This window comes from Leiobunum rupestre, chromosome 4, assembly GCF_980474605.1.
Source record: "Leiobunum rupestre chromosome 4, qqLeiRupe1.1.hap1, whole genome shotgun sequence".
Classification (NCBI taxonomy): Eukaryota; Metazoa; Arthropoda; class Arachnida; order Opiliones; family Sclerosomatidae; genus Leiobunum; species Leiobunum rupestre.
Genome location: NC_143387.1, coordinates 40224366 through 40296454, shown reverse-complemented (window position 1 = coordinate 40296454; position 72089 = coordinate 40224366). Strand labels below are relative to the sequence as shown.

The following is a 72089-nucleotide window of genomic DNA, read 5'->3' as shown; positions in this document are numbered from 1 at the left end:
AAGACTAAGAACCCCGCTGTACGCCGCCTAAACGAGTCCACCTTACAGGCCTGCAAAATAAACTATTTTTGTCTTACGGAGCCGTAGACTTATATAAGAAGAAGATGAAGAACCGTTGGGTTGCGGGGGGGGGCTTGTAAGCGCCCGAAACCAGGGTCTCCAGAGGGGGGGGGATAGGTGAAGGCAAAGATGAGTTTGAGGAGAAGGCGTAGCTTCGCAGCTGCTTCAGAGTCTGAGTTCCAGGTTCGGTTCGATGATGTAGAAGACAATAGCCCCGCGTGGGCGGAGGGGGGGGGGGTTGGGGAGATGGAGACGTCCTGGATGGGGAGCTTTCCCGCCCCACCCCGTCTCTACACACTCTTCCAGCATCCTCGGCGCCTGCGCACTGGTCGCATACCGCAAAGGAATTCCGCAGTATTGATTCTCTTTATGCTCGGAAGAGGGGTTGCCTGGCAACCGTGACGTTGGGGGACGCGAGAGGGGAGATCCCGATAAGGCCCCATCTCCTCTCTCCGCAGCCACCGTTGGGTTTTCGACGTTCTTTCATCCAAGCCGCGTTGCTAGGCGACGGGAAGAGACAGAAGCCGTCGTATTTTTTCTTCTCAGCTTCTCTTCTGGCTGTGGCCCTTTCCGCAAAACGGGGCCCTGCAAATACCGGAGGAATTAGAAAACAGAGCTGGATCGATGCCGAGAGAGAAGCCAGCGCGTTATTTACGGATACTCCCTTGTAGACGAAGGCCCAGCCACCAGTTCATATTCTCATTATTCCCATTACTATTATTATTATTATTATTATTTCTATATAAGTAAGATTTATGAAATAAGGTGTCTTATTGGTAGGCCAAATTACGTCGAGAACCGGTGGTAAAAGGATGGGATTTTTTGTTGAGTATTTCTTTGGTAAAATATCGTATAACAAAGTGCAACGAGAAGATGGTGTTTATAAATTATATATTCTGGTAGCGTAAAGCTAATGTTTCATTCCGTTGAGTCAGAAGTCAGTGTTGGGTATTTTGCTTTTATCCAAGAGTGGCGTTGTTATTTATTATATCCTAGAATATTTATTTTAAAGGAAGGTGGTTTGTAACAGCGTATCCTCCAGAGTCTTAGAAATAATTAGATTATACGTAATCAGGGGCATTTTTTATATATCCGTCTTCTGGAGCGTAAGTGTTCCAAAAAGTTAATTAATAAATTAACGCGAAGTTAATGGATGAAAAATAACACTTGTCCACGATAGCTACCGTAGAAGATATTTTCCCATAGCTGGTTTATCGGTAGTAAAATATGCTCCTAATATCTCTTACATGACAAAAATTCAACGCAGACTTTGATAGCATATAGAATAAGAAATTTGCGAATTTAAAAATATTTTGCACGAAAATTCTGCATGGGAAATTATTTTATCGCTTGTCTTAATTGTTGATAATTGTTTCTGTCGGAATGTTTGGTTACCATAGAACCACTTAGCGACCAGAATTTTGCTCTAACGAGGATATTTTTAAAACACTAGCCTCTGTTACGCTATATAAACAAATTATTTTACTAGTGTTGTAAGTCGGAAAGGTTTCCGGAAAATGACCGAGGCCTTTTTTCCGGAATATTTTTCGTATTTTTCCGAAAAAATAAAAAAGTTTTCATTCCATGATTAGTCTAATATATTGTTTGCAAATTTAAAAAGCGGAATTTTCGCCTCATTTTTTCGAATCTAAAAGTAAAGACTAGTTTAAACTAATTAACAATGTAACAGTATTATAGTTTTAATGTTTTGTAGTATGTTTATAGTAATGTTATTAGACATTTTATATCGATAAAAAGATAGAAACATTAAAAACCCTTAAAAAGTAATTTATGTTTCAAATTTTTATTTTTTCGATTTGCGGAAAATTTTCCGGTAAATTTTCTGGAACTTTTTCCGCATTTTATTTTATTATATTATATTATATTATATTATTATTATTATTATATTTATTTATTATATTATACTGGATGGAAAATCAGAGGCTAAGCGAACATTTCGCGTTAGGTGACTAACTCTATGCTAATTTTTTATATTCAGTAGACATAATATTAACCTAAATACCAACGAAAATCCGTAATATTTAATAAAATATTTTCGTTAAAAAATCAGAAATAATTCTTTAAATTCCATTTTTTTTATTAGTAAACGAACACTTCTTAGCAATAGAATGAAAAATTTAGTGTTGTTAATTTTCCGGAAAAATAAAATGCGGAAAATTTTCCAGCAAATCGGAAACATAAATTACTTTTTAAGGGTTTTTAATGTTTTTAACTTTTTATCGATATAAAATGTCTAATAACAGTAAACATACTACAAAACATTAATAGTGTTACATTGTTAATCAGTTTAAACTTGTCTAGAGGTTTAGTTTTACTTTGAAATTCGAAACAATGAGGCGAAAATTCCGCTTAATTTAAATTTGCAAACAATATATTAGACTAATCATGGAATGAAACCTTTTTTTATTTTTTCGGAAAAATACGGAAAATTTTCCGGAAAAAAGGCCTCGGTCATTTACGGAAAATTTTCCGACTTACAACACTAGAAAAATTTAAACTTCTATAGTGAATTTGGGCAAATGACTGGGCTCACGCGCCCTCGTTATAAAAACCCTATTTTTGTGGTTATTGTTATCGGGCCCGAGAACCTTAGTGGGGTCCCTTTGGTTTTAAAAGGGCCCCCTTTTCCAAAAAAAGAAAGAACGCAATTTTATCCCAGCTCCATTCGCTATCTGCGCATCTCCGCGAAATGGAGGTTCTGCTTTTGCATTTCGGCCCATCCGCTCTCCTCCGGGAATTTCAAAGTAGCGTCGTCACTGGAGAATGCTCCCACGTTAGGTTGACATTTCGCGGGGCTGATTTACGCTCCTAGTCAATTCAAGTCGGCAGCCTAGTCGAAAGGGGGGCTATAGTTCCATCCCCTCTTTTCCAATATTGGCCTCCCCCCGCATTTGGATCGACTGATCGTTTGGTTTCGCTAGTTGACATCGAATCCGCCAGGGGTCCTAATCTAAAGACTCGTTTATAGATAGTTTTTTCGTCCCGTCTATCACCCCCCCCCCCCCTGCCCTAGCCCAACCCTGGCCCAATCTTGGCCCCACCCTGGATAAGGCTACTTTTCTAGGGATCTTATTTAGAGTGTATACGCGGAAATGTTCTCTAAAAAAAGTATTTTTTCTTTAGAATTTCCAAATAGTTTTCCTTCTGGAAATTTTAACTTTAACTTTCTAAGGGAAATGTTTGCGAATTTGATTGTTGTTTGGTTACGGTATTTACACTTCTTGTCTAGAAAACTTCGTAATACTCTGGAAACAAATTAGATATGCGAACTAATTTGCTTTGAAGAAAAATATATTTTTTTCAATCTTAAGATGGAACGGTTAGCCGATTGTACTTTCAACAACCAACTGATATTCAGTTAGTTAGATTAGGATAATCTTTGATATTCCCGCAGAAAATTGTATCTGATTCATTCTACCAAATAATAGATTTAAACTTATCTCCTAAAATTAATCTGACCAGATTCAGTTAGTTGAACAAATAAAATCTTGTAAAAAGCAAAACAGTAGTTTTTATGTTCGATCTAATTAACTCTTGATTATAAATTACAGCAACCACTTTAAGCTAATGTACAATATATACTTGAAAATAGGTTACCCAAATTCAAGAAAACATAAAAGTCCTTATTGAAAAGTGATATGAAATGATATTTATAATATTCCCGGAATTTAAGGCAATTTGACGTTACAATTTTGACGTTTATTCGAATTAATATTTTTGCAATATTAATAACAATAAATATAACAATAGAAAAGAAAAGAAATTTATATTTTAACGGCCATCTGATAAGGTTATTCTAACAATAATTTTCAGATACTTTAAGGTAATTAGTCAGTCAGATTAAGTTAGTATTTTATATTACCTTAACCCAGCAATTTGATTTCAAATTGTATTTGATTCATTGCCTATATAAAGTAACCGAATATCATTCGCGGCTATAAATTGATTTAATATGCAAAAAATACGTTTTTATTCGGATAATTTTCGGTTATGGATATAAAACAAATGGAAAATAAATTTTAATCCAAACCTCGAAGTCAAATAACAAGGGGTTCAAATCCCGTACACTCTAGAGAAAAAGGATGTTAGAAATCTTTAAATCCCGAAATCTGGGTGAAAATCCGTTCAAAAATATCGAAATCAGTCTAAAACAAATCAACCCGGAAATGGTGGTCTGAAAACTCAAAATCAGTTTGTGAATTCCGAAATTCAAAATCCCGTACGACACATGTGCAAATGTCGAACCCGTCGCAAAATAAACTGAAATTAAAGTTTCGAAAGGAAGTTAATCGGATGATATGCGAGCGGTGATATGTAAAATCGATTATTGCAAGGCATTTGAAATCTGATCACCTTATCGGCTTAGGACAAATTAGGATTAGTTTCGGATTTAAACATACTGGTTTGCGTTTGGACGCGTATCAACAAATCTGATTAAATCTGAGCGTGAAATTCGGATAACCTGATGTCTGATCTGTGGTAATTATTAACACGGTTATGAACTTCGAATATTGACACGCGTTGTTATTAAATTTTTAAATTTAATGAAACCAAGAGTTGAACTGGGATGCAGCGATACAATCGGGCAGGCGAATAGGATTCTCCGTAAATCCTCAATTTGAGTATTAATTTTGTATAATATAGGTGATTTAGGGCGCGTACTTAAACAAGTGCAAAAACCCCAAAGGCAGAACAGAGAATTGGCCTAATTTTCGCTCAGCTCTGAAATGATAATTTGCCCTTTAAATCCGTAATAATGGCCAGGCCTCGGCTTTGAATAAATTATGTCGAAAAGCCCTGGTTCGATAATGCTGCCGCTACGGAGCGACTCAACTTGTTAATTAGGGTTTTAGGTACAGTAGGTTTCCATGCAAATTGCGGCTCTCTCTTTCTCTGGGGGAATTGCAGCCCTGCTACGCAATTAGATCTCTCTCCCTCTGCTAATATAATAAGAGTTCAGTAATGCGAAGAGGCGAGTAGCCCCAGCTGCGTACTTCAAATTTCAAATTAATAAAAGTCGCAATAGCGCCATATTTGAAGGTTTTTCTTCAAGGGAAAAATACACTAATTACGTGTACTCTACAAAAACTTATGACGTTTATTTTTTAGCGGTTGCTTCGAAACTGCTCTCAACTCTCACGAGTAACGTCACGATCATAATCATTATAATCAGATATGCTAATACCCAAGACCACTAGTGACTTGTAAAGCCAATTACCAGTGGCCGGTTTGGAACGCGTAGTACTATTATAGTGTAATATAATGAAATACAATGTAATGTAATGCAATGTAATGAAATTTAATATAATGTAATGTAATGTAATACAATGTAATGTAATGCAATGTAATGAAATTTAATATAATGTAATGTAATGTAATACAATGTAATGTAATGCAATGTAATGAAATTTAATATAATGTAATGTAATGTAATATAATGTAATATAATGTAATATAATGTAATATAATTTAATTTGATGTTATTTAATATAATGTAATATAATGTAACCTTATGTAATATAATGTAATTTAACATAATGTAATATAATGTAATTTAATATAATGTTATATAATTTATTTAATATAATGTAATATAATGTAATTTAATATAATGTAATATAATTTATTTAATATAATGTAATATAATGTAATTTAATATAATGTAATATATAATGTAACATTATGTAATATGTAATTTAATATAATGTAATATGTAATGTAATATAATGTAATATAATGTAATATAATGTAATGTAATGTGACGTTATGAAATGTAATGTGACGTTATGAAATGTAATGTGACGTTATGTAATGTAATGTGACGTAATAATGTAACGTAATGTAACGTAATGTCATGTCATGTAACGTAATGTAACGTAATGTAATGTCATGTCATGTAAAGTAATGTAACGTAATGTCATGTCATGTAACGTAATAATGTAACGTAATGTAACGTAAAGTAATATAATGTAATGTAGAGTAATGTCAATATCATGTAACGTAATGTAACGTAATGTCAATATCATGTAACGTAATGTAACGTAATGTCAATATCATGTAACGTAATGTAACGTAATTCCATGTCATGTAACGTAATGTAACGTAATTTCATGTCATGTAAAATAATGTAACGTAAAGTCATGGAATGTAACGTCATGTAAAATAATCTAACGTAAAGTCATGGAATGTAACGTTTATGTAACGTTACAAAACTTAATAATGTAACGTTTATGTAACGTTATGTAACTTTTATGTAACGTTTATGTAACTTTTATGTAACGTTTATGTAATGTAATATAACTATTATGTCACGTTTATGTAACGAAATTTAATGTAATATAATTAATTTCCAAAATGTTTATTTCGTAAAATGCCCGAGGGATTAAAGTTATTTTTACGACTCCGGAAATTTGGATTTTTAGAAAATTCGCAAGATGTCTCTGACTTCAGTTTCTAATAAAACTAATCAGGATAAACCTCTATACTTGGAATCATTTTAACGATATTTAAAATCTTTAATACCCTCCGCAGACGATCCGGATTAAACTGAGTTCGTTTCTGAGAACCGCTCTCGTAACTATAAATGTATATATTCTTGGCTTAAATATTAAATCGGGCTATTTTACGATCGTCTGAGGGAAAAAAAGGGTATTAGGTAATATATGTAAATTCTTCTGAAAAATTAAATAAAATTCTGATGCTAGAAAGAAAAAAGAATAATTCTGGCGCTTTTAGCGTAGGCTGCTTCTCCGAAGATGATGAAATTCGTATGAGAAAGAGACTTTGGTGGGCGCTAGAGACAATATACGCCATCTAGCAGGGCGTCGGATAATTAGTTTCCAGGGAATTAAAAGTTTGGGGCAACAGCGTCGGCCATTTAACATTCAAGCTCGGAGCGTCATCAATCACTTTCGAGGCTGCGAAGCGTGCCCGATAAAAATAGTTGCGCCGAGGAATTTTAAAAGGGAAATCTACTCGTTGGTGGCGCCCTCGCGAAAACGGGAGGCCTATTCCAAAACTCGCTCGTCATCTCAGTCAATCTCAATCACAGCCCACTCTTTGTTTGCAGATTTTCGCGCGGATTTTGATGGTTTTATTCCGTATAGGCTCATCTATTGGAGATACGCGCGGTTTTATTCACTCGTTTTTTGACATTTCCCCGTATTGTTCCGATGGTAAATTGTTCGTCGAGGCTACGCGTTAGCCATCCAACCGGAAAATGATTCGCCCGTCGCTTCCCGGATCAAATTGTTTCCCCAACTTGGCTTTTTTTAATTTCCTTTTTTACCGGAATCAAAGTTGTACTAGTATATTTATCGAGATTTTTAAAATCGATTATTTGATAACCTTTTCTTTAAAGCAATCGCGAAAAAGATTGCAACATTCTGCCTTAAGATCAACCGTCAAAAAGATTTCAAAGTTCTCTCTTACGATCAACTGCCAAAGATAATTCCGGAGCTTTTCTAAAGACCAACTGTCAAAACGATTTCAAAAGCTTTTCTAAAGACCAACTGTCAAACGATTTCAAACGCTTTACTAAAGACCAACTGTTAAAATTATTTCAAAAGCTATTCTTCAGAGCAACTGTCAAAACCATTGAAATGTTTTCTCTTCAGACCAACTGTCAAAACCATTGAAATGTTTTCTCTTCAGACCAACTGTCAAAACCATTGAAATGTTTTCTCTTCAGACCAACTGTCAAAATTATTTCCAAATTATATCTTAAGACCAATAATGAAGATGATATAAAATTTTATTATAAGACCAATTATCAAGATGATATGAAATTGTATTTTAAGACCCAACTGGTAGAAAAATATAAATCTTTTATTAAGGCGAACTGTCAATACGATTTGATTTTTTTTAAGAACAATCGACAAAAATTGACAACTTTTCTGGTGATCAACTATCAAAAATACTCTAATATACTATCACTAGACCAACTACCAATAAGAATTTAAGTTATTTAATAATAATAATAATAATAATAATCAGCTAGGCTAATACCCATCATGCGACTTTTGAAGCCCTTAAAAAGAATTTCGTATATAACATCGAGACCAACTACTAAAAATAATTTAATATATTACATCGAGACCAACTACTAAAAAGAATTCAATATATTACCTCAGGACCAACTACCAAAACTAATTTAATATATTACCTCAAGATCCACTACCAAAACTAATTTAATATATTACCTCAAGATCCACTACCAAAACTAATTTAATATATTACCTCAAGATCCACTACCAAAATGAATTAAATATATTAATTCCAGACCAGCTACCAATACAAAATTAATATATTACCTCAAGACCAATTACCAAAACGAAATTAATATATTACCTCAAGACCGATTACCAAACGAAATTAATATATAACCTCAAGAACAACTACCAAAACGAATTTGATATATTACCTCAAGATCCACTACCAAAACGAAATTAATTTATTACCTCAAGGCCAACTACCAAAAATAATTGAATATATTACCTCGAGACCAGCTACCAAAACGAAATTATTATATAACCTCCAGACCTGCTACCACTAGAATTTAATATATTACCTCAAGGCCAACTACCAAAAAGAATTTAATATATTACCTCAAGACCATTAACTACCAAAACGAAATTAATATATAACCTCAAGATCCACTAACAAAAAGAATTTAATATATTACCTCAAGATCCACTAACAAAAAGAATTTAATATATTACCTCAAGATTCACTACCAAAAAGAATTTAATATATTACCTCAAGATCCACTACCAAAACGAAATTAATATGTTACCTCAAGATCCACTACCAAAAAGAATTTAATATATTACCTCAAGACCAACTACCAAAAAGAATTTAATATATTACCTCAAGACCAACTACTAAAAAGAATTTAATATTTTACATCGAGACCAACTACCAAAACGAAATTAATATATAACCTCAAGATCCACTACCAAACCGAAATTAATTTATTACCTCGAGACAAACTACCAAAAAGAATTTAATATATTACCTCAAGGCCAACTGCCAAAACGAACTTAATATATTACCTCGAGACCACCTACCAAAACGAAATTATTATATAACCTCCAGACCTGCTACCACTATAATTTAATATATTACCTCAAGGCCAACTACCAAAAAGAATTTAATATATTACCTCAAGACCATTAACTACCAAAACGAAATTAATATATAACCTCAAGATCCACTAACAAAAAGAATTTAATATATTACCTCAAGATCCACTAACAAAAAGAATTTAATATATTACCTCAAGATTCACTACCAAAAAGAATTTAATATATTACCTCAAGATCCACTACCAAAACGAAATTAATATGTTACCTCAAGATCCACTACCAAGAAGAATTTAATATATTACCTCAAGACCAACTACCAAAACGAATTTAATATATTACCTCAAGATCCACTACCAAAACGAAATTAATATGTTACCTCAAGATCCACTACCAAAAAGAATTTAATATATTACCTCAAGACCAACTACCAAAACGAATTTAATATATTACCTCGAGACCAACTAATAAAAAGAATGTAATATATTACATCGAAATCAAATAATAAAAAGAATGTAATATCCAAAAAAGAATTTAAAATATTATCTCGAGACCAAAAAGGTTTAAAAATGTTTTCTTAATATTAACTGCCAAAAGTATTTGAATTTTTTTTGGATATCAAAGGCATCCACTTATGTCACCTCGATCTAGTCCGATGTGCCGTTTAGGCGAAGGAAATTGTTGGACTGTCAAAAATTCAAATTACATTTTCGACGAAAAATAAAGGAACTTGAATCGAGAAAACAAACCGTCGTTAGAAAGGAAAGTAGCGGGTTCAGTTCCCGGCTGAATGTACGTAGGTCCAATATTAGGCACCTTCTAGTTTCTTCGTGGCATGGCGCGGAGTTGGCCGCAACTTTTAAAAAGGTCTACCCTCGTAGCAAAATAGCGTAGCCATTGTTATATCCGTCCAAACTGTTGAAGAGAAAAGTAATAGGTCTTAGGCCCAGGTGCGGGTAACGACCTGACCGAGCCTTCTAGCTAACGGACGGACGGACGGGGAAGGGGGCTAAAAAAAGGAGAGAGTGAGAGGGTCTCTCCCTGGGGGAAAATGTTTTTGAAAGGGCCCGGGGCTTAGGGCGCTCTTATTAGGAGCAACTGTCCGACCTACGTTTGGAAAAGGCCGAATGGCCTTCGTCTATTTTTCTCAATAGATGAGCGCCCGGTGATAACTCTTTTAACGAGCGATATAATGCTTGCCCCCGCAGCTAGGCTTCTCCTTCGACTCGCTAAGGAGGGAGGAGGGGCGGCAATCCGGTGAGAAAACGACCCTTCGCCGTTTTTGCCTCGTTAAGCCTATTTCCTTCGTTTCTTTTATGAAAGGAGCCAAGTTCCCTCGCTTCCTTCTCTGCCCAACCTGACAGTTTCTTTTACTTTGTTTGGTCCGCTAATTTTCGCCCTGGAAGTTTCAGGCTTCGCTAAGTTTTGCTCAACTCTTTCTTTATATTATTACATTGTTTATTTCCCGGAGCCATCTTTATGATTGCTCGAGAGAGTTTTCCCGACGGGTTCCGAGTCGTCAGACGTGAGCCAAGCGTTATTTTCATTAACAATGTACCGTCTTCGGTGGACGGTGGTATACTTGGCCTGGTGCAATCCAGGGCGTAGATCTGACGGATGAGGAGGCGGGACCGACTATTTAGGAGCACGACTCTAATCTCTAATTTCCGTCTAGTACAACGGCTATTCAACCCTCCTTATGTCTTAATTATATATTAACATTTTCTCAGTTTCTGAATCTTAATCGATCCTTATAGATCGCTCTATTGATTCCTATTTAGCATTGGAATATGAAACAGATCTGGCGTATAGTTTCTAAAAGAAACATTTAAAAACATTTCTGGGTTATTGTTTTCTCCGTTTATCCAAAATTGTGGTATCTATCTTGAACAGATGACGGTTGGGCCATAGATCATTTCAATACTATCGAAACCACGTCTTCTCAACAAAACCCCTAAACTACAGTCTCCGCCCTTAGCAAAACGCGTCTTCTCTACTTAAAAAGTTAAAAGTCGACAACCTGCTCCCCACTCTGCAAGGCGCGTCTTCTCAACGTAACCCCCGACTACTAGCTCCACCCTCAGCAAAATGCGTCTTCTCAAAATAGCCCCCGACTCTGCAAAACGCATCTTCTCAACGTAACCCCCGACTACTAGCTCCACCCTCAGCAAAATGCGTCTTCTCAAAATAGCCCCCGACTCTGCAAGGCGCGTCTTCTCAACGTAACCCCCGACTACTAGCTCCACCCTCGGCAAAATGCGTCTTCTCAAAATAGCCCCCGACTCTGCAAAACGCGTCTTCTCAACGTAACCCCCAACTAATAGCTCCACCCTCTCCAAAACGCGTCTTCTCAAAGTAGTCCCCAACTACTAGCTCCACCCTCAACAAAACGCATCTTCTCAACGTAATCGCCAACTACTAGCTCCACCCTCAGCAAAATGCGTCTTATCAAAGTAGTCCCCAACTGCTAGCTCCCCGACTCTGTAAAACGCGTCTTCACAACGAAACCGCTGACTGCTAGCTCCACCTTCAGCAAAACGCGGCTTCTCAACGTAACCCCCGACTACTAGCTTCACCCTCAGCGAAACGCGTCTTCTCAACGTAACCCCCTGACTACTAGCTCCACCCTCTCCAAAACGCGTCTTCTCAAAGTAGTCCCCAACTACTAGCTCCACCCTCCGCAAAATGCGTAAGCTCAACGTGACCCCCGACTACTAGCTCCAACCTCTCCAAAACGCATCTTCTCAAAGTAGTCCCCAACTAGTAGCTCCAGACTCTGTAAAACGCGTCTTCTCAACGTAACCGCTGACTGCTAGCTCCACCTTCAGCAAAACGCGTCTTCTCAACGTAACCCCCGACTACTAGCTTCACCCTCAGCAAAACGCGTCTTCTCAACGTAACCCCCGACTACTAGCTCGACCCTCAGCAAAATGCGTCTTCTCAACGTAACCCCCGACTACTAGCTTCACCCTCAGCAAAACGCGTCTTCTCAACGTAACCCCCGACTACTACACTCTTAAAAACGTTGGGTTAAATGATTTTGGTTATTTCATTTTTAACTACTTTTTGAGTCAAAAATTACCAAATGAAGTTGAAAATCTTGAAACGCAAAATTTGGGTTAAACAAATTTAGGTTGTTTTTAAGATAATAAAATAGCAACCCAAAATTGGGTCATACTATCAAAATTAAAGTTCCCACGTGCCAAAGAGCATCGAAAATGTGACCATCGAACTTGTATAGTCTTTGGAAGACTGTAAATTAACAATTTTGCGCCATTCTTGCATCGTTTCCATGAGTGCTTGAAAGGATTCTTAATCTTTGATTCTAAAGGTATAGAATATTTTTAATTTTATTTACTATTTATTATGTTGTGTTGATATTTCAGCGGAAGAACGTAATGAGCTCCCTTGTTTAAATTTATTGCAAATTGCCAAGGCCCTACGATATTCTTTCCAGTGTGATCACATTTATAAACCAAATTAATTGTTAATTTATAACCCAAAATTTAGTCATATATTAACCATATTTTGGGCTAATGTTCAACCCATATTTGGGTTTCTTATAAATTTAACCCAAAATAGCTTTATGAAAATAACCCGTCTCGGGTGAATACTAAAACAACAGAATATTTTGTTTGGTTAAATACTGACCCAACAATGGGTAAAAAAACAACCCAATTTGGGTCAAAAACAACCCAATATTTTTAAGAGTATAGCTTCACCCTCAGCAAAACGCGTCTTCTCAACGTAACCCCCGACTACTAGCTCGACCCTCAGCAAAATGCGTCTTCTCAACGTAACCCCCGACTACTAGCTCGACCCTCTCCAAAACGCGTCTTCTCAAAGTAGTCCCCAACTACTAGCTCCAGACTCTGTAAAACGAGTCTTCACAACGTAACCTCTGACTGCTAGCTCCACCTCTGCAAATCGCGTGTTCTCAACGTAACCCCCGACTACTAGCTCCACCCTCAGCAAAACGCGTCTTCTCAACGTAACCCCCGACTACTAGCTCCACCCTCAGCAAAACGCGTCTTCTCAGCGTAACCCCCGACTACTAGCTCCACCCTCAGCAAAACGCGTCTTCTCAGCGTAACCCCCGACTACTAGCTCCACCCTCAGCAAAACGCGTCTTCTCAACGTTACCCCCGACTACTAGCTCCACCTTCAGCAAAACGCGTCTTCTCAACGCAACCCTCCACTACTAGCTGCACCACTGAAAAACGTGTTTTTTCAAAGTAACGCCACCTCCAGAAAAAAATATCGCACACGCATGATTATGTCACTTTAGGTACAACTAAATGACTTTTTAAGGATATTTCTAGACCAAAAAACACCACGGATATGGTACCCAATTCCGGTGCATCCCCTTCGCTAACCCCCAGTTAAGAGTTACGTCGAGGATAATATTATGTGTCTATGGTTGAACTAACTACCGAAAAGAGAATGTTTACTGCTACCGGATATTCGTGGACAACAATAATCGAAATAATTTTCCCACCAAATCCGGAGTTACATTTGTGGGTGAAAAAATTGCAAAGGCTCGCATAGACGCAAAAAAATCTAAATAAATGCGATGTGTTGTATAAGAAGTGATAAACTCATCCTCGCGTGTTACATCATACGGAAAATACTTTATTCAAACCTCGATATTACTATTACGATAAATCGGTTCTATCAAAATAATCGATGTCGTTTGGACTAATGGCCGTTGGGCCGGTTAGTTGGTTTTGTTTGGAAGAAAAATCGCGTCTCAAAAGAAGAAAAGTTGAGAGACGGGGAAACGTCAAATTACGACGAGTAGGAATTTTCCCGAGGATGCAGATCGCTCAGCGGAATGCCAGCCATTGGGAACGAGCGGGATCATCCCGGGTTGGGTGTGGGATCTATCTCCTGGCCCTCGTCCACGCTTCTTTTTCCTGTCCCGAAGAGTTGAGGCTTTGTGCCCAAAAAGAGGAGCAGAAATATCCCTGCAGACGCGCGGTATCCCATTATCAGAACACAGCAGATGGCGTTGCAATTGCCGGTTCCCGCCTTTTTAGGAGAAAATAACCCTCTGGGGAAAAGCTTCGGCCGAATGAGATAAAAAAAAAGCCGGCATCCAAGCGCAAAAAAAATAATAAAATGCCCAGAGAGAGAACGAGGGCTAAGAAAAAGGGCTAATTTCGCCTTAGCGCGCCTTCCAATCAACGGGCCTACTCCGCTTAGCAACTGTTGTCATAGTAACGACACTCTTGATTTTTCCTCTTCTTCGTCCAAATGTAACGCGAATGGCGCTTCTGGCGCCCCCCAACGCCACTTTCTCTTTTCGGCACACTACTCATTATTTGCCGTATAATTAGTTTTCGACCAATACGTTACTAGCCCCGGTAGATGTCACCGGCGCTACGTATACAAATATACGTTTCCTAGTTTTACCCTCGTTTAGAGAAAGAAAGGAAACTGACGTCCCCTCTTTTGCTGGGTTAAGAATAGGCCTTTCCATAAATTCGCTACGACTGCCCAGCTTGTTCTTGAAATTGCGCAGTTAAACCTATGGACGAATTCACTAGCTCTCTTTAGTGGAAGAGCTGGGGAAGCATTGTAGAAGTGAGAAAAAAACAGTTAACAAGAAGGCCACGTTAATTTATAGAAAGGCCTATTACATATTATAGTTGATTATTTAACTAGTATTGGGTAATTTCACAACATATATTATCGACTTTTTTCGATACCCTAATTTGAATCAATTTGAAATCGTTTTATGAATCATTGATGTTACGTTAAATTTTTACTTATGAAATCAAAAGTTATTGCTCTATGCTCTATTCTGAAAGTTAGGACGGACGGATGGTTCTTAATTAAATTAATATTATTTTTTGTTAAAAGGCATTATTGAAAATATTTTATTGTAATAGAGAATTAGCTAGTAATTTTATAATCATGTCATATAATATGATATTTATTATAGTATTCCAAGATAAGTAAAAATATCAAGTTAATTTGTAAACTCTACGCTAAGTCTTACCCTTTTAATCATTTTGATAAAAAAAATCAGATTTCTGTTATATTTTTCCTGTAAAATACCGGAATTTTTAATTTTCAACAATTTCATAAGTGATTTCAACTTTGCTTCGTGTTAAAATTCCTTACGAAAATTATTTAGTTGAATATCTAAATTTAGACGCAACTGGAATCAAGAACCATCCAGTTTGAATCAAATTCTGTTTGGATCAAATAATTTTAATCAAATCGGAATAAAGTTGAATTTTATAAATTGCAATTGGATCAAATATAACTCATTTAGGATCATATTTTTCGATCAAAGTCGAATTTGGATCTGCAAAATTGACGAGACGTTGGTCGTCGACGCAAAAAAATAGTTCTTAGGCCTAACTCAAATATTTCCGCGTCAACGTTCGTCGTAGCGGCTATTTTGCGCTAGTGTAAACCAGTCTTAAAACTAAATCTTTATGTTATGTCAAATTAATAGCACTTTTCTGAATTTTGTATATGATATATTATTTCAAAATAAAAAATTAATCACGAAAAAAAGACGAAAACAAGATTAAAATGAATGTAATTAGTTTAAGGTTAGTATCCAATCTTGCGCGTCTAAAATTGGTCTCTCGCGAAGACATCGGAGGAGGCTATAATTTAGAAGGGCAGAGAGAGAGAGAGAGTTCTCTATATTTCATAGATGAAATTCTTCCCCGGCTCGCAAAACAAATAGCAGGCAGAGTAAAAACGTCCTTTTAATCATAACATGTCTTTACAGTTCTCAACTCTTGTCTATCGATTCCGTCGCCGGCCGAGGAAGAAGATGGAAGCATCCGGGATTGTAAGAGGAGAGAAGGCATCCTCTGTCTTTGGGAAAAAGACCTTCATCGATCTCCCGCTAGGAGGGGCAGTGAGCTCGTTTTTTTCGCCGTCGACGTATAGGAGGCGCTACTATCCAGAGACATTCCCGCCGGAAACGGAAATAGCTCGGTGCTCCTCAGAATCTTACTGCCGCTTCTAGCGAGAAGAAGACGGCCACGAGAAGGTTGCGAATATACGGAAAGAAAAATCAATTTCTGACTCATACGCGATGCCACTTCATACCCTCCCGAACCTTTTCACGATGGCGAGGGGGGGGGGGATGTTCGCTATTACCAGAAGTAGATAATATTATACATAAGTGTGACACTTCCTATTCTTCACATGCAAAAGTTTTACTAAGAGCTATTCACAAGACAGACTGCATTACGGGCTTCGTCGCCGTTTTGCGTCCGCTTGCTAACGCGTCACACGTAGCCTTTGACAGCGCCTCGATAGGGGGAGATTTTGTTCTTGTGGTGACGTCACTCCGTTACTAGCTCTCAGTAAAATATTCCCTAAAGTGACAAACTTATGGAATAATATTAAAGACTTATGCTATTACCAGAAGTACATACTATATTTTTACTAGAGGCGCTATTACCAGCTTTTATCCTAAATTCATTTTAAACTAGAAAAAAATGAAATTAAATTTAGAATAAAGTAAAACAATTGAAATAGGACAGTTAATTTGAGTAAGAAAAAACGCGGTACTCCGGAAGAATATGCCTTCGAGGCGGTTAGAAAATGAAGACTAATTGGTGGATTTTAAATCTCATTTTGCACGTGATAATACGCCACCATGTTAGGGTATAAAAGCAGGTAAATAAGCCTGATATACCTCACAATATAAAGGTACTGTCACGCGTAAAAACCAAATTTTGAAATCGGTCAATAATTTGAAGAATTTAAAATAAATGGCCAAAAGGGAAATAATAAATAACAAAAGCTCTAAAAAGGACATGGGTGCAGAATCAACGTTGCCTAAACAAATTAAATATTTAAAAAAACTAAATTAGGGAATTATGACAAAAAAATGGCGAAAGTTTTTTGTTCACTTGCAAAGGGTGTTAAGTCGCGAAATTTAAAATTAGTTCATTTTCTACCGTGATTATATGAAGGCGATCTCCATTGAGTGATTTAAGGACGTGGATAAATTAAAAGAATTATTTTATATAATCGACTGAGTTAAGACGCTTGCGATGTAAATAAAAAGGAAAAATGTTTTTACAAAATAATTATTTTTAATTTATTTTAAACTAGCCATGAAGTATCCGTCGTTGCATACAGGTTGGAAGCATCAGCCGTGGTCCAGCCTCGAAACTTCTCCTAGTACACCAGAGTGCTGCGGATGGAACACTTCTACAGGCGCTGGTAAGCCAAAAATAGACCAATGGGAGAATTGGATGCCTCAGCCGTGGTCCAGCCTCGGTATTTTTCCTAGTCTAAAAATAGACCAATGGGAGAATTGGATGCCTCAGCCGTGTACCAGCCTCGGTATTTTTCCTAGTCTAAAAATAGACCAATGGGAGAATTGGATGCCTCAGCCGTGGTCCAGCCTCGGTATTTTTCCTAGTCTAAAAATAGACCAATGGGAGAATTGGATGCCTCAGCCGTGGTCCAGCCTCGGCATTTTTCCTAGTCTAAAAATAGACCAATGGGAGAATTGGATGCCTCAGCCGTGGTCCAGCCTCGGCATTTTTCCTAGTCTAAAAATAGACCAATGGGAGAATTAGAAGCGCATCTTCCAAATGCTTTTTCGGGCGATTGGATAAAGATGCGCTTCAAATTATACCATTGGTCTATTTTTGGAATACCAGCGCCTGTAGAAGTGTTCGACCCGCAGCTCTCTGGTGTACTAGGAGAAGTACCGAGGCTGGACCACGGCTGAGGCTTCCACCCTGTATATATATTTCCAATTAATTAGTATTTTAGCAATGGCCAAATTAAACATCTACGATTTAATTAATTAAATTAAAACAAGTAACAAAAAGACATAAGTTTCTTTAAACGCAATTTTTTTTAATGATCGTCCGTTATGATAGACTATATTTCTTGAATAAGTAATGCAAAAAATCTGCGAGATGTTAATAGTCTTTGGTAACGGTGCCTAGTCTATGGGTCGAAAGTTTTTTGAAAATTGAAACTTTTTCAAAGGTAAAATAACGTTTAATTTGAAACTATAACGCTGACTTATTCAATCGTACAACGGTAAAATTAATGTTTAATTTTTAACACTAGGTGATTTCTTTTCGCTTTTTCCGGGATTTCGGAGTAGGGTAAGAAGAGTATCGCTATGACGTCATTTACTCCGATTCGGTGCTGGCGAATAGTTTGAGTCGGAGTAAAAACGTTTTTCCAAAATGGCTGAACAATATATATTATTATAATATATATTATAATTAATATATATATTAGACTAATCATGGAATGAAAATCTTTTTTTAATTTCTTTTCGGAAAACTACAGAAAATTTTCCGGATAAAAGGCCTAGGTAATTTTCCATATACTTATGGTCATACTTATTCTCAATATGTTAATTACGGTACAATGCATTTAGGCCTATCAGAATTTTACCTTCCGCAAATTCCATAATTTCGAGCTTAAATTTTGGGCGACACGATACGGCGAATGAACGAAGCTTTACAAATCGCCTTTAGTGGTTCCTAATAGAAGCTGGCTATCCGCTTAAGCGCGGGAGGTCAGCTCATTAGCGTGGAATTTTCCGGAGTCCGGCTTGGCCACTCTCCGAATAGTGAACTCGAGTCGCGTACGCTTGATTTATGTCATAGTAAGTCGCTATCTTTTCCGCGTTCTCGAAGGCGGCCATGCAGATATACGGAAGCGGGCTCGCTCTCAAAAGTCGCTTTCGTCCTGGCCTATATCCCCGATTTAAGATCGCGCGAGGCCAGCGACATCTGGAGGACGGGTGTGGCGACCCGTTGTTTATTGAAAGAGAAAATAAAGATAAAGCTGTCAACTTCGTTTAGCGTAATGGCGGCACTATCTCACGGCCTGACTTAAAGCAAACACGTTGTGTCGCTTTAAATTTATTTAATTTCTATTCAAATGAATCCGCGTATTTGGCTTAACGCTCTCGAAATTGAACTCGCTTCTTTAAAAATTTCACGCCCGCCTTCTGGGAATCGGAAAATGAATTTAACGGCGTCTGTCGAAATACGAAAGCAAGAAACATTTTTGAATGAGATGGCTATTACGGCCTTGCATTTTCAACCCAAAAAAATACTTAAAGGGGAACGGACACGCTTTAACCAGTTACATAGCCCTATAGCCCATTAAAAACTAAAATTTATGGCGAAAACCGCATCAAAACATATTGAGTGGTTAATTTTTAATAAAATAAAGACATTTCGGGAAATCGAAAAGCGCGCGTCCGCCGCGACACCTGGTGAGAAGTCGGTGAGACGGAAAAACAACGTAAAAGCGCGCGCTGCTGAAGATGCGAAAAATTTGTTTTGCACGCGCGGCGCGTTCCAGTTATAAGAGACCTAAGCCTAAATTGCGTGATTTTAAAAGTTAGGATAGTTCTCAAATCGCTCATACGGGGTTAGGGGCGCAGGCGGCAGCCCCTAAGATGGCGGCGAAAATTCAAACCCAAACACATGGCGTTATTTTTCGTTTCAACTTTTTGAGCCAAAAGCTATTTTTTCAAGACAAAAAGGTACGTGTTTGTATATTGAACGTCTTGTTAATCTTTTGATACGGAAATAAGGCCATATTTGGAAAAGCTTGGCCGTTCCTCTTTAAAAAAACGGAAGAGCTCAAATTAGGCATGTTTTTTTTCCGATTGTCCGAGGACAAAAAGTGTACTATTTTTACCCTAAAATGTTTTATTCGCCTGTTCTCGGGGTAAGATTTACCCTGTCCCGAATTTTGTTCGCTTGTTCCAGAGCTCAAAGGTTACACTTTTTACTCCTCCTCGAAAGGAGGTGTAGAGGGGGTAATCTAGCTTATATAGAAAATTCGTCTGCTTAAATTTCGTTTCACGAAAACATGACGGGCTTTGAACATCTTCACATGTGTCAAGCTTTTAATAACGAAAATCCAATTGTTAAATGCTATTTAATGACTTTAAAAGTCGCTTGATGACTTAGGCCTTGGGTATTAGCCTAGCTGATTATTATTATTATTCAATAAATGAGAAAAATTAGACATATTATATTGATGACCTCACCTACGGCCGTCATCTTAAAACAAAACTTCGGCTGCTACGGCAACTAAATAACCTTTAACACTTAACTACTCCCTTCTTACTCCAACTCGTTTTTTTCGTCAAGATAGAATTGGAGTAAAATGACGTCATAGGGCTACACTTATTAACCTGCTCAAAAAACCCAGAACAGGCGAAAAAAAACTACCTAATTTGTGCGTACTTAAAGGAGCTGCAAACCGCGTTAGTACTTTAAAACTGATCAACCTGATCGTGAAGTTCGGATGTACGCCGCTAGGTATTCGTTCATATTTCGACAGCATAATAAGCAAATAAGAGTTGTTAGGTGTTTAGAAGTGTTGAAACTGAAATAAATAATATCAAAACAGACACTATAAGGAGCTATAAGTATCGAAATCGATGAGTAAAGTGTGACTTAAAACGCTTATTTTCAATAATTAGGGTCTAAATAGGAAAATATTATCTGAACAGATATGGAATTATTACCCATTTAATAAAATAAAACAAATGCCATCCAATATTTTTAAACCATTCTCATAAAAAATGGTTTTAAAAATTGTCAAAATGTACGGTTTTGAGTTGGTTTGTCAAGTTGAAGATTTTTTCAAATAAATAAAAGGTTAATCAAAAAATTGATACGAACAGATTCATTACCAAAAAATTAAACTATTTTACTAAAACCCAAACGACAAGGAAGTTCATCCAAAAGTTTTATAAATCGTCAATTTCACACGGTTTTCCCTTTAAGCATGAAGTATATCTATAAGCTATCTAAAAATGACTTTAAATACTTTTTCCCGTGTGATCAAAACACTAATATAAGAGGTCCGTACGAAACACTTTTGGCACTATTGCAAAAAATATTTTTTAATAAAATTATTACCTATACTACCGTTTCTAAACCACATAAATTAAATCAATTTAACTAAAATCCATTTTTCATCGGCGACATGAGTGGTTTCCGTGGAATTCGCCTGAAATTTTGTCTAAGATTGGCCTATTTGCGCCTGTAAATCCCGCATAGCACCTGGGTACAGGGAGAAGTATCAAGAAGGAGCCATCATAATGCTCCCTTCTACCACCTTAGTCTATGCTTCTACTCCGTATAAGCAGGAATCCATAACGCTACTTGGTATGAATATCTCCCAGTATCCCCTGTGGTATTTTGTTGTCGAACATTATGGGTTGGGCCAAAAACGATTTCCCGCTTAAATGACGTAAAATTCGGTGCTATGAAAGCTCTCGCGTTTGATTCGTTATTAAAAATAAACATGTTTTTTGTTATGGATGAGATAATTAGCGAATTAGTAGATAAGTCCATTATAAAAAGGGATAAAAAAAGCTAAACCCTAGTTAGTCGACTGCTAGTTTAAATAAATTCAAGGCCATATTATCATGATACACTCTTAAAAATAAAGGCGTTATAAAGGTGTTTAAGGGTGTTATAATGGTTTAAAAGGGGTGTGAAAATGGTGTATAGCCTCTTGTTAACGAATAAAAAAGTCTCCAAAGGGTGTTATAAAGGAGTGAGATAGGCTTAAACACCATTATTACACCTTTGTGGGAGTTACACTACACCCTTAACGGCAAAAGTAAGGTGTTAAAAGAGAATATAATAGAGATGCTTTATCTTACAAAAAAGGTGTTTAGGGACACCTTTAAAAGCGCCCTTGTAAAGGATTACCTCTACACCCTATATTAGGAATATTGAAACAAATGGTATTAAAAGCACCTTTTAGGAAGGTATAGTTACTCTTTTTATACTGTTAAAAACACCCTTTTGAAGATCGAAGTGACACCCATAAATGATTAAATTACACCATTTATGTTCTAATTAACACCTTTAAAGATCTGAATTAACACTTCTCGGGATCGAAATTAACACCGATTTGCCAAAGTGTTAATATCCCTTTTTAAGAGTTAAATCACACCTTTAATAGTGTAAATAAGCCCTTTTGTTACAGTAAAATCACACGTTTAAAACTGTTAATACGCCTTTTTAAGAGTTAAATAGCATCTTTTAATGTGTTAATAGGCCCTTTGTTAGAGTTAAATATCACCTTTGAAAGTGTTAATACGCTCTTTTTAAGAGTTAAATAGCATATTTAAAGGTGTTAATAGGCCCCTTTGTTAGAGGTAAATAACACCTTTAAAAGTGTTAATACATCCTTTTTAAGAATTAAATCACACCTTTAAACGTGTTAATACGCCCATTTGTAGAGTTAAATCACACATTTAATACTACACATTTAAGCACATCGTTAACTAGAGATTTTTCATAATTCTTTATTAACTAAAACATGGTGTAATTGTTTACCATTTTACACGGTTAGGTGTAGTTAATCCCAATAAGGGTTTTCCTAGAAAGATAACGTTTCTGTCAAAAATGGATTAAATGACAATCAAAAATCGAATAATTGCACAAATAACTATCTAGTCTTATAATGTGCATTTTCATTAACGCTTACCGTGCCAAAATGTTTAATTACGTGTTTAAAATAAATGTATTTTAATTTATATATATATATTTTGTAAATATTAGTGAATAATTATCTGTTTTTAAATGTTATTGGAATTTCAATTTAACTTATTGTTTAGTTTGCTTATTGGTTTAAGCAAGAAGTGTTAAAATTTCTATAAAATGCGAATTAAAGAAGAAATAATGACCAATAAATATCATGTTTTTGATTGATAGTGACACCTATTATCCCGTTAGTGTCAATTTTTGAGTTCTTGCTTGAAAATCTACAACGCCTGGGCCAATGAAATGATCCACAACCTCAAATTTGCCCATTGCGCAAAGCGTATCAACATCCGTGAATTCTATATAACAGAGCTGGTCCGAGATGGTCAGCCATTACGCCTTAAGTATATTATCTTCATCGAGGGTGATTAGTTAAATAAAATACGAAAAAAATATTTTTTCCTGCTTAAGCTATCAATAAGTTTTTTATACATATTTTATCTCTCCGTCATTCGGTTTTTTAACCTATTTTATCTATCCGTCATTCGGTTTTTTAACAGATAAGAATACTTTTTTTACACGTTTGGTTTTCGGTATAAAACACCCTGGCATTATTATTCGTTGTCGCAGTTTTATTTACGTCGTAAGTGTAGCCGGTCCCTTGTTGTGTTGCTTAAGTAATACTGAATTTTAAAAACTGTCTCGATTACTTTGCCGTGCTGAAAACTTTAGCACTTTCTTCATTGAAAAACCACTTCTTCGAACTAGTTTAATTGAAACCATGTGAAATGAAAAAATATATATTAATTTAAAAATGAATATCAATTTGTATTCAACTACACTAGTGTTTTGTATTTTCACTGTTTCTATTGGTAAAATAGTATTTATTAGAAACACAATTCCTTTAACAATCTTTCAAGGGTGTTTTTCAAACCAACAAAAGGTGTTATTGAACACTTTAATATGGCATACTAAAACCATTACAATTGTTAGTGAGCTATTAGGTGCAATGTACTTTTTAAAAGGTCATTTAAGCCGATTTATAGGTTCATTTATTTATTAAAGGTGTGCTTACTATGTAAGGGGCATATTTACACCTTTAAAACAGTGATTTTACTCCTTAAATGGGCATATTTAGAAAATCTAAAGGGGTGATTAAAGTCTTACCAGGTGCAACTAAAGTGTGCATTTACACCATTGAAAGTGTGATTGTACTCTTTAAAAAGGTGTTTTTACACCTCTGTAGGTGCGATTCAACTCTTATCAGGTGCAATTTGTATCTTTTAAAATGCGCATCTACACCTTTTATATTGTGATTGTACACTTTAAAGGTGAGATGTAACTCTCACCAGTCGCAAATTACACCTTTAAGAGTGTAAATTTATTATTTAAAGGTGTTCTATAACTTTTTAAAGGGTTTTGAACTCCTTCACGGGTTCGATTTTACCTTTTAATACGCGTATTGCCACCTTTGAAGTCATGATTTAATGCTTTAAGGTGCAAAATTACTCTTTAAAGGTGTATATTCTGCGGCCAAAAGGTATACATTGTAATTGTATATTTTTAAAGGTGTAGTTACTGCCGCAAAAGGGTGCAATTGCATACATTTAAAGGTGTAGTTTCTTTTGCAAACAGGAGTATTTTCGTTTAAAAAGGTGTACTTGGTATCCCGAAAGGGAGTACATTAAGTATCTGGAAGGTGTCATATTTGTGGCGAAGAAAAAGGTGTTATGAAGCACCCGTTTTTTTAAGAGTGTAACTGGAATCAAGACACTCCCAGTTTTAATTAAATTCAGTTTGAATCCACTTATTTCGGATAAAATCGAATGAAGTGGAATTTCATACATTGTAATTGGATCAAATATAACACATTGCGTATAGTAATTGTAGATTTAAGTCGAAATCGTCCAATTTTGGAATCGGATTTGATCCACCATTTTGGTTAAATTGATAGGGCGTTATTTCAAAATCTCGGTCACACACATTTTGTTAAACGTGTTTGTAACCAAATGAACTGGAGTTTAGCTTTTTATCGGTTTGAGCATGGGGCATTGGAATAATTCTAAAATATTTGTTCCCATTACCATCTTGAAATATGATTGCGTTCTCATCATAGTTCTTTTGAAATTTTAGTTTAAAGTTTGACTGTCAAGTTTGATAGTGCGTGGATGGAAGTTACGAGAAACCTAATCAGTATACTTAATAAAAAATCCCTTTAGCCGCGTCGAAAAGATTGAGGTATGCAAATCAGTTTCACTTAAACGCGTCCTTTTTAAAAAATGACGCTAATGGCTAAAACGAAAGTGTTGGCCAGCTTATAACGAAAACTAACGCCTATCCAATTTAGATAATTTGCCACTGGCGAAATTATGCGCAAAAATAATTCAAACTGCGGCGGAGGACTATCGGCTGTATTCCGCGCCCCCTGACCCCACCCGGCGCCTCCCGATTAGAGTTTTATAATTAAAGGTCAATTTCCCCTCTGGCGGCTATTTTTCCTGGGAAAGCTTTTTCTTTCGGTCTTCTTAACAAAGTGGCTGTCATAGTTAAGTAAGAAAGGCATAAATCAAGGGCCGCCGCTGACTCGCTTTTTTTGTCTCTTTGAATAATACATCTTCGGTGATTCTCTCCACTCTTGTTTTCGGAGACTCCGAAATCAACTAAATTAATGGCGACATTTTCTATAAAGTTCAAGAAGAAAGAAAAATACGACTGAGAAGGCTTTGCAAATTGCCGACAAATCAATATCAAGAACAACGAAGGGAAAGACCATTTTCTAGTGTTTTCTTCCAGGCTAGAACTAGTGCTGAAGATGATATGGCAAGTTGTAAACGTAAGTAACGTAATAACGCAAAATAAACGTAAGTATGACACTTAACGATATCGGTTAATGATAGTCTGTTACAGAGTGATTGCGAAATCGGAGGTTTCCAAATAGGCAGAATCAAAAACGACCCAAAACTGTACTGCGCAGAACACAAACCAAAGAGTGTTTAAAATTGTCCATATTACATCCCAATTTGATAATTCATTATTAATTTGTCTAAGTAAGCCTTTTTGTATGTTTCCATTTATCGATCTTCAATAGACCTTGGTTGCTTCTTGAAAAGGCTTGACTGTGGAAATTAAATTATGTTGCGCATCGTTACATAGTTGAAAAGAAAGTTGTCTGTCCTTTTTGATTATACATTGACGAAAAAGACTGTCAATATGTGTCAAACATATTCTTCTAATTATTCAAATTATTATAGAAATCCTGAAAACGTTATACCAATTACTATTTGATAATGAATTATAATTATACTTAAATTAGTCAATTTTACACATTGCTTTTAGCATCCGCTTGTTCTTAGATAATTGCATTTGTTTGTTTTAGCAGACAGCATATCCTTGTGCTTAGCAGACTGCATTTTCTTTTCCATAGCAGATCACATTTCCTTATGCTTAATAGACCGTATTTTCTTGTTCTTAGCAGACTTAATTTCATTTTGCTTAGCAGATTGCATTTCGTTGTTTATAGCAGACTAAATTTCCTTGTGCTTAGCAGACTGTATTTACTTGTTCTTAGCAGACTGTATTTACTTGTTCTTAGCAGACTGTATTTGCTTGTGCTTAGCAGACTGCATTTTCTTGTGCTTAGCAGACTGCATTTACTTGTTCTTAGCAGACTGTATTTCCTTGTGCTTAGCGGACTGCATTTTCTTGTTCTTAGCAGACTGTATTTCCTTGTGCTTAGCGGACTGCATTTTCTTGTTCTTAGCAGATTGTATTTCCTTGTGCTTAGCGAACTGCATTTTCTTGTGCTTAGTGGACTGTTTTTTTATTTCTAGGCTAATACCCAAGGCACAACCCTACGCCCAAGTCATCTAGCGACTTTTATTGCCTTATTTCAGGTGGGTTATAATGCGTAGGAGGGTGGAGGAAAGCCCCCTTTTTTCCACGTGAGCTACCTACACTAAATACCATCAACATCTACAAGTTTTTATGGAAAGGGAAAACCGAAGAGATCTGGGGCAAACCCCTTTAACCAGTGGGGAGAGAACTTACAAACTCAACGCGGAAGGAGTTGTTCCGAGTTCTCACCCAGTGCCTTAAATTGGGATCGAACCGGGCTCCTCTTGCTGCGAGGCGAAATTGCTAACCACTCCGCCCCCTGTATTTCCTTGTGCTTAGCAGACTGTATTTCCTATGTTATAGTAGATTTGCATTTCCTACGCATCTCGCGAATTCATCAGAAACCAACACAGATTTTTGTATTTCGACCTAGAAGAATCGCCTCTTAACCCTTTTCTACAGCAGCCTTGGAAATCCCTAGCCTAGTTGGTGGGGGGAGGGGGCCTATTTCCCCAAACCTTCTACAACACTAATCGCTAATCAATTAAACGCGAGCGTTCGTCGGCTAAACTACATTTGAAGCTCTCGTCACCGATAAATTAGTTTTAATTTGTTCGCCAAACGCTTACGCGCTCTAATTGACGGCGCATTTTTTCAGGCTCTTTACATTTCTGTCCGAGTTGGCTGCCGCGGAAACCACGTACCCCGGGCTAAATCAGACGGCGTCCTTTTAAAGGCGTCCCTCCTTTCAAACAGACTGAGGGGAGAGCGAGGGAGAAGGTTGGCTGCCCTTCTAGCCTGTCACTGGTATCGTTAAATATGTCAAAATTACTCTGGCCAGAATAAATTGGTAGCACCCCTGCTTAGCGGCGCGTTTTGGGGCCCATGCCAGCCGTTATAATTTCATTACGAATTTAGCGAGAGGGTCTCGGAGCAGTTGCATTTATCATTTTGAGCAAATGGCGGCGGCCCGGTTTCGCAAAGCGCTAGTTCGTCGTTAAATCTAGGAGCAACAAACACAAGGAGAACGCAGCTAGCCTTTAAACACGCTAACGCAGTGTTGCGTACAAATTTTATTGGACGAGCCTTTACGCTGAACGTTTTACGGGCGGGGGAAGACAATTTCCGAATTTTCCCCTTCCGACGGCAGCAGGGGCTAAAGCGTCTAGCCAATGAAAAATGTACTCAAGAAAATGCACGACTTTTGACGGGTTGCGTTCTCCTTGTGTGGGGTGCTGTGTTTGTTGCTCCTAGGTTAAACTAACCTCGTTTACCGGGCGTCTTACGAAGACGACATTTTAAATTTGCCGAATCGTTGCCGAGAATCAATCTTGGCCGAAACTAAATTCACAGTTTCGGTAAATATTTCCATTTCTCCAATGAATCCGCCTGACTAAGAGTTTCCGACCATCCGTAAAGGGGCCGAATTGAAGCTAGTAGCCCGAATTATACCAGCCCGGCTAATGATACGGATTCACTAATTTGTCAGACGCGAGTTATTGAGAAATTTTCTACGTTTTAATTTACTCGGGATGAAGACTACAGTGGGCCAAGAAGAGTATTACGAGAAGGGATTACGGGGGTGTCCGTTGGGGATTTGTCCATCTATACGCTTCTGACTCCACACATCTTCGTAGATGAGTTTTAGGGAGACCACCTTTAACAAAATGGTGGATCAAAATCATACCCAAATTTGGGCGGATCCAAATTCTACTTTGATCGCAATATTTATCCAAAAATGTGTTATGTTTGAGCCAATAGACGAATATTATTCGTTTATCCGGGGCATACAGCATAGGGCAGAAGGTGTAAATTGAATTTCGAAGATAACGTCAGAGTGTACCCTAAAATGTTCAATCGAATAATTCGTAAAAGTACAATTTCGGGGATCATTTTTAAAACCAAAATGGCGGAACTTGACACGCTAATGGAAATTTTAGGTTAATCTTTGTCATCTGAGGAAGAATATAAAATAATTTATACAATTTTTCTAATTTCCCGCAACTTTACATTGATTATTTTAAATTACGAAGCAAATGTAGTTAAAAATTAAAACCTTTTTTTCACGTTAAGTCTCGCGTATCCGAAAGCTTAGCAACCCGTTTCGATGAATCAGTTTCATGGATAAATTTTGGCCATTGAAAGCAGGAACTCAAAAGGATGTCTTTTGACGGCCAAAATAAAACCTTAAACCTCAACGGGTAATTCATTGATATCAATCGCGGTAATCGGAACAATATAGGTTTATCAATCTAAGTTGGAAATACTATCCCCTTAACAATAATTCAGAAAAACTGCTAATCAAAACGTATTACCCTCTCCAATGATAAGATAATTATTGTTTTCAATGTAAATAAAACCATTAACAGTCTTTGGAAAATAATTAATAGTTGGACTCTGATCATTAAATCCGTGAAACACTTCCGTGCTTGAGTTATCGCTAGACGCTTCCATCGCAGCAGCCGAATTAGTCGGAGCAGACTACAAATCAGACGTGTTTTTAAGCTACTACCGAGCAGGCTGAGAAATAAGGAATTTTTTTAAACTGAACCTGTGGCCAGTAGAGGTTAGGTAGTTTAATTAAAAAACTGGCCACTGACCATTTCTTTTTGCTAACTGCTAAAATTACTTCTTCTATACTGCGTGTAGAGTAGACAGACTCACGACACCCAGTCACCCACCCATACACACAATTGACACAAGGCCAAGCCCACAGCATAGAAGCAAAGACCAAACAATTTTAGGGGTTAATATAGAATTTTTTAATGAACTAAAATCTTGAAGGGGAAAAACTTTGAATTAATTAAGTGGTCACCAGGGCCACTAATTTAACACCCCAAGCATTTAATTTTGAAACTGCTAGCTAATTTTTAAACTGGCGATTGGCCTGTGATAGTGCCTTATTTCTCACACTGCTACCGAGGAGGAGTAAAAAGTGTAGCACCAAAAGTCCCAAATACCCCGAATTTCTTCCAATAGTTTACGGTGTAGTGTATTTTGAGTAAAATTGGGACGCGAATAATTTGAAAAAGCGTAAAAAGTATACACTTTTCGTCCCGGTATAAGCGAATAATGTTGTGATTTGATTAAAATTATTTGATCCAAACATAATTGGATGTGTTTTAGCACAAGTCATTTTCTTGACATCCACAGGCTTAAGCCAAATTTCAAACAGGTATAATCCAGGTAAGTAAGGATTCCTTTTGTTACCGTAAAAAAATTGGTTCCGGTCCTCAAATTCAGCAGTGACTACTCTGACTTGTGAGTGTTCCGAAGAGGTAATTGATTTGATTTGTGGCTTATTTGAGGCTGCCAAAATCTTGTTGTTGATTTTTTAAGACATATTATATAACATTTAAGGTTATGGACAGGGACTTGAGTTTACTCTGTTATTAACGTCTCCATGGAAATATATTAAATTATTTTCAATAGAGTTAACCATAATCGTTAAAATGACTAATGAATCAAAATTAATACAGTAGTCCAATTATCTTTCAGGTAATGTTTCACTGAGTCAAAACGAAACCAAAATGTGCAATGAGCGTCGAGGAAGTGCTCTATGGAGTCAAAATGAATCTGAAAGGTCCAATGGTCATCCATGAAGTGTTCTTTGGGGTCCCAATGAATCCGAAATGTCCAATGATCATTCAGGGCGCGTGCTACAGGATGAAAATTAATCCAAAATGTCCAATTATCATTTAGGGCGTGTACTACAGGATCAAAATGAATCCGAAATGTCCAATGGCCATCCATGAAGTGTTCTACGGGGTCAAAATCAATCCAAAATGTGAAATGATCATGCGTGCTCTTTGGATTAAAAATAATAAAAGTTATTATAAAATAAAATTTAAACGGCACCTGTGTGTGTGATAAATAAAAAATTTAAGATACAACTTTGGTTACACACAGTAAAAAATTTAATAAAAAACATTATAAGTACTACGAAGTTGTCTAATGACAAAGGGGTTTCTAGCCGTAGTTAGTAAAGGCACCAAACACCACTTGAAAAATGTGGAATTGAATAGCCGGCCGTGCCCTTGACGAACCCGGGAGGGGGGCTACTTTGTACGCTCTCCAATTTTAAAGGTTCGCTCTTAAAAAGCCCCGAAGACACGCGTACTCGTATATAAGTCCGTACTTGTACCTTTTAATTAAAATAGCAACTATTTCGCTTCCGGAAAAAAAGGGAGAAATAAAATAAATTGCAACAATCCCTTTAGGACAAAATACTAGAAATCCCTCCGCATTCGTCGAGCGAGCAAAAAGGAGATAGAGTCGGGGAAAAAAATATTCCCGGTCTCCAAAATTGAGTCGGTCGCAATTTTGCGCGATACGAAATCGCGGGCTCCCCGCCGCCCTCGCCGTGAATTACAATTACCAATCGCTCTAGGGTGTAATAGAATTTTATGAGAACGTCTTATTAGGATTCTCTATTTGGAAGCGGGAGCTCCTTACCAACGTGGAAGGCGCCCTTAGGGGGGCTTTCATCCGCGCCCGTATTAAATAAACCCGCGCTCTATCGCAGCGTCTCTAAAAGAGGATACCGGTTATTATTACCGGCACAGGACGAAGGAGAATCTCCTTGATTAAAACGTTTAATTTAAGGAAAATCTCGTCAGAACATGTTCCGAGAGATATCGCTGTAGCCGCCTGAACCGGAAAAAAGGATCACTAACCGTTTTATATATAGTAATTGAAATTATCTTCAGGTAGAAGTGGATATACACCAGCCTGGTACGTCTCATATGGTCAAGTTTTCTCTTTATAGTTGCAGAAATTCTAAACAATAAATTACAGACTACCAGAAATGAACTCTATTTTGTTTTCAATTTAACCATGGAAGTTCTCCAGCACGATGATGGAAAGGAATTTATTCAATGGGCAACGGTTTTGCCATGGCAACGAAAAATGTTTTTGACAAACTAAAAAGGAAATTTTCCCATTGAAAATAACATGGGATTTGGACCGATAGATCTAAAAAAATTAAAAAAAAAATTTTAAATACCAAAATTATAAAAAAAAAAATGAAAATTGACGAAAAAAATCAAAATTGATCACATTTTGATCAATTTGAACCAAATGGGTGAAAATGAACCGATATGGCTTAAATAGGAAAAATTTCAATTTTATGTTGTCAAAAACATTTTTCGTTGCCATGGCAAAACCGTTACCCATTGAATAAATTCCCTTTCGGATTTTTCAAGTTACATGAAGGTCTACCAATCCCTCGAGTTTGAACGAAATCGGTGTGTAACACCTCGGGTAGTAGTTTTTGCATTAGTCTCAAATAAGTTGGGGAGCATATCCCATTTCCAGAAATGGTAAACTGTTATGGTATAATTGTAAAACTGAAAATTCCCCCAAAGTCAACCTTCTCGGATCTCGAAAACTTGTTAGTGAAAAAAAAAAGGTAATGGAGCTTTGAAGTCAATTGAGATGAGGCGAAAATTCTTAGTTCCACCAGCTGGGTCTTAGACGATGTAACTGGACCTAATAGAAGAGGCTGTAGTGGCTCGATTCTGGCCGGCAACCACGCAGTAGGCTTTCCTATGAGGCTTTTTGCGAGACAAGATTGTAGGGGGCTCGGATGGAAGCAATCCTCAATCGCACTTCGGCCAGCTGCGTGAAATGAGGCGAACCAAGCGAATCCGATGCCCGCGGAGCAGAAAATAGGGGAAGTTGATATGATCGCGGCTTTGGCCGAGATTGGTGTTTGGCTCCCGCCGCCTTCCTTGATTAACGACTTTGTTTCGAGAATTCGAATTGAGAAGAAAGCGACGTTTCTGTTTGTCTCTCGCGCCATTTTCTTTACCATTTCAAATTATTGTTTCGTTGTTTTTCGTGTCCGCGATTTAACCAGTGACAAGGAAACTAGATTTTCAGTATATGTTCGCTATTTTTGGCGTCAAATTGGTAGTCTGTTCTTGGTGGCCCGTTGGACAATTGAAAATGTCTAGGGCGAGGTTGGAAACAAGAGGGCGCTGGCCACTCCTCAATGTGAATACGCGAATCACCCTCTTGTGTCTATTTACGGGTCCCCATCGAATAGAGTAATCACATTTTCGTTGGGTTATGTAATTCAATAAATTGAAGCTATATTTTCTCGGAGCAAGCTTAGTTCGACCTAGGTGCTAAGTGTGCCGCTTCATAGGGCCTCAGCTGCCTCATAATATAGTGGAGCCTCATTCTCTAATTTAACGTCTACAAAGGTCACCTAGCTCAGGGCAGCCAGTTGTTAAATTTCTGTCCTACTACCCGTCACGTTTGTCAAGGTCGTTAGATCAAGCAGTGGCGGACTTAGGTGTTCGTAGGCCTTAGGCACTTGGCTCTAGATTCGCTATCGTAAGCTCTTAAAGCTCTCTTTCAGCTTTTTTGTCGACCATAAAAGATCTTTCATAGGCCCTAGAAACTGTGCCTAAAGTGCTTAATGATAAATCCAGCATTGAGATCAAGTGATACAAATATTAGGAGAAGGGTAACGCGAGAGCCGCGATAATAACTCCACTACTAAATTCAATTATTACAATAATATTATCCGAATCTTCTTTGAAACGTTCGAATTGCCTGGGTCAAACTCTAAAAAATGTGTCTCAAATTTCGAAGGAAGGATGAATTTTCACGTTCATGGTGGACCAACATATTTTAAATTTTACCAGCAGGTTCGAGAAAAGGTTGGGACGAGAGAAGAATCCAGCAAAGACCTATGGGGAAGTCGGAGTTTCCAATTAGTCTCCGTTCTTTTTTGGTCAATTTTTTGAAGAGGCGGTGAGAAAGCAATCGCCGGATGATTGGTGGAAATAAGTCCTCAGGGTCGACCATCGTCGGTATTTACATTCGGCGGTGGTTGGAAATCATCTTTTTCCGGAGAAGATGAAGCGCGAGTGTCGGAGGGTCGCGAGCCAGAAATGAGGACGAAGCTTTTAGTCGACCCGAATCCAATGAGGCCAAATAGGTTTGTCATAAATCAGAGGAGCCTTACCTGTTCGGAGGCCGCCATTACTCCGGCAATGAAATTGAGCCCCCGCGGGTCGACGGCTGCCGGCTATTTATGGCCCGCTCGTTTCCCCCAAAAAAAGAAACGGACCCGAAAGTACCTCCGCTTTTTTACGGTTACCGTTCAGCCTATTTTCCCAACAGCCTCTTTTCCCTTCCGAGAGATCATGGAGCGTTTGACCGCCTTTTAGATATACGAGCCACCCAGACGTCCCCATTTCGTCGGGGCCAAAGTATTTCTACCAGCCATAATCCTCTCGCCTAGCTCCAGAAATCTTTATATATAAAACAAGATTTACAGGTACTCGAGATCGAACGGTGTGAGGGTGAGTGTGTGCGTGTGACGGCGAGGCTGCGAATGAGGTTCTGTTTATACTAACTACTATTGTTTACTGCAATTGTTTGATTTACTCAAGAAACAATTCTTGTTAAAAGGGTTTGAGCTATTATTTTACGATAATTTAGGTAAAGCAATTACGGACGTGAACTGGATTAATAATGTTACTCGTATTTCTTATCATAAATCGACTGCCATTTTTATAGTGAAAGGGCTTTTCCCTTACCTTAAAATGTTGTTGAGATTAACGGTTAATAGTGAGTGTAGGGAACTGTTGGCTCGCGTGGCATGAAGGGCTTGGGCCTGTAGTTGGGCTTTCGGTATTATCATGACTGATTTTAATAATTAAATATATCGAAAAGATAGGTATGAAAATTAAATTTATTTATACCGAAGTTTTACGAAAGTGTATCTCCATTTCTAAAGAAACTCTGTTGGTCAAGTGTTTTGGCAACCCAGCTAGAGTAAGTCTTTCGTGTGAATTGGCCTTTAGCGCATAGGTTCAAAACTCCGAAAGTGATACGCTCTAGTTTCGACACCCTTAGAGTGATACGCTCTAGTTTCGACACCCTTAGGGTGATAAAAATAGGTTCGATCTCGACATGGTTAGGTCGTAAGTCACGTTGGAATCGGGAACGACAAACTGAAATGGCCAATGTACTCTTTGTAGGCGAGCCATTCCGTTGTCTTTTCGTTCGAGTAAATATAGAAGGTGGTCGCAACAGGGTCCCGAGTATTACATTCTGCCAATAACCCCCGCAGATAGGAAATGACTGGGTATATTGAAGTGGAAAATGGGCCCCTTCTCCCCTAAAACCCTCTTTTATTGTGGCCGACCATATTTCAAACGCGTTCTTTAGTTTCGCTCTTTGCTTCGAAATTGAAAATTCCAAGATTTATGGATTCCAGTGACGCTATCGGAGCCCTTTCGCTAGAAACTCAAATGTTGTTATAGGTATTCCCCGCTAACAAAATAAAATGATTTCTTTCTATATATGTTATTTATTGATTTTTTATAGGGTAAAATGTGTCGTGGTTTTAATATCAAACTTTTCAAAATATATATTTATTTTAGATAGGTGGAGAAAATTTTGGGATAAGAAATTCGGGCGAAATTTGATAATACCAAATTATCCCATTAGTGCAACTATTATACTCTGTTAGAAAGACTAAAATTTACTATAATTTGTGGAATTTGGAGTTTGACTGGTTGAAGTTTCTGCGTTCACTGGTCTCAACATAGTCATAGTATAAATAAAACACTTTTTTAAACTGAGTATCATTCATATGCCATTCTTTTATTAAAACTTTCAGTTTCTAAGGATGAAAAGGTGTAAAGTCTTATCTTAAATATTTTGGCAATAGAAATGAAGAATCACGTGGAAAATTGTGGATTTTATTTTTTTTTAACATGGTTAGTTTTTACGTAAGGTTATTTGTTTAAAAAAAACCATATTGTACCGCGGCAGAACATAAGTTTTGATAAAATCCGTTTAAACAGAAGTTTAAAGGACGGAAGAGAGTAATATTAAAATAATCTGGCGAAAAATGTAGATAAAATTTAATTGCAGAAATAAATAAATAAAAAATTGGGCAGATCCAAACTGAACTTGGATCAAAATTTTGATCAAAAAATGTCTTATATTTTATTGAATTACAATGAATGCAATTATATTTTATTGCGCTTTGATCAAAATTATTTGATCCAAACAGAATTGGTTGTGTCTTGATTCCAGTAGAAATCATGAAGTACATAATACGTCACACATGCATTTTTCCAATTGGAAAAAAGCATACCAGCATGGCGTCCATAGCCAAAGCTACGGCGACACGTCATGCTGCCAGGTATTGGATCAAGTCATTTTCTTGAGGATGAGAATCTTAAATGTGCAATAAATTTCTGAATATTTTTAATTTTTTCAAGTACCATATTGAGAGTCTCCCACAGAACAAGTACCATGAAGAGAGTCTCCCACAGATCAAGTACCATATAGAGAGTCTCCCACAGAAAAAGTACCATGTATAGAGTCTCGCACAGAGCAAGTACCATATAGAGAGTCTCCAGTAGCGGCCCCAGCAAGTTTTTCTAGTGGTGCAAGGTCTCATTGCGAGGTCAGGCGTTTCGGTTTTGCGGTCAAAAGTTATTGGTCCCGTCGTCCTGATCCCGTTTCGGCGCCCCCACCTATGACGGCGGCCGGTGCGGTCGCACCGTTCGCACCGCCCTAAGGCCGCCGCTGAGAGTCTCCCACAGAACAAGTACCATATAGAGAGTCTCCCACAGAGCAAGTACCATATAGAGAGTCTCCCACAGAGCAAGTACCATATAGAGAGTCTCCCACAGAACAAGTACCATATAGAGAGTCTCCCACAGAACAAGTACCATATAGAGAGTCTCCCACAGAGCAAGTACCATGTAGAGAGTCTCGCACAGAGAAAGTACCATATATAGAGTCTCCCACAGAACAAGTACCATATAGAGAGTCTCCCACAGAAAAAGTACCACCGGGTTTCTCTAACAGTGCTAGTAACATCGGGTGATTTCAAGAGATCAATAGGCCTTTCTATAAAGTAACATTGGCCTTCTTGTTTAGATGTATCGGGCGCGTCACTCGTGACGTAGTAGTGACGTTTCACTATGATAGCCAATAGACTCTATTTATGTCTTATTCAACTTGTTAAAAAGCGCGTCTTGATATTTAAGCGTAAACGGGTTTCGAGCGATTTAAACAAGTTGAACAAGACACGAATTAAAATTCGAGGAGTGGCCCTTTTTATAAAGATCTAACCTTCGAAACTGAACTGAACTCCTACGTATATCGTGACGAAAGCGATACATTAAAACAAGTTCGGCAAGCGTAATGACTTTATAGAAAGGCTTATTACCATTAGGTGTCTTTAATGAAACTATTAAGTAGCACGACTTTGCTGAGAACGCAAACAAAAACCACGTCATTAACGGCCCCATAATTAATTTATTTTCTTGTAATTTCCAGAAATTATTCCCTTTCAAAATGGAATTAGTAGGCATGTGATTTATTGATAAATTAAAATTACAACAGAAGAATTATCAAAATTATCTAAAATAATATTATTTTACTTTAATATCTGTCTCTTCTTATACGTAGAAATTATCAGAATAAACATTATTATTTCAGTTAAAAAACTGTTGCTTCTATAATATATGCGAGGAAATATTGCGGGTATCAGGGGCGTAGGAACCGGGAGGGGCAGGGGGGGGGGGCAATGCCCCTCCCTAGAATTTTGCTGGGAGGGGCAGCTAATGTTATTGCCCCCTCCAACCTTTGGTCAGTTGAAATCTTCAAAAGGCTCAAATTATCATTTTAAAAGCATATACAGTTTATAGAACCTCAACTGTGTTTAAATTTCAGTCTTTTCCCGCCAATTTGCATAGTAGTAAAAAGTAAACATGCATTCGTAGAAGCTACACTCCATTAAAAATTAAAAACCATTCTCCAGACAACTTTTCGTTTATCTTTGCCCCCTCCAACTTCTAGAACGTTCCTACGCCCCTGGCGGGTATTATAATAAAATTGGCAAAACCTTTTATGCAACAGACCATTCTATAAAATCCGAGCGAAACCGGCCAAAACCCTTAGAAGGCTACTGCTGTAGGACTAGCAACTCTCATTATTCTTTGCATTTAAGAATTCTCTTATGTTCCGTCCTTATTTGGGCTAGACATATTACATTTATTTAGTGATATTTATAGCGAACCCGGGAGAGCCAACCAGTGTTGCATGTTTGCCAGATAAAAGATAATAATGAGCCGCCCTGGTTCATGAAAAATCGGGTTAAGCCTTCAGCCTCTCTATACACAAAAGTAAATAACCAAATAAGTAGTATTTTATAGAATGGTCTATGTAAATTTAAAATAAATAATGTCAATCGTCTTTCAAGAGTTTCTAGGATTTAAGCTGAACATTTTTAAAACTCTTTGAAACCACGATTAATTTTGATGTAGATTGTAACATCAAAATATATTTCTATGACTCTTAAAAAGTAACTATTTACAATATTATAAGAATGCGCAGTCAGGGATGAAAAAGCTCAGAACAATGAAGCAACGCGGACTGAAAGTTTATCAGAAACTTTTTTCATAACTGGCACCTAGCACTCTCAATTCCAAAACTATTTTATGCTTGAAGAAGAAAAGATTAGATTTTTTTTTATTCTTCTTCGGAGAAACTTTAGAAAAAGGGGGTGGCGGGGGGGGGGGAGGAAACAGAAATAGAAAGGTTAGAAGAAAAAGCTCTTCGGTTAGAAAGGTTTGTGACGGCGCGGGATTCAAGGCTCATCTGAATTCTTTCGATGAATTTTTCGCGGTACTCCGAGTTTTTAGGGAGGTTGATGGTATTCCGAAGCGTCGTCTGTCTTTCCGTCAGTCGCGTCCACTTGACGGGTTCCTCTTCGGGGTTAATCCGAGTAAACCGTTGGCTTGTTTCTTTTGGGAATTCCCCCGCTAGTCACTTTGGGCAGTCCAATTGAGACAATTTCTCAGCCCAGCAGCGCTGTGTCTTTCGCCGCTACTTTTTCATAATAAATTCCTTCGTAGTAGACCTAAGCGTAATACCATGCAAATTGGAAGCCTTCAAGGCATCTCCAAACCTTAATAATGTCGAATAAAAAAGGTGGCAACTCTTCTCCCCGCGGCGCCTTGCTACCAAAAAGTTTGCTCACATTGATTTTCCTTTCGTTCGCTTTTACATTTTCTTATTCCGAGTGCTTCCTCTTAGTTAAGTCACGATTTATTTTAGACTTTGTATTTAGTTATTTTGTTTCGCTAATGCTTAAATATGTAAGCGAAAGCTGAGAAAAATAAATTCGTCGTTATCTATCTTCCGAACTTCGTATTTTGGTAAACTCTATGGGATAGACGCTTCCTAAAATAGTTTAAGATATACTACATAAAATATTGTAAGAGACTCTACCTAAAATATTTTAAGAGACGATACCTAAAATATTGTAAGAGGCGCTACCTAAAATATTTTAAGAGACGCTATCTAAAATATTTTAAGAGACGCTGCCTAAAATATTTTAAGATATACTACCTAAAATATTGTAAGATACGCTACCTAAAATATTTTAAGATATACTACCTAAAATATTGTAAGAGACTCTACCTAAAATATGACAAGAGACGATGCCTAAAATATTTTAAGATATACTACCTAAAATATTGTAAGATACGCTACCTAAAATATTGTAAGAGACTCTACCTAAAATATGACAATAGACGCTGCCTAAAATATTGTAAGATACGCTACCTAAAATATTTTCAGATATACTACCTAAAATATTGTAAGAGACTCTACCTAAAATATGACAAGAGACGATGCCTAAAATATGGTAAGAGACGATACCTAATATATTGTAAGAGACGCTACTTAAAATATTGTAAGAGACGCTACTTAAAATATTGTAAGGGACGCTACCAATATATTTTAAGAGTGTCTCGCTAGAGGGCGTTATAAAATATTTAAGTATTTAGCAAACATTGAAACAAGGAGCAATTGCCAAGTGAACGTGTCGTAAACGGAATTGCGAAATACGTCTGACTACCTTCGTGCGTAGTTTAAATTTTGGCCACAAGTATCGCCGCCTACCGACCGAGTTTAAAAATAGAATATATCTGTGAAAGCTGTTTCTCGTTCAAAATTATCTCAAAAAATCTTTTAAGTAAGAATTGGATACAAGTTTTATCCAAATAGGTTTGATCAAATAAAATTTTATCAAATTTAGATCCAAAAAATCTTTTAACTAAGAATTGGATCCAAGTTTCATCCAAATATGTTTGATCTATATTGTTTTGATCAAATAGCATTGGATAAAATTTGGATCCAAATTAATTTGATCAAATTAATTTATTCAAATAAAATTGTATCAATTTTAGATCCAAAAAATCTTAACTAAGAATTGGATACAAGTAGGATCCGAATTAATTTGATCAGATTAATTTGTTCAAATAAAATTGTATCAATTTTAGATCCAAAAAATCTTTTAACTAAGAATTGAATCCAAGTTTGATCCAAATTAATTTGATCAAATAAAATTGTATCAAATTGGGATCCAATTGATATTTCGCCGGGACACTTTCTTGGAATCGTGTATGGAATCTTGTACGGTGTCGTCATCTACCGCCAGCGGTTAGAAACACTGAGAATAACTTAAGCCGGTGGCTTAAATACATTATTTATAAAATAGATGACGGCACCGTATAATGATAAATGACAGCCGCCGTAAGTGTTTCTAGAAAGTGGTCCCAACCGAGACACCATAGCGGATATCAATTCAGTGTTCAAGAATCTAGAGTAAATATTCCTAACTCAATGGTATAAACATAATTATAGAAGGCGATAGGAGATTAGATGACTACTTTTTATGTCTGGCGAGACCGCCAGAACAATATCGATCTCAGTAAATATATATATTTTTTTCAATAGTTAAATTTATCGAACAACTGGCAACATTTCGATAAAACTCTACCGCATAGAAATCAGAATGTAACTAGAACGATTTTTGCAATGGACCACGCGCCGATTTGAAACTGGCGGATTAGTCAGTAACGCCCAAGGTTAGTAAAAAATGCTATAAAAGGTAGCCTCGTTTGGGTGGTTTTGGTTTACGCGTCGTCTTATTTTAAGTCTTTTCCCTGCCTTCTACACTCTAGTCGGTTCTCTAATAGTTAGCCTTCCCAAAGTTACAGTGACGTCACTCGGTTCTGGCCAATTACATTTGTTTGTTTTATTTAATCTACCATCTAAGCGCAACCAGGTGTAAAAACAAGGGATTTGGGTGGGGATATAATTCATTGATTTTGTTAATTATTGTTATATTTACCTCAATTATTTTCGTTTACCGCGTTTTGAGCACTTGGAGCAAGTGATGCACGTGCCGTTTTTTGATCAGTTTCTTTATTTTAGGCCAAAGTAGATGACGTTTGGCAGATATCGTAGGTTTCCTAGGTTTTTGGCCTAAACATTAGCTTTTCATTATAGTACCTTATCGTTTCTTGGCATGATTTGTTATGTATGTAAGAAATTTTTCCACATAGCTTGACAGTTCTACTCCGTTTGCCTATGGTTAATGTATATAGTTAATTGTCACATGTGCTACACTGTAAGTGACTCTCACGGCTAAGTGAAAAGTGTAGTATCTGCTGTTAAGGTTATTTAATTATAATTCATGCCACCAAAATAACCTTTTTTCAAAGTATATCTTAGGATCCCAACTGGATCCAATCTCATTGAATTAAGAGCTGATCCAAATCTCATTGGATACCGACCGGATCCAAATATCATTAGGTGCAGTCAGGTTCCAAATCTCATTGGATCCCAATTTGATCCAATCTCATTGGATTCCAATATGTATAAAATTGTGATAAATATTGGATCCCAACTTAGGAAATTGGATCAAATTGTGATACATATTGGATCCCAATTTACGAAATTGGATCCAATTGGCATTCAAATTTCATAAAATTTATCCTTACTTGATCCAATTTGGATCCCAATTTTTATCGAGAGGTCTTAAAGTAAAAACCAAATTGGATCCAACTGTAATTGGATCCCCGTTTGATCTGTCCAGTTTTTGATCACATTTGGATCCAATAAATTAAATCAAATTTGGATCAAATTATGATCCTCCATTTTCGTAAGGGTACCTACTATCCTCTAAGATTAGGTAAGCATATTTGCGCTTAGCTCAACTAATACTATAATGGCCATCATTGGTTCCATTGTATTCTACCTCACTTTAAAATATTCGTAAAGAACGAGTGGCTTTATCGAATTTCTAAAGCTCTTACTCCGAGTCGGAAAGATTCTACGTCCTCAAATATTTCAGGGATTATATCTTCAAATATTTAAGTGAATGTTCTAAAAATATTGAATAGAAGGTTTTAAAAATATTTCACTGAATGGTTTTAAATTTATTTCAGTGAATGGTCTTAATGTATTTAAAAGCTGGTTCTTCAAATATTTAAGTAAATGTTCTAAAAAATATAATAGCTATTTTTTATTAAAATATTTCCGACAAGGCTTGAAATATTTGAAACTTCAAAATCTTGGAGTAAAATTTAGAATACTGGATGAAACTTTAAAATATATTTACCTTTAAATGGAATATAACCTCAGGTATTTAGTGTGGAACACTAACGTTTGCAGCTCTGGTCGCTTTTGCCTTTGGCTTTAAAAATGTTTGGCGCTACTGTACAGGGAAATTTCAAGTTGAAGGGGTCTTCCATAAATATTGCTTTGCAGGTTATATTCCCCTTATTAGCTTTTTGAATCTATGATATTCTGCGCTGAAACGCAGGTAAAATTGAACACCAACCTTTACCATTTGTTGGTCATATTCCTAAAGGTAATCAAGATTAACCTGATTGAACTGTTTGATTTTGAAAAATAGAACAGTAAATAAAAAAACATTATGTCATTTTTGCTAGAATAGTTTTTATTTTTTATTTAGGTCTGGGTATTCTCAGATTGGTTCGTAGCCATTTTTTATTAATCCTCTAGTTATTGTTATAATAAACTTTAATTAAGCTTTAGACCCTTTAATTATAAATAGTCAGGGTTTAAAAAAACCCAGCCCATTAGGTTTTTTGGTTTTTACCTAAAATGATACCCTAAATCGATGATTTACTTAATTTTAATTTTTTATTTACAATTTAACACTACTTATTTCTCACCCTTATTCTTATCTTTCGTAGACGTAAAGTATCGTCTGCTCCATGTTCTGCTACATATTGATTGAAAGTTTATAAAAAGCCATATTTTTGTAATATTAAAGAATTTAAAGAATTAAAGTTTAATTCTTTAAATTCTTTAATATAGTTTTATTATTTAACTATAAATTTAAACTTTTTTCGTCATTTTTGAAACTTTTTAAGGTGGGTTTTTTAAGTGGGCTTTATTGTGGGTTTTTTAAGGTGGGTCCAACCCAAAAAAACCCGTGGTTTTTTAAATTCGAACCCTGAAAATAGTCATCATTCTCAATACTTATAGCGCCTAATAGATTTACGTTCTATTGGTTTTTTTTTGCAGTTTCAACACTTCTAAACATGTAAATCACCATAAAATAATTAAATTAATTAAAATACGATGTTTCTAAGCATTCAGCTTCTTAGAGGCTAAATATTCGGACCTTACCCCATCTGTTGGCAGAAAACGTTACTAAACCCGGAGCATCCTCGCTGGTAAAAGCTCTACAAAGTAATTCTATTTATCCCGCGACTAAATAAAATATTATTTTTTAAATATTTTAATAACAATTTTACTATTTTTAAAATAAATATAGTTTAAGAGTTTACGGAATAGGCGTAGTCGATAAATATTTAAATTGGTTGGTTTATGCTAAGTACGTTTCCCCGCCGTATTATGATTACAAATTCGTACTCGAGTAGTTACATTCAGCGGGGCAATCTGGGAAGAGAGCCCTAAAGTGTCGCGGTGGCATTTTTCCTCATTCTAATTTGCGCGGCTTAAATCGGGCCTCTGTCTTTGGTTTTAGTCTCTTTCTGTTTATGCGGACAATCCGTTTCCTTCTCTACATTTTCCCACTTTTATTTTGTTGGAGAAACTCTGGTAAGAAGGCGGTCCTCCACTTCGCTCGCTTTCTTCCAATTCCGCCGGGAATCGTTCGACTTGAAAAATTCTCATTCGTGTATTTTATTTTTTGCGTGTCTTCAATTTAAATTGTATATTCTGTCAGCTGGCGGTGTTGCGCGATTTCACCGGAAGGTGGGCGGAAGGATAAGGGCATCCAACGGTTCTTTTTATTCTTCTGGCGAAATTTCCTTTTTCGTTTAGAAAGCGGACTCGCGGAGGGGGGCTTTTCATTTGCAAAATGAAGATTGTTTTAATTCGCTTCCCGGTCAAAGGTCAAATCTTTTCCGGTTTCGTTCTACATCACTCCGTAAGACGGAAGATAAAACTTATATGATATTTCGTATTTAATTCGCAAATTATTTCAAATAAACATTATTTGGCGAGAATCAGTGTTATACAACAAAAATTAAGTTACAGACTTTAATCTTCTTAGGGCTTAAACTATAAGATACTTTTAGCGAAGAGTTTTAAAATGTACAAACTTGAGCGTCCAGTTTGATCGAAATATCAAACTATCGATTGTGTAAGTCCAATTTTAAGTAGTGGCAGTATGTTACGCTATATTCGGTATTTTAGTCAAATAATAAAATAAATGCTTAAAGGGGAACGGTCAAGCTTTAACCAGTTAGATGGCCCTATAGCCCATAAAAACTAAAATTTATGGCGAAAACCGCATCAAAAAATATTGAGTGGTTAATTTTTAATAAAATAAAGAAATTTCGGGAAATCGAAAAGCGCGCGTCCGCCGCGACACCTGGTGCGAAGTCGGTGAGACAGAAAAACAACGTAAAAGCGCGCGCTGCTGAAGACGCAAAAAAATTGTTTTTAAAAGTTAGGATAGTTCGCAAATCGCTCATACGGGGTTAGGGGCTCTGGCGGCAGCCCCTAAGATGGCGGCGAAAATTCAAACCCAAACACCTGGCGTTATTTTTCGTTTCAACTTTTTGGGCCAAAAGCTATTTTTTCAAGGCAAAAAAAGGTACGTGTTAGTATATTGAGCGTCTTGTTAATCTTTTGATACGGAAATAAGGCCATATTTGGAAAAGCTTGGCCGTTCCCCTTTAAGCGGACGTAAAATACCTGTTTACTTTTGGTGCCCAAGACTTAAATTGGCACCATCGACCGTATGTCGAAGAATTTCATTTAAAATCACTTACGTTTGCATTACAGACCGCCACGATTTGGAATTTGACCAATACTATCGATAGTTTGAATGCCTGCGAATATGGGAGTATTGCTTTAGCCTCTAGTTCCATCATCGCATACTTCGTAGCGTAAGTTCCAGGGATTAAATTTACTCCGCTAATATATAATCGGCGGTAAAAAAAATAACTCGGCAGTACATACATAAATGAAAATAGGCAGTAGATTTTCTGCCATAAAATTAAAAGAAATTAGCATTTGCGCGCACAGCAGTTAAAAAAAAATTAATTTTTATTTTAAAAAAGTAATTCGCTAGTTTTTTCAATTTAATTTTTAATTTTATTAATTAATTTTATTGAACTATTAAAGCCCTTTTTAATTGCTACGGTCGTCCTCGTTTACGTTTCTACCCGATTAAAATTTGTTTCGACTCAAATGAAAACTTTTCAATCCCTCTTATAGCAGCTATTCCGTAAATATGTTTACAAACATTTTTTTTTAAATGGACATGAACATTTACTCTGCACCGTGAACAATTAGACGTTCCGGAGTATTAGGGCTACACTTTGAGTAAACTGCTCATCCAGAATTTATCTGCCCAAATGGCCACCGGCAGCCATTCCAACTCGAAATATTCGCTTCCACAGAACCGGAGTTTTTAAATCAACGAATCACTCGATGACTACTGACCTAAAATAAACTTAAAATATTTGCCAATGCGTCCGTTTCAGAGATTCGTTATATTCGGCTTCAAGTTTCTAATCGTTTCTGTCGGTAAGCCACGAGTATTTTTATGAATATGTGGGCGAATGAATAAATCAACATTGGCCGTCATCGAGCGCTGAAAGAAATACGGTGACGTTGGCAGATTTGGAACACCTCCTCTTAAAATTTACTAAACGTTTAGCAGCCAAACCAATTTCATATTCCCGCCGCCGTAGACAGTTTTAGCTGACTAGAGAACCCCGGATTAATCCTTTCACCCTTCCAAGCTTCGTTCCACCGTCTAACGCCCTCGACTAAGAAAACGGTGGCCGGGCTACGGATAAGAGAAGGTTCGGCGGTGCAAAAAAAACCACCAAAATCTCCTTTTTCAAAATGCGCATTCATTCTGAACTCTTTCCATTTCTTGAAAGAATGAAGCCTTTTCTCCCAGCAGCCTACACTTTTTCAATACCCTCACTCTAACACTTTTTTCCACAGAAGAAATATATATATATATATATATATATATATTCTTTGCAAGTTTCGAGGGAAGTAAAATTTGGCAACGTAAGCACGAACCGTATTCCAAAAACAAGTGGTCCCGTTTGAATTCCTCCTGGCCAATGTTTTGAATTCCTCCTAGTCAATGTTTTTTATCTATCGGAATTGCCAATTTAATGTATTAGTTTTAAAGGGATAACCAAGAGTATATAGTAGTAGAAAGTAAGCGAAAGGGGGAGGAAAACTTCCCTTCTTTTATCCCCTTTTTGTCATTAGTTTATTTTACCATCGCTTCATAATAGTAACTGATAATTGCCAGAATCTATTAACGTAACGAACAAGCAAAAGAGGATCTGCTAATCAACTTTCTCAACAAAAGGAACATAGAAAATTTTATTATTTTTCCCAGCAATTGTTTTCATTTTAAATGTTATACCCCGACGAAAACAGATACGCGGTTATAGTTAGTGTAGGGAGCTGTTGGCTCGCGTGATATGAAGGGCTTGCTACCACCCTCCTACGCATTGTAACCCGGCCACCTGTTTAAGGCATTAAAAGTCGTTCGATGACTTGGGCCTAACGTGATGCCTTGGGTATTAGCCTAGCTGATTGTTATTATTATTATTATTATTATTATTATTATTATTATTATTATTATTATTATTATTATTATTATTATTATTATTATTAAGCCCTAAAAAGACATTTTGAGGCCGATATTTAAATACTATTGCCATTTTAACTTCCAAAATAGTGTTGCCTCCACGGTCAATCAAAGTGAACACTGGCATTTATTCAAGTAATTTACAAAAATAATTTTCAATAATTACATTTTCAATCCCAATTTAATGACTCAAAAAAAGATTAATAATCATTGATAGTGCGATAATTAAAAATTCGTGAACAATGAATGGACTGACAACAGCTACGCTTTCGCAGGAGTAGCCGCTTTTAAGGGGATGGTCGCCGTGGAAAAAAAACTTCAAATATGGCAGTGGCGGCAGGGGAGTCGTTGAAGGGGGAAGGGAGGGCAGAAAGCTTCAAACAAGCCGTGTTTTACATGCATAAATAACTCGCCTATCTCTCGTCCATTTATCATCACAGCCTAGAATTTCCGGCCCAAGATTCTGTAACGTTGGTTAGAATTCCGGAAATTTCACATTTTCTTTTCGCCCCCGTTTCCCCCCCCCCTCCAAACCTTCTTCTCTCTTAGCTTCGGGCCTAAGACGCTCATTCTATATATTATACGATATCTCAAGTTCCGCCGTAATATAAAATATATAATATATATTTCTCTTTTCATTTGCGCGTCGAAGTTCTACATCGAGTAAAGCTATTACATTCTAGATAAAATAGTAGTAGTTGTAGACGCTAAATCAGAAAACTCGTCCCGTCCGTACATACGTCAATTGCAGACGAGGATCATTTCAAATATTTACGAAAAATATTGGTTAATAGGCGCTTAAGTAAATCATCCTCCAAGGAAATCACCAAGAAGTTATATTTCCGAGAGCCTGGACCCGCCAGGTATTGTATATATAGTGCTTGTGGAAATAATGGAAACTTTTCACCTGTAAACAGAACGTCGTGTTTTTGCCAAGCCTTATTATGTCAAAAAAGCTACCTGGTTAATAGAGAACGTTTGTGGCGGCCGTAAAGGTTAAAAATTTCCATGGTCTTAACAGTGACTTGCAGGTCCTGGCTCTCGGAAATATGACTTCTTGGCGATTTTTTTATTTTTGTTTTATCGAAGTTCGTAAAAAACAGTTAGTTTAATTCAATTACTTTTTGGTTTCAAAAATATCTAATATAATACCAAAATGTAAAGCATTCATATTTTTTAAATTTATTAAGTATTGAATGTAGAGATGGCGAAATTTCGTCTTCTATGCAATGACTATTGAGAATTGAAACTGCGTTTTCTAAGATCAGGATACCTTATTTTTTAAATTTAGAAATTCGGATTTGATAGTCCAGGTGGCTTAATGTAATAAATTGTTTTCAATGATTCCCGAAATGTTCACTCGAATTCGCACGTTCCGTATTTCCGCCTAGGCACACCTAGGCCTAGGCCTAGGGGCCCATCCTTGGAAGGGACCCTCCAGTGACCTTAAGTACCGTTAACGAAAGCATGAACCTATAATATCAATCTTCATTAAAATTTTAGAAATTGCTAGATTGAACTGCGTTGAAGATTTTGTTTTACAATTACCAAAATTTACTATATTTCTAAAAAGGGGCCCAGACTCCTTATCTGCCTATGGGCCCAGGATCTTTAAGTCCGGCGCTGCCTGCGGGGCCCCTTGTAATCGCCCACTTAAAATCGGGCCCTCCCTGGAAATTTAAAATAGGCTCGTGAACTATTTGCACTTCCAAGAGACCATGGGTTACATTTACGGTCACTAATGTTTTCAACATTTCAAACAGTTTACCCCGCGTTTTGGAAAATGTGAATATTTAAGACAAACGCCAGTGTTGGTTTCAAGTTCACACGGTTACCGTTCTCAAACCGGGCCCCGGCCTAGGGCGCCATATTTGAAAGAGCCCCCAAAATTTGAATTAACTGTACGTTTCTTCTCGGGCCAAAGGGTGCCGCGAATATACCTTTTGCGGCGTCTGAAATTGAAGATCGTAAAAATGTTTTGGTAGCCCTGTTGTTGAAAAGCTGTGTTCCATACAGTACCTACTATCCTACTGTTAATTCTATTAATGTTAAAACATAGTTGTAGCGTGGGATAAAACTTTTAGGGTTTTGTGAAATTGAGATTTACTATTAATTTCCTTAGTAATTAAGATAACACAAATATTACAGGTTAGCTTAATTAGTTTTATGTTTTATACACAAAAATCAAAATTATTAAAATACACGGGCTAAAATGGCAAGGCTTAAAATCTACAATCGCTCACGATGTCACATGGTGCCGTGTCTATGTCTCTACTACAATGTAATCAGCTGGGATTCCCCTGGGAAGAAATATTCTTTTTTCATCCTACTAAAGGTGATATTGAGGGGGTTACCCTTAGTGAAGGTGACTTTGGGGGGTTGTAACGGGGAAATAATAAAAATGGTAGCCCCCAGGCGAAAGCGCCGCAAATTATCTATACTCAAAGACGTTGCTTGAAAATATTGCTGTAATAAAAGTCCCAATGATTTCTTTCTATAGGTTTTGAGACTACCCAAATGTGTTTGTGTTAATGACGTGCACCCGAGGTGCTGACCACTATCCGTAATCGGTGTACAGCTTTGACTGTACTAAAGTGATTGCCGTACTCGCTGTAATCGGTGTACAGAATTTGAGGAAGTGGTTAGGCCCTCGCGTGCACCACTTTTGTAGTCAGTCCAACTGCAAATTAATCGAACGTTTTGCTCTTTTAAAACAACAAGTCAAAATACAGCATCTAAGCGAACTTCGTTCAAAATGGTAATAATGAAAATAACATTTTCATTATTTGAAAATACCTCAGGCCATAGATGCTTAAAGAAATTATCCGCTTGAAAATAAAAATCGTCAAAAGGAAAGGTTTTTAAATTTAAAACGCGTGAATCTCAACGATATGACGCATTTTTTCGACGAACGAGTAATCATTTATTCTGATCATAAATCGAATCACACGGGCTTAGCAATAATTATCTGCATTTGCCAAAAAGATTATCACTTCCGATACAGCGCGCGCCTATTTATATAATGTAATCGTTGAAGTTTTGCAAATCAATTTCTTTTAAGATCTATTGATCTGAATTCAAAACCCTTGAATTTACGACGACCTACTGCAAATTCCATCATAATATTTTTGAGGGTACTCCAAGAAAGCTTTTCAATATTTTATCACGCGTTTTGAAGTTAACTACGAATTGTTAAGTTAATAAGAACCACGGCTATGGACTGCATTGCAGAGAGTGATAAAATCAGCGAATAAGTAAAAAAGTCCATCATGAAAAAGGATAAAAAAGCTAAACCCTAAACAAATTTGGAGAAATTAAAAAATTTACAAAAAACTCGTACCAAAGCGCCTCAAGAAATCTGTTCAACCATGGATTAAATAACCAGTAAGGTTATTTAATCCATGGTTCAACTACAACTGCGAGTTGGGGCTTATGAGACCGCTAGTACGTGCGAGAAAGTTAGGTTAGGCTTAGCTCATTCAATTTTTTAAGTTTAGAAATGAAATGGATTGAAATAAATTTGATTAAAAAACCTCAGCCGTACGCGGCTTACTGGTTATTTTTACTTAACACAATGGTTAATTACCATTACTTTAACTTTTAAAGGCCCAATTTCGAAAATAAAAGGTTTCAAACTTACTAAGGCCTAATCATTTAACCGACAACAACGCAACGGCGCCATTTTGTCTAGGACTATATAGTATGAAGGCTACCCCACAGATGGAATATTTCTATGACGGATCTTATGCCAGTGGCCTCTTATTTGATGCCAGGTCGGGGGCGCTGTTGACTGGCGCTAGGCAGTATGAACTACAAAAGATACCGCCGGGATGTCGACTTTGTGGTGCGTCATTGGAGGACCTCAGACACGTCCTTCTAGTTTGTCCAGCACTCGCTGTGGATGAAGACATCAGAGGTTAGCCATAGACATAATAAAGAAATAGACACCTTACGCGGAGTTTGATTTGCCAAAAATATACGGGAGCGATAACTAGCAGACAACCGGCAGTTGTTCCGTATTCCTGGGGTACTACTACTAGGCACCCACTGGCTCTCTGTTTCGTATCTGTCCTGCCTTCCACAAGGCATTGTCTCCGTTACGAAGCAAAGGCTTGTGGAAGCTAGGACGGAGACGTTACGAGGAGCAGTGAGCGCTTGGCCCTGCCACGTAGTAACCTAACGCTTAAGAATATTTATGTTTTATCCGGTTTAAAATCAGACACAAAAACTTTTGGGGTGAATTTGAAAAACGGGTAGTACTTTTATGTTTCATAATTCGTTTTTGTGATTTTTTTATTAAAAAGTTATAGAAAAAGTGTTTTCTACTAAAAATCTGTTTTTATTTGAAAAAAAAAAGGTTAATATTAGTGTTTTTACGCAATAACAAGTAAAACAATACCAGAAAGGTTTCATTCCATAAGTAGGATTAAATTATCATATTATTTCGATAAATATTCATTCTTATTTAAAATCTTTGTATAACTATAGGTTTCCCTTATCTAAACCTACAATACTTTCTTAATGGACAATTGTTGTAAATCGCGACACATTCAAATCATGATTTAATTTGTAATGATCACTTTTTAGAACGGGATATACAAATTGTAAATGGCAAAAGGTGGGTCACACCAAAAGCCATTCCAACTCTGGTTTGGTTTCCATAGCATTAAAACAAGTAAAAATAGTCAAAATAATTTTTTTATTTAATTTAAAGAAATTACATCCAGTTGAAAGTGAAATAGAAAAAACCGGTGATGCTAACTTCTCACCTTTAAATTTTGACCAAGGATCATTTCGTGTAGGTTTAATTATGTTATTATAATTTGTGCAAGATCTCCTTGGTTTTTAGCCAATTTTGTTTAGTTGTTATGAAGAGATATTCCTCTCTCCAGGGCCGGCGGAAGGTGTGGGTATAGTGGGTAGCACTACCCACACGGTAAATTCCAAGTGGGTAAAATACCCACTTGGAATTCGGGGATGGGGGAGATTCCCCCTCTAAAATTCGAAGAGATTGGCAAAGCAATGCCCACTTGGCGAAATGAAAATTTTTATATTCCATTCCAGCATTTGGAAAAATAATGCTCAAATTGAAAATGGTTTCATATTTAAACTTAAACTTATGTACCTGAAATCTGGTTCACTATATACATATATATATATTTTTTTACGTGATATAAACCTTTAAAACATTGCTATACTTGATGTAAATCGTACTTAGTTGTTTGTTATAATAGTTAAATATTTATCTTCCTATATTCTGACTGTGCTCCCATCTGGTGAGCCGCCTCGATCTAAAGAGGCTGTACTTGTACAGGTTACTAATCAAATCTTGAATCTTGAACATGAACGCTCCAGCTTCTCAGCGAAACTACTAAAATTTTCCGTGATTTTCCTATTCCCCGCATTAACGCGTGCTTTTTCAAGCCAGAACAGTGATTCCCTTTAGATTATTGGTCCCTCCCTAGCTAGGGTCCAGTTTAAAGTGACGGTGACGGTTAAAAATGCCACCCCATTTATTTTACCGTCTATTATCAAACTTTCACCCAAATAGACCACTAGGCGAATGATATTTAAAATTATTTTTTATAATTTTGTTTATTTTTAATTTTTTTATATTTTTGTTCTATAGTACCTCATTGCATCGCGAAAACTAGGGTCTTCCGACCAGGGTTGGTCATAAGGATATATTTTTTTTGTAGTCAGCCTGACTAGTGAGCCTCCTATCTTAATTTATTTTAGTAGTCACTGACTAGTGGGGGTAAATATGGGGGTATTAAAATAGGTATTTTTTATCACTTGAGTTACGTGACTTTGGCCGATCACAATTTGTTTTAAATAAAATGGGATTGATGAATGATGAATTTATGATACGCTATATTCGGCATTATTTATGAACATTTATGTTAATTTTTCACTAGTCCATTTGACTAATGAGCCCCCTGATTTTGATTAATTTTAGTAGTCAGAGCATTTATTTTAGTAGTCAAATGCCTTGACTAGTGCCTTATGTCTAACACTGCTTCCGATTGGGTGATGTTGAAGATGCGCTGCTCACGCCGTCATCAAAGTTGGCCATGGTAGGACTATGGTAGCGCTGCCCTACGTTTCAGAAACGCATTATACCATTTACCATTATCGACCATTATCGACCATTTTTGATATTTTGAGTTTGAATGCTCCAAATACTAATTTTAGGACGCTGATTCTAAATTTGAAGTCAGTAATTCCAAAAGTGACATAATTACCAAAAGTGTGACAATCCCTGTACTTTCGTATGCTAAAGGTTTAATGAATGGTCGACTCGAGATCGACCACATAAAAGACTATTTATTGTCGACTTTCTGGATCTTTTTTAAGTCTATGGTATTATATCGTAGGTAGATGGCGATAGCATCTCCACAGAACGACGAAAAATAAAAAAATACACTAACTTTGACCACTGCTACTTAGTTCCTCCGTTCCTCACTACGAGGCGTTATTTGTGGGTTTTAGCTTCCTTCCCTCCCCAAGGAATACTTTCCCTTCTCCCCTCCCGACTTGTATTTCGCTCGTAACATTCATTCAGAAATAGGTCCGATTGACACACTTTTGGTAATTATGTCACTTTTGGTATTATTATACCACATAATGTGTTTATCAAAAGAGTTTTAGCCAAATATAAACGTACAAAACGCATTATGTCAAATTATTCTGAGATTTACTTAATTTTGGCGATAGACGTTGTCATGTTTAGATTGCGTTCTAAAAGAAACCCCTAACAACTAGTTTTCAGTTACCTAAATACTGAAGTATTGTTATCTTTCATAAGAATTACAAAAATTAATTTATCTCGAAATGCCATTTTTTTCGGAAGTGGGTAAACGCTAGGTTAGAAAACCGTTAATAAGAAAGCTCTCAGAATTGTAATCTACATGGTACGGAGTTCTATACTATCTTTGATATAATGTACACTTTTGGTCGTAATAAATACATTATTGGTAAGTCTGTACCGTAAGTCAGCGTTGCCAGGTTCCAAAACTGAAATTATAGAATCGAAGCCCAAAAATTATCGAATTTTCTGAAATATTATAGTACACAAGTACGGTCAAATTTGATTACTTGCTATAACGTGGTAGCGCTTGGTTATAGTTGGCCGTGACTCGCATACTTAATGTGTCACCCACAGTTACTTCCAAGTCCCACGGCCTATTTCGTTCCTACAACACGCTTGATTATAAAAAAAAAAATAGTCAGCCGTATTTGCGAATTTAAAGCAAGTGTCGGCTTGAGGTGAAGTAGCTCTTTATACAAGAGATGTCGCTAGCGTCGAAATCAAAACAAGATGCTTAAGTTACATTTTGACCCGAAAGGAGGGACATAAAAGTACCCCTCGCGTTGATTGGCTCATTTGGAAATTTGACGATTTCACTTAAATTATAGTAATTTTTAACAATAGTTTTTATGGGATATATCATTTAGGTTATAGTCCTCTAACGACGTAAGAAGAGTATACGTTGTCTAATTATAGTACTCAACAATGGTTCTCTTTTATCTTTCTTTGCGATTAATAGATGGCACTAGCAAAGTCGTTTTTTACCGAAGAATCGGATAGATTCATTGCCATCTCTAACAACAACGGCCTTATCATAAGGCAAGTGGCAATGATGGAGCCGACAGTTGCTTTAAGAATGTACAAACCAAACAATCCAAGGAGTATAATATTTCTATTCTTGGCCTACTACTAGTAATATAACAGACTGGAAACGGCAGTCTTAAGTTTTCAGAGGGAACTTTCTAAAATTTCTTTAACTATCGCACAAATATCGGAAATACAGGGTGTTTCAAAAGGTTAAGCAAAAATTGCTTGTTTTTGCGCTTGTTGCAGCCGACTTCCAGGGGCTAGTAGGCCACACTTTGAAGCTCTCTGGCGCTCTTTTAACTCATCGTAGGAAAATGGGGGAAAAACAGGCATACTTCTCAAATGAACTCACCCGGAGTCACCCCCTACAACTCCTTCAAATATTCGCATAACCTTTTGAAACACCCTGTATAGTAAAATTATCGCAAAAAGCGTACTTTTTTAGTACGCATTGCTCCCACCAAAATTTCAAAAAAAAATTGGGAAATAGGGGATTTTTCTGGCTAGAAATAGGGTGAAATAGGAACCAAATATTTTAAAGTAGGAACCAAATAGGGACCATTTTAATAAACAAAAATAAGATCTTTATTTAAACTTTTAAAAGCAGCAAATTTTTAAAACTGACTTAGTTTTAATTTAAAAAAATGTTTTATCACAAAAGTTAAGTACTTAGTTTTAATTTCTAAAAAAACTTTTATCAATCCCAAAAATGACTATAAATTTTTTGTAATAATTCTATCACATTAAATCGGGTTTTTTTTCGCTTTTCTACGAAATATTTTAAGCCGATGGCACTTTTCACCAAATGTACTAGAAATAGAGTGATTTAGTGACCAAATCCCGATTTTATGGTGGTTTAGGGACCTCGAAAAAAAGTAGGGGCTTTTAGGCATTTTAGGGACCTGGTGGGAGCCCTGTAGTACGCGATTGAAATTATAGTACAGATAAAATCGTAAGGTAATATTATCGAAATGTACTATAATTCTAGTGCGGTTGGCAAGTGCACGCGAAACACTGTCTGGTCTAGGATACCTTGTTATTTTCTTGGGATGGCCAAAGTCACGGGGCATCGTGGGAAAAAAAGAGGCACAGTTGAGCCTCGGTTAGCGTTTATTTTTCGAATCCGTTTTTACGATCTTTGGGGGGGCGCGGGGTAGCCTAACCCTGCGTATTATTATAAGTGTTATTATGGAGTAAGAGTGAGGGGACATTATCATGGCACTTCCGAAGTTTGGCGCGTCAAATGGCCTGTAAAACAATAGCGCCTGATCGAAATTCCTGGCACTTGATACGTGGCCGTTTATTTTTTCTGCTTTCGAACGGCGGCGCAATTGGCCCCATAAAGCCTAAACGTTTTTACTCAAATATATTCAAATTTAAGTCTTGTATTGCTTAATGGGGCATAACCTTCGAGAAATAGCTCCCCTCTTTGACCATGGTGTTTCGAGACATTTACACTCGAAGGCTTTTTCCTAGTATTCCTTATCCCGCTGAGATAGTAATATATAAAAAATCAACGCTGTTTAAAGATATAAGGACGGCTTTCCCAATGTATCATTTATTTTTACGTATTCACGAAATTTAGGGAAAATTTCCTTCACATTTAACTTTAAACGTTTTTTTTTTAGCCCTTAACATTTTTTGTGTATGAATTTATAGTTTGAGTGCGTAGAATGATATTTACCGTGATTAACGTAGTATTCTTATAAGTATCCTAATAATAGACAATTTTAGCGGCACAGGAAATTTCCCGAGCGTCTAAGCCTCGGTTTCTAGTCGTTTGAAATTGAAGTAGCAGACGATCTTTCCTTTGTACACGTAGAAACCAGGCTGAGAAATAAGGAATTTTTTTAAACTGGACCTGTGGCCAATAGAGCTCAGGTAGTTTAATTAAAAAACTGGTGACTGGCCACTTACCATTGTTATCCATGTTATCTTCCCATAGACGCTAATACAGTCAAGGACGTATATAAGGGGGGGTTTAGGGACTCAATTCCTTTCTTACGAAATTAAATTTTGCAAAACAATATCAATTTTGTTCTTTGTTTTATTATCATTTTCTCGCAAATGTATGAAAAAACTTCGTTTGATACACGTGCGGAAATGTCATTGTCACTCGTCCCGAGTCTAGCCAGTACTTTAAATATGCGTTATTGCTAACGAAAAATTTCGCGCTCGCTGCGCTCGCGATTTCATCTGGTTGTGTTATAACCCGTCCCCCCCTTAGACTTTTTATATCTACGTGCTTGAATACAGTCAAAGGCAGCAAGCTGCCGTTCCCTATAGAACCGACCCGAACAAGCCTACTGAGAGAGAGACTGTTTATATTTCTTTTTCCTAACTGCTAAATTCGCTTCTTCTACACTGTGTGTAGAATAGAGTAGACAAACTCACGACACCCAGTCATAGCTGCACACCAAGACTTGGTCTCGGGCTCAGTCTCACCAAACGTTTTGTTTGGCCTTAGTCTCGTCTCGGTGGCCAAGATAAACATAATCGTGTAAAAACGGACACACAACCGTCTCTTAAAAATTAGAAGGTCTCATATCGGGCTCGTTGCAAAAATATGGTCTCAGCTCGGACTCGTAGTAATACACTATATTATATAGAACTCAGCTCAGGCTCACAGCAATTTTCCATATTTTAATGGTCTCATTTCGAGCTCACAAAAATACGCTATTTTAATATGGTCTCATCTCGGGCTCAAATAAAATGACCACAACGTTTTGGTCAATTCTCGGGCTTGTATCATTCTCATAATAAAGCCTGGCTGAGTCTCAAATCGATCTCGGGCTCTTAGTGTGAGACGAGCCCGTTCCGCTATGAACCCAGTCACCCACCCATACACACAATTGACACAAGGCCAAGCACACAGCATAGCAGCAAAGATCAAACAATTTTAGGTATTATTAGAAAACCCATAGGTCTAATTAACTCGGGCAGATAATGAAACGTAGAAAATTTCTGATTAATCGACGAATATTTACGGAACTTATCGCACGGTGAGTTTTATTGATATCCGCCATTTTCCAAAATGGTGTCGGATTTCTATAAAAATCTTTAGTACGAATTCATTCGGGCAGATAATGTAACGTAGAAAGTCTTAGGTTAATCGGATACAAATTACGTAACTTATTACACCATGATTTATATTTGTATCCGCCATTTTATAAAATGGCGTCGTTTTTCTATCGAAATCTAAAAATCTGTTTACATCGTTCAGATAATGTAATGTAGAAATTTTAAGATTTATCGGCGAAAATATATGGCAGTTATCACGGCATAAGTTTTAGAAATATTTATATTATACCTAAAATTTCGACGTATTTATTCAAATTCGCTCGAGTTCACCCAAAATGGTTTTTATTCCCCCCTATTGGTCCAAAAATGTAAAATTTACAATTTTCTTAAAAATAATTTTTTTTTGAATTATTGGAGTTTTAGAATTTGTCATCTTCGCATGTTATTTTACATAGACAATTTCTTATTTTATGTTGTCAAAAACATTTTTGGTTGCCATGGCAAAACGGAAGCCCAGAGTAACTTTTCCCTTTAACGGGTTTCATGTTACATCTAGGTTTAACAATCCCCCAACTTTGAACCAAATCGGTGAGAACCACCTCGGGTCGTCTCCTCGTTAGTTTGACGTTCACTTTATACACGCATTTTTTTTTATCTTTTGGTGGTTTCATTTTTCAGTGTGATGGCGATTATTGACCGAAAAATGTCGGTTAAGCCTAAAATAATGTTTTTCGCGTCTACGCACAAAATCTTCGTTAGGCCTAACACAAGTTTTCGCGTGTACGCTTTCTAATATTACTTCTTAAATAAAACATATGCAAGGTAATAGGCGCTTCAATAAAAGATCTTCAAGGAAATCGCCAAGAAGTAATATATATATGTCCAGGGTTTGTAAGTTACTGTTTAAATAGTGCTTGTGGAAATAATGGAAACTTTTCACCTGTAAACAGAACGTCGTGTTTTTGCTAATCCTTACCAAGGATCCTTGTCCTTACTATGTCAAAAAAGCTACCTGGTTAATGTCGAAAAGTTTTACTTGTAAAAATTGCCAAAATATACAACTTTAAACAATAGATATAGATTAACTAATATTTTGATTTATAAAAAGAAATTAAACATAAGTTTTATTCTTTAAACGCTGTCCTACGAAGATTCGATGCCACCATTACCGGCCGTAGCCTACGTGATTTATCACCATGGGCTATGCTATAGACAAGGCCTGAGTAATAGATTCGACTTACATGCGCACCTAGCGGGAATTTGCGGCGAATTTGAAAGACTGAAAAGTTTTTTTTTCCCCCGAGCATGCATGGGCCTTGATTAATTACGTAGGTAGTGGTAGAACCTAGTTGACTTCTTTGAGTGTGAGTTGTAGTTCAGAGGTCAGCGTTCCATGCATATTCCAGGGATTTCGTCTGCTAATTTCGTCCATTGGGCCAAACTACGGTCAAAGACCTTAGTTTCTCCTTATTTCGTGTATTCCGATACAAACGCGAAACTTGAAAATGAGCGTCACGTAGCGGCCACAATATCTAGTGTGAAGTTACATCCCGAAAGATTTTAAAAATTCAATTTGTAGCGACGCTCGTTCGACATTAAATAGCTGAGAAAGAAAAACTATTTTGGCGCCTCACACACACACAGAGAGATAGAGTTTTTCATCGTCAAAAGACAGGAGCAAAGTCGGGCTGGAAATCCACCGGCGTTTTTGGAGTATACGAATCTGTAATAGCGTCACGTACCTAGAAGAAAAATCCCCCAAAATGGCTTCCGTATAAGCCGGTTCGGCCCATGATTACAAAAATTGAGAATAATGTTTCTCTGCCCTCCTATATCCATCCGTGTCGATGGAAATAGCCTTATATTATAAGGAATTGTCATATAAGTCTGAAATTTAATCTATTTCGACTTTTTTTACCCCAATTTTTTATTTTATTTTGCGTGCGCCTATCCTCGCCCCCCCCCCCCCTTGCGACGCCCATTCGCCGGTTAAGCCACCAGAGGCATGACTGATACGGTAGCCCTGATTTAGAGAGACATGCCGCCCCGCTAAATTGTTTGAAAATGCGACACCAGCATCCTTAGTGGTGCTCCCTGGGGGCGACCGGCGGAAGCTTTTCTACCTATTTTATCCAGACCTAACGTTACCCCATAAATCGTGGCACGTAGGGTTTTTTTTGTTATATATCTATATATAAAACTCTTGGATTTTAGGCGTTTTTTCTCGGTATATTCCGTGAAGAACAATACCATGGTCAATGACTTTAGTCTATATGTCTGTCCGGGCTGAGGGGCTACCCACTGGCAGATTTTGATTAAGATCTTAGGCACTAGGTTTGTGCCACAATTCACCCTTTTCCAATTAAATTCAATATTTCCACGTTAATTTTGATATTGATTCTGCGTCCGGGGCCTAATTTCAAAAATTAATTACTCGCTTTCTAATTAGTCGATTTTAAAGTTCTATGACTTAAAATTACACTTAGACCAAAGAGAATTTAGAACAAAATTTATTATTTTTTTTAAATTTATTCTATGATGCAGTTTTTTAATAATATTGAATTTTTTATTTATGATGTTTTTCTTCAAACTCGAATATTTTCATTTTGCAATGCATTATGGGTAATAAATGTATAAATGGGAGAAAGCCAAGATTGATATCTATCGTTTGACGTAAAGTTTATCAAAATCGCCTAAGTAGATCACGCGCAAATAACGGATCAACAAACCTCCGATTTACCGCCCACCTTTGCCCACCCTCGCCAGACTTTAAAGATCAAGCTTAATCTCATTAGTACACCGATTTCGAGTTTCCTATTTATAAAACGAGTTAATCCAGAAGTTCATATTTTAGAGTATGGACCTTTGGCACGCGCGAAATATCTCGATAAATTCATGGATTTCCGCGAATTATTCAGCTTGCTTTACACGAAATTTATTTCGCACTCTTTAGCGATTTTTCTCTCCTTCTTCAGCAGCGTCAACTTAGAAGGGGAAAAAAACTGCCGAAAAGACCTTCCGCCGCGTAGAGACGATCTGTATTTCCCGTTTCTTCCGCTACGTGACGCCACTCCGGAAAACTGAACCGCGCGAGGGAGAGGGGGACAGAAAACAGTAGATGATTTCCATCGCGGGAAAAGATAGTAACTCCACTTTACGCGATATTTTTACATCGGTATAATTCGCAGTTTAGAAATAAGGGGTCTGAAATAAAACTTAAAGCTTGGTTTCCACTGAGCGAAAATCACGCGAATTTCGCCAAATTTTGCGGAAAGCGAATTTTGCGTTTCGTTGACGCGGATACTATTTCTATTTACGCGATTTTTTTTCTCACAATAAAACTGACCAATCACGGAGTAGCTGAGGTTCTGTAATATTTTTTAATCAAAGCAGCTTTGCCAATAAATATTGTAAATAGTTTGAAGTTTTACGCGTTGTAATTTTCTGAATTAAAGTTATTTAAAAATGGTAATAAACTACTGGTTGAAGAAATCGGGAAATATCCCTATCTTTGGGATAAGTGACACAACAATACACGCTTTATTAAATCATGCTCCCAGGAAATCGCCAAGAAGTAATATTTCCGAGAGCCAGGACCTGCAAGTCACTGTTAATAAAGTGCTTGTTAAAATAATGGAAATTTTTCACCTTTACGGCCGCAACAAGTGTTCCCTTTTAACCAGGTAGCTTTTTGACATATTAAGACTTGGCAAAAACACGACGTTCTGTTTACAGGTGAAAAGTTTCCATTATTTCAACAAGCACTATATAAACAATACCTTGCGGGTCCAGGCTCTCGGAAATATTACTTCTTGGCGATTTCCTGGGAGGATGATTTATTTAAGCGCCTATTACTAGGAAAACCACATGAGATAAAACTTAAACTCTCAAAAATTATGAGAGGGGATTCAGAGGAAGAGGTAGCAGATAGCAGTGAAGGACGGTTTGACCCCGTGACCTCTCCGTCATTTTCCAATTCCGCGTTCAGTGGAAACCCAATCGCTAAATTTGATTTTGAAAATGCGAATTTTCCGCAAAAAAAATCGCATTCAAAGGAGAGCACCCGAGGTGTTTATTGCCGATTTTGTTCAAAGTCGGCCGTAATGTAGACCTATATGAGATATGAAATTTCCCAAAAGGAGACGTTGCACTACTCATTCTATTTGCCATGGCAACCGAAAATGTTTTTGACCACTTAAAACCAAAAAATCTCCATTTCCTTATTTTACCCAAATATTGTTATAATTTTAACCCAAAAAAGTTCCAATTTAGCCAAACTTGATGAAATTTACCTAAATGTGGTCCAAATTACCCATTTCGTGATTTTCAATTTTTTTTAAACCGGAAAAATGCCATGCTTTTTTTTGGGTTGCCATGGCAAATCGAATGGGTAGTGCAACGTCTCCTTTTGGAAAATTTCATATCTCATATAGGTCTATGTTACGGCCGACTTTGAACTAAATCGGCAATAAACACCTCGGGTACTCTCCTTGTCAGTGGAAACCCAACTTTATTGAGTGTCTGGCCATTTAGTATAAGCCGATGAGAAGGGTTTCGCGTTAACTATAAGGCGCCATTTTTTTAAATTTGCGATTCGGTTTTGAGAAATTGCCGGTTCGTTCGGCCCTCGGAGCCGATATAGCGTGGAAATTTATGAAGGCCGAAACGTCGTAAATCACGACGGGAAGGTCCTCGACTCCGGACAAACGAAACAAATACGCTATTTCGGACTGCCAATGAATCAGCTATAGCGGAACCCACTTCGGTAATCTTGGAAGAGGTTGGCGAAGGAGCCGTTCCTTATAGAATATGTAAGCCCCCCCCCCCCCCCCCCGTCGGAATGAAAACTGCTCTGATGAGTTGTCCAACCGTAACGGCGGGTTTGTGTGACGCGATTGAGTCATCTGTCAAGCGCAGGTTGACGTTTTTCGGTGGGACATCATTTGACGAAAGAACTTTTGATGCGAGCCACGCGCTATATATAAGAACGACAACTCAATCGCTATGTTACGCCGCACCGTAAAGATTTTGTTAATTACGTCACTTACAATTCTTGACGACCAAAAAGCGCCATCAAACGGAAATTAAAGATAATAGAAAGCGTTGAATTTCTGTGGCGTTTCTGGCTTTGACAATCGGTAGTTTTAGCTCGTGCCTTGCCTTCGAGAGATTGCGTTTCCATGGCAACCTTTTCAATGGCGCGAGGACAGGGGCGGCGCCAGGAATTTTCGCGAGGGTAGGCAAACCAAATAAATGACCCCCGACCCTGGACCCCCCTTTTCTCAACGAAATGCTTCAATAAAATAAAGTAGTGATGTGCATGACGAATAAAAAAGTTCTAACAACAGTAAAAAGAGTCCAAATATAACAGAACTGGTTTTATTTACTAGGATATACCTCAAAAATTTCTAAATACATTATCGACAATTGTTTCATTGTTATTTATAAATAATTTTATCTCTTGGGACAATATTGAGACCTTTTCTAGATCAATTTGGGGCCCCTTATAGGGTGATTTTGGGGCCCCTTAAAATTTTAAGGTAGGCAGTGGCCCCTAGCGCCGCCACTGCGCGAGGAGTATAATAATTTTCAATTTACAGTCCACTAAATATATGTTCCATAAAAATGTATTGAGGTTAACGGATATAGTGAGTGTAGGAAGCTGTTGGCTCGCGTGGCACGAAGGGCTTGCCACCACCCTCCTACGCGTTGTAACCCGGCCACCTGAATTAATGGCTTTAAAAGTCGCTTGATGACTGAGGCCTAAGGTGGTGCCAAGGGTGATTAGCCTAGCTGATTATTATTATATACTTAAGTGTGATTATGTTACATGTGGGTTTTTCGTAAACATTCTTTTGATTGAACAAAACTAAATAAAAATATATTTAGTTATATAAATTGCTAGGTTTTGTAGTAGTATCCATTTTTACTTTACTAACTTTACAATTTGTATATTATATTAGATCATAAGTAATATCAGGAAACTATAGAGGTATACACTTGGAATGTCTAAGATTCCATTGGGACGGTGATACGAAAGCGCGTCGAGAAAAAGGCGGGGCTTAACTACGTCAAGTGTAAGACGTAACACGACATTTCAAATTCATTGGCTCGAGGTTTGACGAGAAAAGAATGCGTCGTCATGGTAACAAATAGGCGATCTTCCCGCGCAAAAAAGGCTTATAAAACAATGGATTTAAAAACCTCAATTTGTTACTATTAATATTTTAAAGTTATTATAATGTTCTTCGCGAAAGAAGTGTAGTGATACCTAATTTTAGGTATTTGTATGGTTATAAAAGAGATAATCAGGTAAGCTAATAATATAATAACCATGACTAGGCTTAATGACGAGTTTTCGTCGAATTAGGGTAGCGAGGCGCCAGTTTTTCTCGTGAGTTTTTCCGCTTTAAGACACGCCCGTTTCTACGAGCTTCATCACGGCCGTAAAAATCTTCCTTAGACACTCCAAGTGTATACCTATATAGTTTCTTGGTCATACTTATTTTATTATGTTACTTATGGTTAGACATCAATTATTTTATTAAGTTTGCGCGTAATTAAAAATGTAAAGGTCGTGTTCTCTCTAAATATTTAGTAATTTATCGCTATTCGTTAATTCATTATGAAAATCACTAGTTTTGGTAGAGGCTATACGAAGGTATTTGTATTTGCAATTCTAGAATCGTTTGTATGAATTGTCCTATAGATGGCGTTGATGATGGAAAACTGCCGAGCGTGGATCAATAGGTGAAACCGAGTTCGTAGCGCCCACGGTTCAATTCATAATGGATACGTAGATGGAAAAATATTAAACTTTTTAATCTAGTTAATTAGGAAGAAATTTAAGTTTTTTATTCGACGGGAACGTTAGTCACTCGCAAACTCAACAATGGCCAAAAATAAAGTTAAAAATAAACATCTTAACGTAAGTATGTCAGAGCGGGTTATTCATTTCTAACGTCAGATTTTCACACAATTCATTAGAAGGAAATTCAATGAACCTCCGTTTCCCATTTATGGAGTTTATGACGCGTTTGGCGTCACGTAGTTGGAACAGAAGTAAATGACGTTATATCCCGCGAACAAGGTTCCCCTATGGGGGAAGAATACAGTAAAAGCCTCTTTTTCGTTCAAGCTGGACGTTTCTGTTTCAACAATTACATAATTGAATTATATTTTTCTTATTAGGCTGATCCTTCCTCTAGTGCTTAAAATAATATTGATAATTCTAATATTAATAGTTAACGATATATAAGGTCCTAACTAAAGGGTAGTTTGGGCGCTTGCCCAACTTGGTTAGCTCCGGGGATCCGAATTAAAACGTAATAACTTAATTATTTTAAAATTCAAAATTGTCAAAATCATTTTAAGCACTAAACAAGAGGCTGTTCTACAAATAAATATTAATTTTATAAGTTAAAATACAAAATTAAAAGAGTCTACGATTAAATACCTTTATTTATGAATGTTATTAAGTTAACGAACATATACTATAGTTTTATTTAATATCCACAAACTTAATAATTTAATTTAAAATCAAATATAGACTTAATAGAATGTGCGAAGCCAGTTAATTTTTCTTAAAAAAAACCGCGGGGAAGTAGAAACGTTGGTATTCCATCTTTCGGAAATGAAAATTGCCGGGTTTCTTAGGGCGTAAAATTTATGAAGGCGATTTTGAAGAAAATTTCACGTAGCGCGTATTTGTTTCCAGCCCCTTCCCGACCCTAGTCCCCCTTTTCAAAGAAAAATCCTCCGTCCTGATGCAAATGACCCTGGCGCACGAGGCGGCGGCGACTAACTCGTAACTTATTCTCGGGGCCGCAGCCCTTAAAAAAATGTAAATGAAAAAGCGAAACAATTTAGGTAAATACTCGGGCGGGAAAAATATGCTAATCCCCAAATTTGTCGGCATCAGGACGAAATATCCTTCGCGCCAGCATCAGATTATTCGCCTTTAAAGAAAAGATGCGAGGAAACTAATAGGGCAACAGGGGTATTAATGTTGGCTCTGGGCCGGCGTCGTTTGTTTCGGGGCCCGCCTACGAACGGCAGCGCCACCTAATGAGTTGAAGCGTCCACGAAATTACACCCTTTAAACTTTTCGGAGGGAAAATGACATCTTCCGAGCTATAGTCTAACTCCTTTACTAAAGAGAAAAAGTGGGCGTGAGGGGCTAGAAAAAAATCGAGAATGGCGACCGGAGGGGGGGGGGTGCAAAGGGGAGGAGGAAAAAGTGTCGGGAAAGTAGACAAAAGTGCACTTTGATAGCGTGGTGGCTGCCTGCCGCTGGAAGACCGATCTTTCACGGACTAGAATTTTCCGACGTTTCGACCCCGCCTCCGTCGACCCCCCCCCGGCCTTCCTTAGACGAAGTAACCTTTAACCCGGCGGGGTGACACTCGTACTGGGGCCTCGTGATAAATTTCTTCCAACTTACATAGCAGGCCCATTTGTTCTTCTCCGAAAACCCTACTCGCTTACGAAAGGATATTTTTATTTCGGAGCTCGTTTTTGAGACTGGCTCCGTATTTTTCGCTTGTTCCGAACGAATATACTCGGATCCAGTTTGGCCCGTTCAATCCTTCAGTTGAACCGCTTCAGGGGCATTGTTTTATCAACAAGGATATAATTTAGCGCATCCTAGAAGCTCTTTACAATGTACTTCTCTAGCGCTTGCAAAGTCCAGCCTTGGACGAATAATTACTGGACCCGAAACCAAATGGCACGCTTGGTGTTTTTACGGCAGCTCCGCTTGTAGCGCCGTTGTGTCAGGAATTGGAAAGATTTCTACCCAAATACTAAACACGTGCCCAATATTAGCGGACGACATTAGGCTTAGCGTTCTTAGCTCGTCACTGTCGTCAAAGCTTACACCTTTTTTTCCATTTTGACTTTTAAATGTTTAGTCTATTTAAACCTTCACACAAACTATATATGCAAAAACATTAAAGGGAACTTCCTATTTATATTATATATAATATAATAATATTTATAATATATTATTATTAAATCATTACCCTTTCATTTTTATTCCAATACAATTATTACTGAATAATCTAAAGCCTATTGAAATTCCAAAAGCCTCACTTCTATTAAAAACAGCGGAGCAGACGACGGAATGCGGGTCATCTGACATTTTTACGTACGTTTTTTGTATTTGCATAGAAATATTTCGCGATTCTCTCGGTAGGAGCGCTGATGCCAATTGTGGAGACGGGGATTTTGCTTAGGTTTCGAGTCCAGTAATTATTCGTCCAAGGTCCAACTGATCGGGGTGCAATTCATGGATATCTGAAGATCAAGTCAATCTTTTCAGGTCCCCTCGTCTAGAAATCTTATCTGACTCATGCTCACAAATAACCGATCTGAACTTTTCTGTTTTAATTCATTTGACTAGATTCAGTTAGTTGAAAAGTTATACATAATCTTTTGAAAAGAAAAAAAAGAGAAAAAGGAATTAAAATTATTTAAAATTTAATCAGCGGATATAATAATTGTCAGGCATCGGAATTCGGCTAACCTTCTTTCTGTAGGCTTGCCAGTTGCAATGATAATATAATTAGTTTCGGGTTTAAACTATCTGGTTTGTTTTTGACCCGTATGAACTGGTCGGCTATAATTTGAACGTTATTGCGGGGATAATCTGATATCTGATAAATCGTACTTGCTCAGATCAGATAACGATCTTCGGTTTCCCCAAAAAAACTTGTTGAGGTTAACGGTAATAGTAAGTGTAGGGAGCTGTTGGCTTGCCACCACCCTCCTACGCATTGTAACCCGGCCACTTGAATTTTGGCTTTAAAAGTCGCTTGATGACTTGGGTCTAAGATGGTGGCTTTAGTATTAGCCTAGCTGATTATTATTAACTTCAAAGTAATCCGCCGAAAAATCTCAAAATCCATTCAAAATCTTGAAATAAATTACGTATGATCATAAGTAACATAATAAACATAAGTATGGCACAGAACAAATTCGGTTAATGATAGTCTGTCGTGGAGTGATTGCGAAAAAGGAAAATTTCCGAACAGGAAACTCGTCCATTCCTACTCTTTCCGTTGGCAAAATAGTTGGTTAGTTTGATGGCGAGAAATACGAGCGTACACGCGTTTAGGTTTGAGATTCGAAAATAATTAATTTCTGAAATGGAACCAGTGTTTATAATAGTTATTTTTATTTTCCGATTCAATAATTCATCATTATTTTCCAAAAGTAAACGTTATTTACACTTTTGAAAGCATTTCAATTTTCAATAGGCCTTGGCTGGTCCGTCGAAAAGGCTGCCGGTGGACCGTCGCCGATTTTCGGGGCATCCTCCAAATACTAGGAGCAGTTCGCGGAGAGTTGTCAGTCCGTCGGGACGTAATGGTTTACGTCGTCTTTGGCGAAACAGACTATCATTAAAAAATTTGAATTGGATGAATAGGAAGTGTCATACTTATGTTTATTATGTTACTTATGGTAGGAGTAAAATATATTTGAAAGTTAAATTCCATGAAAAAAAAAGAAATATTTTTCCACGTGCATTAATGGCTTTTAAATTGTCTAATAATTCTTCTTACGGTAATTAAACCAACTACGCAAAAACTGTGTATATTTATAAGACACATTTTTTATTTCTTCAAAAGACGATTGAAAATTGATTTGGTCTATTTTTCATCTACTAACGCCTGTAGAAGTGTTCAAGTAGAAATACACCGGTGTACAGAGAGAAGGCGACATTTAGACGCGGCGTTTTTTCTCTCTCCAGCTTCTTCGAACATTACGCTCCGAAGCCAATTTTCAAGTGATAATAATTCTTGTGAGATGTGAATTTGAAATGATGGTCGTGGCCGTCTTGTTTCCTTATTTATTCTATTTTCGGGGTGTTCTTTTTTGGTCGTTCAAGACGCCATAAATCGTATCGAATAATATATCTATAAGCGGCTCGGAAATGCCGCTGCGGATAATTTATACCGTGAACTGGTCATCTTTAGCGCGATCGCTCAGAAATGGAGATCTATTCGAGTTGGTCTGGACGAAATGCGATTGGCCTCTTCCCAGCAGAACCCTCATTTTCGGGAATAAACCAAATATTTCATAAATACTTCATTCATTCTAGAGAAAGCGTAAAGTAATCAATTGCAGACAGATTTCGGGGCCATTTTTAAAAATTATAACAGCTCAAAAAATGCGTGACGTTTTGGACTCACTCAAAAAAATTAAAAGGAAAATTCTTTAGCAAAAATTGTGCCGTTTTGGGTCATAAAAAAGTGGGACGTTTTGGACTCACTCAAAAAAATTAAAAGGAAAATTCTTTAGCAAAAATTGTGCCGTTTTGGGTCATAAAAAAGTGGGACGTTTTGGGCTACTAATGTGCCGTTTCGAGCATCCTCGACTAATTTATTTTCGCAAATGGGTTTACCATTTGGTCCCAAACGATGCGGAAAAATTCATAAAAACAGCTAAATTATAAATTGTTAATATTTTCACACTAAAATTAAAATCAGTGGCACTTAAGTCTTAAATCAAGTGTAGTGATTCGATTTCTCAATTGACTTAATTGTCGGCAGTGAGTTAGACCTAGCGTATTAGCTATTATTGGTGGAGATTTTTAAAGCCTACAAAAGTGGTCTAAATAACTGGCGTATATTTGTCTAAAGTTCTATTCTAGTGTAAATTTTATTTCGTAAATCATAGAATTTTTTGATTTAACAAATTTTTCAACATGTGTTAGGTCACTCTGATTGAAAATTAAAAAATTATTATAATAGGTGTTTCTATAAAATACGGGATATCATGTGCAAAACTCGCGTGCTAGTAAAGAACTTAAATAATATTTTATATATCTAATTTTTTATTGTTTTATTTTATAGAAACACCTATTATAATTTATAATTATAAAAATAATAACAATAAATAATAATAAATTATAATTTATGAACTCCATTTTCCATGTCGATATGAAAATGTTGGCACGGGAGGGCGCCAGTCAATTCCCCGAATTTGAAAAGTATATTTTTATAGTTCTTAGTTACTTCATATTTTTACAGTTCTTAGTTACTTCTTATTTTTACAGTTCTTAGTTACTTCTTATTTTTACAGTTCTTAGTTACTTCTTATTTTTATAGTTCTTAGTTACTTCATATAATTTTTACAGTTCTTAGTTACTTCTTATTTTTACAGTTCTTAGTTACTTCTTATTTTTACAGTTCTTAGTTACTTCTTATTTTTACAGTTCTTAGTTACTTCATATAATTTTTACAGTTCTTAGTTACTTCATATTTTTACAGTTCTTAGTTACTTCTTATTTTTATAGTTCTTAGTTACTTCATATTTTTATAGTTCTTAGTTACTTCTAATTTTTATAGTTCTTAGTTACTTCATATTTTTATAGTTCTTAGTTACTTCATAGTTTTACAGTTCTTAGTTACTTCATATTTTTATAGTTCTTAGTTACTTCTATGGGTTGTTGGTGTCGTATGGGAAAATAGCAGTGTTTTCCTTTAATCACTGAAATGTTAAGATTTGACTGTGGCTATAGTAGTGAAAATAAAGTTATAACGGCTATATTGGCAATAGAACTTTCGTTCGGCACTCAAAAAAAGTGACGAGATTGCTACTTGGCGAACACGGTGGCCACTATATAGTAGTTGCGTATATCCGGGATTGGAGAGGGCGAAGTTGAGTAAGGAGTCTTCTGGGGAACACGCGACGCTGTCGCCTCCAACGGGCCAAAAAGCGGGAAGAGCAACGGGCCGGAAAAATCGTCCCGAGTTAAGTAGAATAAATAGAGGGAGAGCCACCGTAATTGCGAAATATTTGTTCACCGCTGACGCCCAATCTTGGAAAGTTTCGTGAACTTTGTCCTCGTCTCCGAGAAGAAGGACTTCGTTCGGTCAGCTGGCCTCGCGCTCCGACGACGCTGACCGGCCTATTAAATTGAGAGTTAAGATTAAAACCATCAAACGAGGAAAACCTTTTGTAAACACGTTTCTCTTTGAAAGTCCGAAAACGAATTCCTCAATCGCGCAGTTCGCCGAATGAGTGGGTATTCGAATACGTTCTTTTTATTTTCACCAAAAAGATCTTAGCTCGTTGCGGCTAGCTTGCTAATAAGGGTTTCGCAATTTGTACGAGTTGATGTGGCGTTATTTATTTTTTTAAGAATGCGTGAGGGTCCGAAATTCGTATAAATCCCGTACAGTCTAAAGAATTAAAAAATTATTTTAGAAATCTTGAAATCAACTTGAAAATGCTGAAATCTGAGCGAAAATCAGTTTTAAAATCTCAAAATCAGTCTTAAAAAACCAGATCTAAATCAACACGATAATCGTGCTCCGAAATAAAAAAAATCAATTTCTGATTCTGAAATCACAATCCGCGCTTTGTTTTAAATCGATTCGTAACTATCTATTTCTAAGTGGATGTATCAATTCTGTAGTCGAGTATCCGGGGAGCCACTGGCGGTGAGATGGTACTTACGAGGAGGCGACCCGAGCTGATAATCACCGATTTTGTTGAAACTAGCTGGGTATGTAGACCTTATGGTAACATGAAATTTCACCAAGGGAAAATTGCAATGGACATTAGTTTTGCCATGGCAACCGAAAATGTTTTTGACAACACAGTATGTTTATTTTCCCATTGAAAATAACATGGGAATCTGAGCAATTCTAAAGAACCCACTGTGAAAAAATTCAAAAAAATTTAAAATTTCAAAACCAAAAAAATTGATCAAAATTGACAAATGAAATGAATTTTATGATATTTTGATGAATTTTGGTCAATTTGATCAAAATATGTAAAATTGATCAGATTGTTATTTTCAGTGGGAAAATATACATACTGTGTTGTCAAAAACATTTTCGGTCTACATACCCACCTAGTTTCATCAAAATCGGTGATAATCACCTCGGGTAGTCTTCTCGTTAGCGAAGACGAACGTCGCAATGCGAACTCCGCCAAAGGTTGACGTTAGTTACAGGCTCCTAGAGTGCTCCCGCTTTTTACTGTTTGCTTAAGAGCTCTTTTGGGCGGCGCGTCGTGCAGGCCTGTGCTGAGAGAGAGCAGCCATCACTTCAAACTATTTCGCTCCGCCGTGTGATCCGCGTCGCCAGCCTAGCGTTCAACGGCCACGGGTTCGTTTCGGAGTTGCGCCGGGAGCCGGGTTCTCGAAAGCCAAACGCTGATTATCGATTACCCGAAAACATCGGATGCCGGAATGGCATCCATCGACGAGCTTCCAATGGAAATTACTTTTATTTCAATTTTCTTATTTTCTACTGACACATCATTCAAATTAAAACCGCGTGTTTAGGCTCTAAAAATATTTTAAATTATTATCCCTAAATATATCATTCCGTTTTCATTTTTTGAAAGTGTAACTTTAAATATTCAATTATGCCAGTAGAAGTATGTCGAATCTAAAACTTGGGAGTTCTAAAACATTTGAAATTTCCCTAACTAAAACTATTTGAAATTTCCCTAACTAAAACTATTTGAAATTCCCTAACTAAAACTATTTGAAATTTCCCTAACTAAAACTATTTGAAATTTCCCTAACTAAAACTATTTGAAATTTCCTTAACTAAAACTATTTGAAATTTCCCTAACTAAAACTATTTGAAATTTATTTTGCGTTAAAAATAAAATATTAGGTCTTAATATTTATTTTAATAAATTGGTAACGCATTATCTGGAACCAATTTTCTCAAGTAATCAGACTAACAATCTTAATTCACATTACAAACTGGTTATTCTCATTAAGTAACTTCATTTCACTAGGTGGTTTCTTTTCGCCTGCTCTCGAACTAAAAGTGGACCCTAAAACGTTTTATTCGTCTGTTCCGGGGATGGTAATTACTCCCCCCATAAAATATTCGCTTACTGTATTTAAGGAGGGAGGTGTAAAGAGAATGAATCGGATTTTGTCGCCTGCTAGCCAGAATTTATCCGCTAAAAAGGCCATAGGCAGCCATTTTGGAAAAAAGTTTTTACTCCGACTC

At 36.9% G+C, this 72089-nt stretch overlaps 1 long non-coding RNA gene across 1 annotated transcript; it reads left to right on the top strand.

The window, feature by feature from the left end:
- The first annotated feature begins 19567 nt into the window (after nucleotides 1-19567).
- LOC149947769 (uncharacterized) lies at nucleotides 19568-30015 on the top strand. The gene is made up of 4 exons (XR_016480270.1): nucleotides 19568-19680; nucleotides 25344-25487; nucleotides 25552-25701; nucleotides 29987-30015. It is a non-coding gene; the product is annotated as an uncharacterized LOC149947769 (long non-coding RNA).
- Nucleotides 30016-72089: the final 42074 nt, after the last annotated feature.